Source organism: Lolium perenne, chromosome 1 (assembly GCF_019359855.2).
Source record: "Lolium perenne isolate Kyuss_39 chromosome 1, Kyuss_2.0, whole genome shotgun sequence".
Lineage (NCBI taxonomy): Eukaryota > Viridiplantae > Streptophyta > Magnoliopsida > Poales > Poaceae > Lolium > Lolium perenne.
The window spans coordinates 174,462,459-174,534,547 of NC_067244.2; the positions used below are offsets into that span (position 1 = coordinate 174,462,459).

The 72,089-nt window shown below is 43.4% G+C and overlaps 1 protein-coding gene, 1 non-coding gene and 1 pseudogene across 8 annotated transcripts; 1 reads left to right on the forward strand and 2 right to left on the reverse strand.

Moving 5' to 3' along the window:
• The first annotated feature begins 4,049 nt into the window (after positions 1 to 4,049).
• LOC127313231 (uncharacterized) lies at positions 4,050 to 19,469 on the forward strand. 7 transcript variants are annotated; one of them, XM_051343804.2, is made up of 12 exons: positions 4,050 to 4,746; positions 4,855 to 5,040; positions 5,908 to 6,027; positions 6,102 to 6,143; positions 6,241 to 6,336; positions 6,413 to 6,511; positions 6,600 to 6,713; positions 6,811 to 6,849; positions 6,938 to 6,988; positions 7,055 to 7,128; positions 7,379 to 7,635; positions 8,024 to 8,389. In XM_051343804.2, exons 1-12 carry the CDS (start codon positions 4,345 to 4,347, stop codon positions 8,149 to 8,151), a joined length of 1,608 nt encoding a protein of 535 aa, XP_051199764.1. In that variant the 5' UTR covers positions 4,050 to 4,344; the 3' UTR covers positions 8,152 to 8,389. The 7 variants fall into 7 exon arrangements, with proteins under 7 accessions (XP_051199764.1, XP_071676034.1, XP_051199780.1 ...); XM_071819933.1 differs by lacking the exons at positions 7,379 to 7,635; positions 8,024 to 8,389 and adding an exon at positions 18,886 to 19,469; XM_051343820.2 differs by lacking the exon at positions 7,379 to 7,635.
• LOC127313280 (uncharacterized) lies at positions 15,957 to 17,649 on the reverse strand (annotated as a pseudogene).
• Positions 19,470 to 71,414: 51,945 nt separating the features above from the next.
• TRNAS-AGA (transfer RNA serine (anticodon AGA)) lies at positions 71,415 to 71,496 on the reverse strand. The gene has a single exon. It is a non-coding gene; the product is annotated as a tRNA-Ser (tRNA).
• Positions 71,497 to 72,089: the final 593 nt, after the last annotated feature.

The window sequence follows — 72,089 nt, forward strand, 5'->3', positions numbered from 1 at the left end:
CTGCTTTACATGATTGAGATTCATATGATGATGCTTGTATTTCTAGATGTCGTTATGCTAGTCAAGTGAATTTTACTTATGTGATCTCCGGATACTCCTTGTCCCACGTGTGTAAAGGTGACAGTGTGTGCACCGTGTGGGTCTCTTAGGCTATATTTCACAGAATACTTATTCACTGTTATGAATGGCATAGTGAAGTGCTTATTTATATCTCTTTATGATTGCAATGTGTTTTGTATCACAATTTATCTATGTGCTACTCTAGTGATGTTATTAAAGTAGTTTTATTCCTCCTGCACGGTGTAATGGTGACAGTGTGTGCATCCGTGTTAGTACTTGGCGTATGCTATGATTATGATCTCTTGTAGATTATGAAGTTAACTATTGCTATGATGGTATTGATGTGATCTATTCCTCGTACATAGTGTGAAGGTGACAGTGTGCATACTATGTTAGTACTTGGTTTAGTCGAATTGATCTTTCATGCACTCTAAGGTTATTTAAATATGAACATTGAATTGTGGAGCTTGTTAACTCCGGCATTGAGGGTTCGTGTAATCCTACGCAATGTATTCATCATCCAACAAGAGTGTAGAGTATGCATTTATCTATTCTGTTATGTGATCAAAGTTGAGAGTGTCCACTAGTGAAAGTCTAATCCCTAGGCCTTGTTACTAAATACTGCTATCGCTGCTTGTTTACTGTTTTACTGCGTTACTACTGCTGCGTTACTACTGCTTGTTCTTGTCTGGGCAAAGCACTTTTCTGGTGCCGTTGCCACTGCTCATATATATTCATACCACCTGTATTTCACTATCTCTTCGCCAAACTAGTGCACCTATTAGGTGTGTTGGGGACACAAGAGACTTCTTTCTTTGTGGTTGCAGGGTTGCATGAGAGGGATATCTTTGACCTCTTCCTCCCTAAGTTCGATAAACCTTGGGTGATCCACTTAAGGGAAACTTGCTGCTGTTCTACAAACCTCTGCTCTTGGAGGCCCAACACTGTCTACAGGAAAAGGAGGGGGCGTAGACATCAAGCTATTTTCTGGCGCCGTTGCCGGGGAGGAAAGGTAAAAGGTACTCACACTCCGGATCTCGGCTACTAAGCTATTTCCGCCGTTGTAAGTACTCGAAGCTATTTCCTTTAGATCCTGCAAGTGCAACTTTTTGTTTCTTGTTTACACTAGTTAGGCATAATGGAAAACAACAAAAATATGAGAGATCTTTATGAACTTTATCTTGAATTAGGACATGATGTGTTTGAAGAGAGAATTAAAAAACCCATGGAACTTTATATGCATGCTAATGGAAATGTTATTAATATGAATGCTTTGAACACTATTGTTGCTAATGCTATGGAAAATTCTAAGCTTGGGGAAGCTGGTTTTGATGAGCATGATCTTTTTAGTCCCCCAAGAATTGAGGAGGAAATTTACTTTGATGATACTTTGCCTCCTATTTATGATGATTATAATGATAGTAGTCTTTTGTTACCACCTGTTATTTTATCCCTAGTGGCAACAACACATCCACAACCTTATAACTTTATGTCACTGTCCCAGATTTAATGGAGGCATGAACCCACTATCGAGCATAAATACTCCCTCTTGGAGTTACAAGTAACGACTTGTCCAGAGCCTCTACTAATAACGGAGAGCATGCAAGATCATAAACAACACATAGATGATAGATTGATAATCAACATAACATAGCATTCAATATTCATCGAATCCCAACAAACGCAACATGTAGCATTACAAATAGATGATCTTGATCATGTTAGGCAGCTCACAAGATCGACAATGATAGCACAATTAGGAGAAGACAACCATCTAGCTACTGCTATGGACCCATAGTCCAAGGGTGAACTACGCACACATCACTCCGGAGGCGACCATGGCGGTGAAGAGTCCTCCGGGAGATGATTCCCCTCTCCGGCAGGGTGCCTGAGGCGATCTCCTGAATCCCCCGAGATGGGATTGGTGGCGGTGGCGTCTCTGGAAGGTTTTCCGTATCGTGGCTCTCGGTACTGGGGTATTCGCGACGAAGACTTTAAGTAGGCGAAAGGGCGGAGTCGGAGGGCTGACAAGGGGGCTACACGCTAGGGCCGCGTGGGCCCCCCTTGGGCCGCGCCGCCCTAGTGTGGCGGCGCCTCGTCGCCCCACTTCGTTTCCCTTTCGGTCTTCTAGAAGCTTCGTGGAAAAATAGGCCCCTGGGCGTTGATTTCGTCCAATTACGAGAATATTTCCTTACTAGGATTTCTGAAACCAAAAACAGCAGAAAAACAACAACTGGCTCTTCGGCATCTTGTTAATAGGTTAGTGCCGGAAAATGCATAAATATGACATAAAGTATGTATAAAACATGTGTGTATCATCATAAAACAAGCATGGAACATAAGAAATTATCGATACGTTGGAGACGTATCAATGAACTTAATGACGCGATCTTATGCTACGCTTAAATGGGTGTGTCCATTACATCATTCATCAATGATATAACCTTGTTATTAATAACATTCAATGTTCATGATCATGAAACAATGATTATCTATTAATCAACAAGCTAGTTATACAAGAGTCTTACTAGGGACTCCTTGTTGTTTACATAACACACATGTATCAATGTTTCGGTTGATACAATTATAGCATGATATATAAACATTTATCATAAACACAAAGATATATAATAACCATTTTATTATTGCCTCTTGGGCATATCTCCAACATGACCACACTTAGGTGCCTACCTGACTTGGACCGCAAAACAGAACCACACTGTTGCCCTCCACACTTATCTCGTCGGGGCCTCCTATACACCGACCGGGTCGGTGCGGACGCGGTGCCGCACACCCCCGACCCGGCGGTTGTCTAGTGGGCCGGCCCATCAGGTAAGGTCATTTCTATTTTCCTTATTCTATTTATTTTTTCTTTTCTGTTTACATATTTTCCTTTTTTAAAAAGAAGAATTTTTTGAATCCGTTTTTAAATCTCGAAGTTTAATTTTTTGTCTTTTAATATATTTTTTTCCAAAAAATAATTTTTTAGAATATCTTTTTTTCAAAATTCGAATATTTTTTAGATTGAACATTTTTCAAAATTTGAACATTTTTTAGAATGAACATTTTTTTGAAAAATTCGTTTTTTCCCAAAATTTGAACATTTTTCAAAAATGAACATATTTTCAATTTGAATATTTTTCGATTATGAACATTTTTCGGATACGAATAATTTTTAGCTTTGAACATTTTTCGTCTTAAACACTTTTCAAATTTGAACGTTTTTCGAATTTAAACTATTTTCAAATTTGAACTTTTCGGTTTTGAACAGAAACAAAAATAAACCGAAAATAAAAGGAAACAAAAAAGAAAACCGAAAAAAGAAAAAAGAAAAAACAGAAAACGAAACAGAAAACGAAAAAAAAGAAACAAAAGGTTAAAATGGGCCAGGCCCAATACCCGACCAGGGTGTGCGGTGCCTGGTCGGTGTATAGGGTGATGCTGTCCACCGACCTGATCGGCGCGGAAACAGTTGCCGCACACCCCCTCCACCTTCTTCCGGTAGTTTGTGGGCTTGGCCCATTAAGTTTGCCGAATCGTTTTCCCTAAACGGGCCGCAGCTCAACATTAGGTAAGCCCTTTTTTCTTTTTCGTTTCTTTTTGTACATTTCTGAATTTGAATAAATTTTATATTTGAACAATTTTCAACTCTGAACGATTTTCATATTAGAACAATTTTCGAATTTGAACAAATTTCATATTTGAACAAATTTCGAATATGAATGATTTTCATATTTGAACAATTTTTGAATTTGAACAGTTTTCATATTGAACCATTTTAATAATTCTCAAATTTAAACATTTTTCGAATATAGACTTTTTTAATTTGAACAAAAGAAAAAATAAACAGAAAGAAAAAGAAAATAAAACAGAAAACAGAAAAACGAAAAAAAGAAAAAAGAGAGAAAACGAAGGCGAAATCGAAGAAAACGCTAAATGGGCCAGGCCCAATACCCGACCAGGGGTGTGCGGCAACCCGCATCGGCGCCGACCTGGTCGGTGTATAGGACTGGCCGGATTTCCCTATCTCGTCTCTCTCTCTCCCGTGCGAAGCTAGGGTTTCCCCGCGCCGCCGCCGCCGCTTCCTCACATCTACGCCCCCATACATCTTTCCAGCAGATCGACGCTGCCGGACCAGTCCACCCCGTCTCTCCGACGCCCAGTTTGGCCTCGGCCCCGGTCTCGCCGCTGTCCAGATCGCATCCGAGCAGGGCAACCTTGGCCTCCAGCTCACTGCCGACTGATTCCGCCGGATAAGCTTGGGAAACATAGCGTTCGACTGAGATGCTGCAGGAGCAGCCCGTCCAGTATGGTCCACTGGGCGATGATGGAGATGGAATAAACAGGGCATGGCCGGTGGAGAAGAGGCGCCGCAAGTGCTCCCCCCCATCATCATCCAATGCTCCTGCCGCCCAGGATAATCAAGACCCGATTTCTCCTGCGACAGACATGGAGGGCATCATCAAAGATAACCATCTGCCGCTGGACACTTCAGACCCGGAGCAACAAGAAAACGAACAAGAGATTTGGGGGCCGGATGTAGAAATCAGCCCGGAGGATGCCGCCAACTACACCAAATGTCTAGCCCCTGACATTCCTCCTATCTACAAACGCTCTAGTATGACAACTGAGGAAGAGGAAGATTTAAATTTGCGTCTTGCACGTTATCGGATCGCTTATTACAAGGTATCTATGCTACATTAAATGTCCTTTCTAATATCTGCATGTATGTGATTTCTGTAGTCCTTTATCTGGTTCGCTTTGTTTTAAGTGATTTTTTTTATCTATGTATAGAATGTTGCGGAGCCAGAGTTGGCACGTAAGCTTAAGGATCCAGAAGATTACTCTGTGGAGGAACTTCAGGAAAACCGGTACTTTTTACATTTCGATACCCATCCAAGTTTTGAGGGGTGCTTCCATCCTGTCGATACCTGGGTTGCCGAATTGAATGACTACCAACGGCTTCTCGTTTTTAATGGTGTAAGTGTTCTGTCTATGTGATTCATTCAGTTGACTAGTTTGGTTATCTCAATGCATATATTGTAGGTGGTGACTTGTAGTCTTCGTTCCATATTCCCTGCTGTGAATAGCTCGATTCGACCATGCTCTGTATTGTTCTGATGCACTATATTTGTACTCAAAATGTTGTTATTAGAATCATCACACCAAGTATGTTTATGACAGTAAATTATTGTGCTTTTAACAAACACAGCCAATGTGATGCTGAGTTCTAGTTCATGAAAAGATGAAACTGTCAAGATTTCTGTGATTTTAGGGAGCGGTCCAGGCTATGTTGTCTGATTTGCTTACCCCCAACATTGCTCTTTTCAAATCTATTGTCAGCTGTGGGGCAACAGAATCTATGCTGGTAGTTTTATGGCTGTTGAAACTAGTTAGGTCCTGTCGTTCTCGCACTATGGGTTGACAACTTAAAGGCCGCTTAATTACATGGTAGCATTTCTAGCATGTTAATTCGCACCAGAAAGAAAACTGAATACTTCATGCACGTGTGTGCTTTCAAACAGTAAGAGTATGTGTTTATGTCTTATTTGTTCAATTTACTATTCTTTGCGTAGCTTTCAACAGAAAGCATTTTGGGGTAAATTCAAGACATGTAATGCAACCCTTATTGTTCATGCAAAACCTTAACTAAGCTGGTAGCTCAGTGAATAGATAGTGCTTCCCTATTCTCTGATTGCAAACCTTAACAAAGCACAGAACAGTTCATGTAGTGTTTGGTTATCAACCAAGTACATATTTTACTTGAAACTTGAATGTGTGGCTTAACTTCTAAAGAGTGTCCATCATTTCTGTACTCCATCCATCTAATTCTTCTCTCTTTGCTAGTCTCGTGATTGTTCTGACAGTCTATACATCTATTGGGAGGACTACCACGCATATTATCATACATATGAAGTTGATGATGCTTATGTCAAGTTTTATGGAGAACTATCGAGCAAAATCAAGGTACCCACATGGAATTTAAAACATTTCTTTTGGCTAGATTTACTTTATGCTGATAGGCTTCTATCTTGTAACAGTGGATTAAAGAGCATGTGGATCTGGATGAAAATTCTGAGAAGGTATGTATGTCCCACAGAAAATCATGAAATATAGGTATATTAGTTATATACGCATGGATGGTGCAGTACCATGATGATTAACTTCTTTGCACTTCAGTGGGAAGAGGTGGGTACTAGAGCAGGGAGGCAAGCATTGAGGATTGCATCACGCTTTGCCAATCTGAGTGCTAGTTTAGTTCGCATGGCATTCTATGTAAGATATTCTTGTGCTTTTAATTTTGTTTCTGTTCATCACTGGGGTTGTTGTCAATTTTATCCATTTGGTTCAGGAGTACATATCCGAGCTGCGTGAGGATAAGGTCGTCGAGGACTGGTCTCTTTTCTATTTTGAGGTTTGGAAGCTTAATGCTTTAAAGAAGGTTAGCCATGTACTACATCAAACCTTTCGCGTACTCAACTATTAGTGCCCTTCATTTGTAGTTGAACACATTTCTTACTATCACACTAACATTACAGGGAAGTTTGAGAGATGCCGTGAAGGAAGCATATGAAATGGACAAATTTGGTTTTGAATGTGAGAGAATGGATGCTGAAAGTAACGCAACGTCCATTTCTTTCTTTGAACAGAAGGCAAGTTGCTCTCTTAACTTTGAGTTGTTCCACAAGTTTATAGACACATCTAATGAGTTCATAATGCAATATATTGCCATTTCTATTTTTTTTTCAGTTTAAATTCCTTGCAAGTGAGGGTGGCATTACAGAGAATGTAAGCATGACATTGTACATAAAACCTGATGTATATATAACTGATATGGTGTTACTAACATTACTGTCACTTTTGTGTGATATTTTAGACAAAAGAGGGTGAAGTTTTGGATTTGTTCAGAAAAATAGTTATCAAGAAGGTAATGCATCCTCTAGCTCTGCATGAATATATGATAATAGTAACTGTAACTGTACCTTGTTTTCAGCTTAAGCCAAAGAATATGGCGATGTACGCTCAAAAGAAGCTGGAGATTGCAAAGCTGATGAAGTTGATCCCGAGGTAAAACTCCAATTACTGCAACAAAAACCTTCAGCCAAAAGAGAAGTGGTAAAATTCCATGGTGTTAATTGGATAGCCAAATACAGCAGTCAGGATGTAAGTGGCAGCGGCGCTTCGCGATCCCGCATATGCCGCCCGCGAAATTCGGCCCAAATGGCCCAAGCGGCTTACCACGAAATTTATCTGGCGTTGGTGGACAAAACCACAAAACCCACGAGTTCCAGCGGCTGAGTCTTATCCTCACGCGCAGACCACTCGCCTCCTCCGCGCCGCCGCTCGCCTCCTCAGCGCACGACCCTCCTCCTCCGCGCACCATCCACCTCTCTTCCGCGCCGCCCCCCGCCTCCTCCTCCGCGTCCGCAGATGTATATGGAGGAGCTACCTGCCCTAGGTCCTCGTCCGCAGCAGCTGATGGATATGGAGGAGCTACCTTTCCCGTGTCCTCCACCTCGACTGTGGCCGCTCCAGCAGGCCCGCGCAGCGACGGGAGCAAGTCCGTGCTCGACGGTGAGGAAACTCTCCTCTTCGCTCTCTTGTTCCCCTCCCCTCCACCATGCACGACTAAAATCGGTTCTTGTGAGCAAGCCGCCAGTAGTAGATTCATGAGTGGTTCTAGATGTACTGCAAATGACTTGGTTCAGATTTGTTTTGAGTAGAATTGTTTGCTAATCCGGGGCAATTCGATGGGTATGGAAAAGAATTGATGAAAGCTGCCTGGCATATTTTGTCATTTGTGATAGGTTTCTACTGCCTGGCATATTTTGTCATTTATGTTCTGGAACTTATGAAAGCTGCAGGTACCTAATATCCTGATGGTTGCCAGTTTGGAACATAGGTTGCTGTTATTTGTCTCTATTCAGGTTTCTGGATTGCCAATTTGTAATTTTTGCTGTAGGCTACATGTTGTTGAGCCTAGGAGAAGAAAATAATATCCATGATCGGTGCAGCAAGAATTTTGTTCAAGCTGGTCATATGTTGAAGAACAAAGTAGAAGAGAGAGGTCGTTGGTATTTTAGTTGTTAGAACTGAGCAGAAAAAAGGACTGAATAATTTACTGTTCAGCAAATTTTTAGCATCAAATTGTATCAAGTTCAGTGACTTGTATGTTTGGTAAGCTGAGTTTAGCAGCAAATTTTTAGCATCAATTTTTTCGTAAGGTTTCTATACCACTTGTTTTAGTGAAAGTTTTTCAGCTATCAGACTTGTTTTAGTGATACAGAGTTGAATTGTACGTATATTTAAGTTGCACATGCATTATACTTGTGATGGGAGTTGGATTCTATATATTCCCTCCGTCTAAAAATAGGACCTATTTTTAGATGGAGGGGAGTATTGAAAATATGCATTATTTGATCGGGTTTGCTAATTCTCAATAAAGTGAGAGTTAGCTTAGAGCTCAATAGAATCTCCCAATCGTGCCAAGATCCGTGCATCATCTTTTACCCTGGACACACAGAGTGGGAGGAAGGAGAGGGCGAGGGAACGTCCGTTGAGCTGGAGCCGGCGACAGCGAGGATGAACCTAAAGGTTTAGGGTGCGGGTGTGGGGTGCCGATGCTGGAGAAGAAAGAGGCGGGGCTTAGAGGGATGGCTGGGGCGGTGGTGGAGAAGAAGTTGCTGAGAGTTAGTTAACTGGACCCTTATTTGATCTATATAATCTGAATATAAAAAAAAGTCGTGCTAGAATTTCAAGCACTTGCTAATGAACCGATTGGTTGATTAATTAGCTCAACCATTTCTTGATTCTTTCTCTTATGAAAAAAGAATTTTGAAGCTTTGCTGATCTGTGAAGATCTTGCTAGGGAGGTATATTTACATACACGTCATTTGTGCAAGAAAGCAAGCACGTTCATTTCGTTCCAAGAGAGAAAAAAAAGGTTCAATCGATCGAGCTAGCAGCCAGACCAGCTGATGTACGTACGAGCGTGGGCAAGAGAGAAAGAAAAAGGTTCGAAAAAAGAAGAAGCTAGCAGCCAGACTAGATGGTGTACGTCCGAGCGTAGGCAACTAGGCATGCTCCGACTGTACGCTGGAGCGAGATCGAGCGAAACGTGGAAGGTAGGTAGCTTTATATCAATGTACTCAATCGGAATTGCTCCACACACGACGATTGACGTACGAACTATGTACGATGCTCTCCATAGTGCTAACTTTCCTTTAGGCCAATCACACTAATTAATCCCCAGCCCAGTGCTATGTGCCCAAGTCCGAGCCCAGGCCAAACCATGACCTAGTGCCCAGTTCCTCCAATCTACAAAAAATATATATAACATAAAATCACCACTTTAAATTGCTAATTAGCATTTCCAGCGGCCTCCCCCAAAACCTGTCCGAAAATAGCGTTAGATCGAGCGCTTGGGCGACATCGCTGCGTGTTGCCGTTTTTGGAGCGCCGCTGTTTCAAGTCGCGTCACCTAAACAAAACTTTAAGAAATTTAATTTTACCGAAAACATTCAAATTCATTCAATTTTTTATATATATTACAATGTTTTGAATGAAATTCGACCAACTTAAACATTAAATAAACTAATAGCGTTTGCGGCGGCCGGAGCAGTCGTAGCACTCGAAGAAGTTCTAGTGCCAGTCGGTGAGTCCATCTTTCACCGCACCGCTGGGATCAGCTTCGCTGTCTCGCACGTCAGGTCGCACGAGTGGCCTGCCGCCCCCGCAGATCGACATGGCGATCACGTCTTTGATGTTTCCCTCCCAAGCCTTGTGGTCGTTCAGCGACGACATGAAGGCGGCGTTCTACCCTGGTATGTCTTCGGGATCGTCGCTGCTTGCGACGAGGCACTGTTGATGGAGGAGCGTTGTCACCTCATTCTCTTCCTCCTTCACCTCTGACTTCGGGACGAGGAGAGCGGCGCGTCCACGAGTAGCCCACATCGCTGACGATGTTGTCCCACTTTGCATGATGACGATTTTCGCTTCGTCCGCCGCCCCGGCAACGTCCCCTTTGTAGCGGGGATGGCCTAGGGGCGCCGACATCACTCCTTCCTTCTCGCGGCCCGACATCACTTCCTGCCAGGCGCCGCCCGGCGCCACCCACGTTCGCGCCCTCGACCTGATGTTTCCTATGCAGTTAACCGTGTCTGTCAGTATCTGCATGCACCAAGGGATACTCATTGATCTGATGTTGAGCGCATGCTGCGCTATATTCGTTCCACTGTCACCTATAGTCTTCACCTTCGGCCGGCACCCTTTGGCATGCTCTCTGCTTCCAGTGATGCGGATTGGACTGGTAACCACCCAGATGAATATTTCCCAAGACCAGCCATCCGTCTTTTGATGTGATAACATCGGTGCTACATATCTATCTTCGAATTCGGTATTTCAATTAAGGAGGTTGCTATCTCGCTAGCTTGGTGAAATCTCGAAGCAAAAATCAACTGCTCAACCAGATGTAGCAATGGATGGCGGTACCTCCTGCTCAAGCAAAGAAAAAGGATAAGGAAAAGTAAAAAGAGAAAATAATATTTAGCGGTGGGGCCAACCAAAGTCTCAGCCCAGCCCAAACCCAAACCGAGTTTGCCACCAGTTGCCTCGCGCGAGAAGATTCATTGCCACATAGGATCGTACGAGAATCGGACAAATTTTATCGTGTGTATAGCAGGACTCCAATCTTGTTGAAGTTGAGAAAGGAAGACTTTGGAAAGTATACCCAGATAGTGGAGTCGGAACACCTGCTGAAGTACAAGTTCTGGGACGAGAAGAACTTGAGATGGAAGTTGCTGCGCGATGCACTCGGTTACATACCGCCCAATCTTGTTGAACTCAAAACCTTGCGGAGCCAGGTCAGTAACCCTGGAGTTCTTGGACAGGTAACATGCAAAGCAAAAGTCAGAGATGACGATGTTTTCGGTATTTTGGAGGTGGTCAGAGATTGTTTTACCCACCCCGCACTGTCATATATTGAGCTCCTGCTGCCAGTGCTGTTGACACAGTTCCCCACCCTTCTTTCTGATCTCCAAAGAGCTCTGTCTGAGTTGGGTTACCTGCCGAACTTGAAGTAATCCTGATAACACACACTGATGTGACCTTGTAAAACTGAGAATACTGTGGAGAACCATTAAGACCGGCCTTATGTAATCTGTGAATATCACACACAGAAGAATATGACAGAATTGAGAACACTGGAGATAGGCAATGCGGAAGAAGATACTGCAAGTTTGACAAAAGAGTGGGAATCAAACTACTGCTCGTTACCTTTAGAGATTGTGTTGTGGCACTTGATCCCTGTATTACTCCTCCTGGAGGTCCTGACTTCTTGCTCCTCCTCGGTGTGGGTTTGGCCGCTACGACATCGCCAGATTGATTTGAGGTTTTGCGCGGCCGCGGGGTTTCTTGGCTGCTGTTGGTTCATGCTTCCTACTACCCTCTCTCTCCGTTAAGTTTTGCCCTGTTTTTTCCGACCAAAGCAGCAGCAATCCCGTCGGGTTTGTGCTGCTGCTCTCTGATTTGGCTACGTTTTGTCTTTCTTCTGTCCTGTATCATCAATTCCTGAACTGATTAGCTGTGGAGAGGATATCATCAACTCCCAAAGGTAGCCTAGCTTGTTTGAGCATGGGACCTAAAAGAGTCATGTAATCCCGAAGAATGTGATAATTCCGCACAAGGAAACTACACATGTCATTCAAGTTATACTATTTTGCAAGTTATACTATTTCTGATCTCACTAATACCATTCAATATTAAGAAAGTTAGCCTTGCTAATTAGTATGATATGACCAAATTTTGACCATTGCATAAGTATGAGCAGCGGACTCGCATATGATTTCCTAGTCATAAGTTGTACTGTACTACTGTGTAAAAGACCAATGTGTATCTTCATCTTGCTTATAAAAAGCTGAACATGGCTGGCAGGAATTCCTCTCCTAGGTTAACTGCAAAGAAGAAGAAATATCACATGTTTTGGTAATCTATGTTTTAGCACAGGCAAACAAAATATCGTCTGGCTTGTGAAAAATGACAGGCTGACCTAAAATGCACAAGCCTGATTTCAAAGTCAATACTGTAGAATAAATTGAAGCATTAACTTAGATCTGCAAGCATATATTATTCAAACCACGGGTTGTAGGCCTTATGAAATATTATTCAAAGCACGGGTCTTCAGATGCACATACCTATCTTTTCACAGAAATATTTCATATGTCCCTCGTAAGGACAAAGCTGAAAACGTTGATAACATATATGAATAGATTTTTCATTACATTAAAGGATAAATTACTAAAGAAACTGAGACTGTGTATTGATTTATTGAAGAGTTGCAAATTTAATTTGTTACATGATGCAACACATTTTCATTTTAGATAAAGATGCAATAATGAAATTAGGTACACCACGTGCAGAAAATGGTTTATTCCTCACGCATGGTAAGTTTTTTTTTCTTTTGAAATCTTATGTCTTAGAAATAAGGTACCCCTCTTGCTTGTGTCTCTACTTAAAAAGCGTATAATTTTAACACATGAGATAGTGAAAACAAAAGGAATTATGCAACAATATTGTTGACCCTGATAGTGCAACAAATTTTCTATGAGCAGCAAAGACCAATATGAAGTAGGTGCGAGCATCACTCATGTCAAATCTGTTCTTTGATATTCAAGTGTCTTCAGTCAAGTGGTGATTTCAGTACATGGCACATTCCTTTCCTTCTTGTGTCATCTTCTTTATGGTGGGTTATAAAATTAACGATCTCTACTGAAGTATTGAGCTTGGCCAATATATAAAAGATAAATAATTGATAGATTCCACGATACTAAGTATTACTCCTTGTAGGGCCTCCTCCGCTCGAAATCCCGAGCGCCACCAGCTCCTGTCGTCACTCCATGGTGTGTTGCTGGCTCCCCGCCTTCACTGGTTTCCACCGCGCCGGCAATGTTCCTCTCGCACTGGAGCGACACCGAGTTGCTTCCCCATCGGCACGAGCGGTCCCTCCTTGTACCTCCTCCTCCCCCAACATCCTCGCCTTAGGTGCCGGTGTCTTCGCCTTAGATGTAGTGTTGGGGCACTCAAAAGGAACAGTTCGCTCTGCTTTTCTTCTCGGCTCCCACAAATATTCAGCAATAGTATATAGCTACATGGATGACAGTGCACAAACTAGTAACAGGCAAATTGCTAGCGTTGTGCTCTTGCCAGCCAAATCAATGAACCAACATGCTGCCAAGGTACGCGCTGTGGTGGCATCTGCACCCGTTGTTTTAAAGTTTGGCTCCACGACCATGTGCAACAAGCGAGGTTCAGAAAGTTGTAACTCATTAAATCCTATCGGTTGACAACTCTAAGAATTAGGATAAAACTGAAGTTCTTAGTGTCAGTTATTTGGTACGAATGGGCACATACTGAGCTATCATCTAATTACAATAAATCCTATCGGTTGAGAACTCCAGGAATTTTCAAGTGTCTTCAGTCAAGTGGTGATTTCAATACAAGGCCACAGCTAGTGAGCTATCCTCGAATTCAGAAATCTGGAGAATAGCACTTTGAGCGCGAAGAAACCAATGGGCATGACCGGATGGAACTTCAACATCTTGATGGCTTAACTGGGTAAGCTGACGGATCAATTTGTTATTTTGGTTAAGAACTTCTCCATTAAACAGACTATGCCAGATCTTCCCTACATATGTTGTTGCAACATATATCTGTGAAAGTCCACACTACATACATGATAATGATGATTATGTTTAGCTTTTAATATTTATTAATCAGGCATGCCGCTTAGATAATAATTAGTCATTTCTTTGTACTGTAAAGGTAGTACGATGTAAACCAACAATTACATCTAGGCAGAAGAGTACATTGAACTTCCTTTGTGATGTACATGTACGTACATGCAGAAGAGGATGCTGAACTTGACGCTGCAACTACTCAATAGAACCGAGTGAATAAAAAATGATGCAGCTTATCTTTTTTGTAAATTCAAGGTGTCAGCTTGTAAATGTGCTAATGGAAACAACTAAATCATAATATGCTAGAACCAAGAAACTGTACAAATGCAGCAAAAAAATTGGAATTATTCCTTCCTCTAATACATATTCATACAGAATTCCTTATAAACTAATGCCTAAATCTTTTCATTTATTAATTTAATACTATAACAAGTGTTTTATTCCAAGATTAAGTTATTACTGAACAAAGAAAAAAATTTCATCCACACACCAATTAGACAAATCAGACCTGGAAAATAAACTTACAAAAGCATTCCACCAGTCGTGACGATCCTGGCTGTCTTCTGTGGCCTGCATGAGCAAGCAAGGATCCACTTGAGCTGGGCGGATTTGGTGGAGTAAGTAAGAGGCCACGACAGAGGCAGCGGACCAGGACAAGAGGTCACAGAGGTCGGCGCCAGGTGGGCGTGATGAATCTGAGCAAGACCAGGGGAGGTCAGAACATGGGCCCACATGGCAGGAGCAGCCCACCAGCAGGGCAGAGTCACGGGAGCGGCTGAGCTCTGAGAATGCAGCGATCCTAACAAGATTACATGTTGTAAGTAATAAGAGACACGCACGTGACGCACGCATCAAGTGCAATCACAAAATGCACAGTAGCTCCATAAAAATCACATCCTTGCCCTGCTGCACAAACATCTTCAGCCTCCCATACACTGCTATCAACTGCTCAATGATGCCGCAGACGTAAAAATCAATGTATCACTAAGAGTTCAGGTAAAACATTATTGCAATTCAGAGCAGCTGTAGCTCGCTTCTTATAAAAGCACAGCACAAAATACCTGCAACGGAAGAACAACGCAGTGACCAGAAACAACAGGCTCAAACTGTGCAAGTATGAGACAAGTAATGTTCCCTAGAGCCACAACCAGATGCTTTCGCCTGGATGGGTTCTCCAAAAAATACAAACAGCGTTTTTTCTGAGTTAAGATTTTCTTTTTATATCAACAGGGAGGGTATCTCCGGTTCCATTAAAATGAAACCACCGAAGCAGATCCAGGCTCAAAAATAACAGGCTCGAAAAGAGAAAAATACTGGGAAGAGTAAATCTAGCTATTCTAGAAGATCGACTTAAGAAGTTATCCCACTACTCTTTTTATTACAAACTTCCCAGTAAGCCTTTTCTGAAGACGAAACTACTCAAATAACACCAGGGAGATCGCAGGCAGGGGACTCATCGACAGCAACAGCTTGTTTCAGCTTCTTCAGCAGAGCAGATCCCAAGTTTGGCGACCAGCATTATTTCTTAGTTAAGATACGGTCCATGGGTACTTTCCTTCTTCTCATGCACGCATTCACTCTTCCTTCTGGGAGTATCACCGAACTCGTACTCAACCTCTATAATTCTAGACACGTTGTAATGCTTGCTGTGAATAGTATTTTTTGCAGCATGTAGGTCAGCATCGTCTTCTCCTTTCTTGCGTTCAGCTAAAATCATATGCCTGCAGTTACATAAAAAAAGGCAATAGTATGTTAAGCAGGCAGATAAACTACAGGAGCGTATACAATAATACAATTAAATAGGAATTTCAGCCTAGTGTTTAATAATCAATATTTTTTGCATACAGCAGTACAGGAGCTGTTTTTCAAAGGAGTAGGATATACTATTTGCTATGTACTATTTCAGAATGACTAAACTAGAGAACCAACCTGAGGTTGGGTGATTACGAGGGTGGTTGTACCCATAGCCCATCAGAGTTCAAACCCCAGGTTTGACATCTATGTCTCATAAAGGCGCGGAATATTCTTTTAGTGGGAGGCAACGTTCCCGTCGATAGCGAGGCGCCTGTGGTGACTTCGTCAATTTCAAGATCCAATCCGCCGGCTCAGTCTTCCGGAAGTGCTCATACTGTGTTTCTAAAAAAAAATGACTAAACTAAGGTTATGTCAGATGGAAAAAATACGTTCATGCTCATGGGTGGGAAGCGCCCCCTACATCCAAAAAAAATCATGGTAATTCAGAAAATGTTATATGCCACAGAAAGCATACAAATGGGTCAAACATTATGTGGCATACAACATATATTTTGTTGCTCAAAACGGTACAAAGTGGCCTTGTATTTACAGATAGAACGATGAACATAGTTAGTATGCATGACATACAGCCAAATAAATAAAAACAGCAAATTTGATTTCCTTGACGCAGCTACATCCAGAACGCCACCGGGGAGAACGACGAGAGTTGCTTAGACACAGGACAAGAGGTAGTGTTCCTGTCTTTGATTCGCAGATTGCCCTCACGATCGTACCTGAGACGAAACGTGGTCATGTTGAGCACGCAGCCATCAGAGTCACCAAAAGCATCCCTGAACTCTAAACCATCGGCTGCCACGCAATCAACAAGGAAAAACCTGGAGTTGCCCATGTAGGTGAGAGTAGCCCCTCGCCCTTTAGCTAACTGATGTGGTGGGCTCCACATCTTGTGCTCCTTGGCCATCTTCCAGTTGGGCTTGTGCTGCTGCTGTTACTGTTGAGGAAGGGAACTTGGCAGGAGCAGATGTAGCCATCTCGGTGTAGCCCAACCCATGCATCTAGCTCGGCGTCAAAGTAGCCTTCAAGATTGAAAGGCAACATCCAATCCCCATGGCGCCTCCATTCACGGTTCTTGGTGTCAAAGGAGAATGTGACACCACCGCGGACACGGTTGATGTAAGCGGACACAAATATGGTGTGTCCGTCCGGGTGAAGGGCATAGGATTGGATCCTTTCATCCTTGGTGAAGGGTGCCGGAACGCTTTTCCAGGACCAGTCAGTGCTCGGGCACAAAGAGTTGACCATGTCATCCTTGGTTGCGGAAGACTTCAAAGGAGTGAGGCTACAACATGAAGTCGTAGGAAAACGCAAACAACACGTCGCTGGCCGTGAAAAAGAAGTTGACAGTATTGTGAAGTGAATCAGGTAGGGGATTTCCCATTGCCAGAGCAGCATCTTCCGTGTCGAAGACCATGGTTGCAGCATATTGGTTGCTAGTAGCTATGATGTTGCTTCCCAGTGCTGCAAAGCTCATGGCACGATTATACACAGGTGCCACTAGCCGGGCGACAGGGGGGGTGCTTAGGTCTGGGCTATCAGCGTCAAGCTTGTGGATCGTGAAGCCCCTGTGCCAGTCATCTAGAACGAGATAGAGGCTCTTGTGCTTGTTGCCGCTGCGGTGGTCATGGCAGTTGGCCTGACCATCCTCGCCCTGCCATCGTCGCTTAGACATCCTACTACAAACAGGAGACAAAAGATGGGATTTTTGTTAGATGAGCGCAATCGATCTCATCTTGTGGGCGTCCGGCGGGCGGATGAAGATATAGAGCTCATACCTCGAAACCAAATCGCGCACGGGAAGGAGACAGGCTGGGCGCGCGAGAGCGTTTGTGTAGACGGGAGCACGAGTCTGTTTCGGGGTTGGACTTTGGAGTTGGTTCCGGGGTCGGAGTAGGTTCCTAGGAGGAGAGAGGCGGCGGCGGAGAACGGAACAGAGGGGGTGGAGGCGAGGAATAGCAGGTGGAACCGGCGGGAGGCACCGGGGGCGGCGGGGCGAGACGGAGAGGCGGCGGCGGCGGGAGGTCGGGCACAATCAAAGGCCTCGTTTGGCAGGAGAGTTTGGAACGGTTTTTGGGTGTATCTATTACCTCGCGTAGGCCCCCGCCGTTTGGCGGGCAGGTTTTGGCCGGGCGGCCAGTCCTGACTATTCCTTCTCCCATTCTAGCCGAGGCCACTCATCCGCACCCGACGCCGCCTCAGCACCTTGCGCCGCCCGTGTTCTCCCGTAAGTCCGCCTCAACCTCTGCTACATCTAGATAGATGACTGACCTAAGCGGTTCTTGATGACTCCGATGAGATCCGGTTATTGATTGCCTCCACTTCTTTGGATCCTGTCTTATCTTTGCTTGTGGGATGATGAGGTACTGCTGTAGGAAGCGATGTTGGTTTTCACAACTATTGGTGCTTGGAGAGAGCTCATGTCCATCAGTTTGATCTTCTGGTATAGAGTGCCATATAGATCTTGATGCCATGATGCCACTTAGTGCCATAGTGCATATGTAGAATGGTCGGAGAAGGCAAGCTTATCGTACAATCTGCCATTGGAAAATATCCACACACAAAAATATTATAGCATATCTCAGTAGCACTGGTGCTTGTGATGGATGGCAATAAGATTAGCTTGTGATGGATGGCTGTTGTGTCTAGGGTAGTGGATTGCATTCATGAATATTAGTTGATTGTTTACTGTTTGAGAGCTATGGTTTTTATCTAAGGGAATCAACTGAGATTTTCTGATCGTGGTAATAAGACAAGAGGCTACACTTTGCCACAGGGGCGGACCTACGTTTTGCTACCAGGGGTCAGACCCCGGGTAAAAATTGTTTTGTTTGTAGTATTCAAGCTATTTCTAGTGTGTGACACCCCTAAATTCAGAAGAAAAATAGTGTGAACGTGTAGAGTGACACCGGATAGTTTTTGTTCTAGGTCCGCCCCTGCTTTGCCACATAGATTGTTTACTCCTTAAAACTGTTGTATTACGTCTAATGCTGGAAATTGGAACAAATGGTGGACATTAATATATATTTGGTGACAAATTATTTCAATGATTCCTCAAATTAAGGCGGTGGTCTGCAACTGTGATCCCCTAGTGGGGACTTCATGTTCATTCCCAAGCGGCAGTGTGCAACTGCTTCTCAAGCAGATGGCTCTGTTCAGTGTACGCGTTATCAACTAAATGGTCAAAACAATGTTTCTTTACGGTTCATTTTATCTGTGAAAGTCAGACATATGCCCTAGCCTGAAGCATTGAGCTAATGCTGCAACATTGTTTCTGTTACAGGTTGAAAAGGCTTTCGGAGATAAGTTAATGCTAATGACTCTTACAGAGATCAGTTAATGCTAATGACCCCTGCATTTGCGAGCACCAGGAAGATTACAAATATTATCCCTCAACAGCTAGGTCAGTTAAGGAGACCAAGATGCTATCCTTTGGACAGTTTCATAGTGTCAAAAGAAAGGCAGGGGCCAAGCAAGAATGCAAGTCCAAAGCAAGTCTGGGAACAAATGGAAACCAGCAAAACCCCACAAACCCGTGCATCGAAGATACCTTCTCAACACATTATAGTGTTCAGTTGGCGCAGCGAAGTGATCACACCGACCACCGCATAGCCTCCGCCGAGCCCCCCGCGTCCATCTGTACACCGCCGCACCTTCTTATGTACCCAAGCTAACAGAAGGTAAAGCCACCACGCCCCTGATCCAGCCTCTGCCTTGTTATGTGTGCTTGTGACCGGAGTGTAAATAAGTTTTTATTTGAATTACTATGATCAGCCTTACCATTGTTGTGTAAACAGAATTTTCGGTTGTGGAACTATCCCTGCCTTCCAAACGCATAAATCAAATTTTGTTCTAGCCATCACTCAATTCTTTTTGTTCCCGTGACTGTTGCTATTTGCAAAATTGAAGAACCAAGAATAATCCTATGTGCTATCAAATTGCTAACCAAAAATTTAGAGGAAGAAATGAAAATACATGAGCAGGAAAATTAGAGAAAAAGCTCGATTCAGGCGCAGCGACGCTTGCCGGCCGCCGGACCTCTGGGCGGTGGCTGCCGCCCTTAGCTGCGGACGGCAGCGCGGAGCTTGTGCCTCTTTTATGCTCCTGCTCCACCGATTTCCACCGGTCTCCTCTAGTTTTTCTGTCTAAATTGCTAGATCTAGAAATAAGAAGGCACTCCTTTGAACTGAAAACAAATTCAGCCAACAGTCTCAGTCCTAACCAAACTAATGCTATCAAATTGACAAATTGCTACCCAGGAATTTGGAGAAGGAAATAAAATATTTCTACCTGTATAGACAAATTGGGGAAGAGTACGGGCTCAAATAACTCTACCTGTCTAGACAAATTGGGGAAGAGAAATACTTCTACCTGTTTAGACACTGCCTCCTCCTCCAACTTCTTCCGTCACCTCAAGGCACTGGCGGAGCTATGTAGGGGCCAAACTGGGCCACGACCCACCCAGGATTTTTGCTTCTACCTCAGGTCTATTTCACACCGTATAGACCAATACTTCTACCTGGTGTAGGGGCCAAACTGAGCCCGTATAGACAAATTGGGGAATTTCACACCGTATAGACCAATACTTCTACCTGGTGTGAAGGGAGCGGCGTGAGGTGCGGAAGACCAGAGCTCACCCACCTCACCACCGGGAGGTTGTCGTACTTCTCTGCACCGATGCCGTCAAGGGAGGGTCGAGTTTGTCGCGAAGCTTTGCTAGGCCCGACGCCGGAAACACGCGGCAGCGCCCCGCATGTGCTCATCCTTCCTCGACCATCTCCTGCCGGCACCGCGCGTCTCCAGAAGTTTGATGCCTTAGGCCTACGACGTTGCTACCGATGGAGGCTGGATTTGCTACCTTAGGATACTGGTGGAGGCTTGCTTTGCTACCTTAGACGGCGGGCCTTTGCTGCCTTGGGTGGATGGAGTTGATGCAACCTTGGACGGTGTTTTTGCCAACTGCAGAGGTTTCCGTTGATGTCTCCGAGGATTTGCAACATGTGAATAATATTTTTGTTACAATTTTAGCGGTTTTGCTACAATTGCATAATATGTTTGGTACCGGGGGCCTCTCGCGAGGTCTTCAGTGAGTTTCCCGTCGATGTCTCCACAATATCCATTTTTGCTATAGTAGTACAATTTCTTTGCTACACGCTCTCCCGCGAGTCTCCAGCCTCTTTCTTTTATTTCGTTGGCGAATCGGGGTTTTTTTTCGCTACCCAGTAGTAAAAGTGAGAACAAGTCTAGTACTACCTGATCCGACAACTACAGACGATTCGATCGGACGGCTAGGGACCCGGGGACTGGGAATTCTAATCCCCTGAGGGGGACGCCCAGCAGCGTCCATCAATTAAATGAGAGATAATTCCTTATTTGGCCCTGGTTTAAATTTGACTTCCTTTCCTTGATGTACACTGAGGCAATCTGCCCATCGCGTGCCACTGTGTTGTGGGCCTCACTAGCACATTTTGCACTTCTACCCCTTCAGAACTATGAAAATAACCCGCATTCCGATCTTATCCCGCACCGTACGTCCCCACCCCATCTCTGGCGAAACCCACGGCCTGTCGCGAGGTCTCCGATGAGTTCCCCGTCGATGTCTCCGACAATATCCATTTTTGCTACATTATCACAATTTCTTTGCTATGCACTCTCCGGCGAGTCTCCAGTGGTCTCTCCGGGAGCTCAACCTCTTTCTTTTATTTCATGGGTGAGCCGTTTTTTGCTGCAGTGAAGCAAAAGCGGGGTTCTTTTGCTACCCGGTAACAAACGTGAGAACGAGTCTAGTACGACCTAATCCTTGCGACCGGGGCCTACGCCATATTAAACGAAATAGATCAGGTAGTTTGGGACTACTCGGATAGTTTCCGAGGCTGGCATTGCACGTATATATAGAAGGAGAGTACAGGGGGATTGGATTACAAGTCGTATACGAGACAGATCCTATACACCGTATGAGTTAAGGTCTATCTCTAACACCCTCCTTTAATCACAACTTGGACATGTTGAGATTATGCTTGAAGTCTTCAAATGCTCTGTAAGGCAACTGTTTGGTGAATCCATCAGCAACCTGATTTTTAGAAGAAATGAACCGGACCTCTAGCTGCCTCCTCAACACTCGTTCTCTAACGAAGTGAAAATCTATCTCAATATGCTTGGCCCTTGCATGAAACACAGGATTAGCTGACAAATATGTGGCTCCCAAATTATCACACCACAAACACGGTGTCTGTGTCTGCCTAACACCCAATTCAGCAAGCAAGGACTGAACCCACGTTACTTCAGCTGTTGCATTGGCTACAGACTTATACTCAGCTTCTGTACTTGACCTGGAAACTGTAGCTTGCTTCTTAGCACTCCAGGAAATCAAATTTGGTCCAAAGAACACAGCAAACCCTCCTGTGGACCGACGGTCATCAACACAACCTGCCCAGTCTGCATCAGAAAAGGCACTGACAAGTGTGGACTTAGACTTCGTAAACTGTAGGCCAACTGTCACTGTATGCTTGACATACCTAAGAATACGCTTGGCAGCAGTCCAATGAGCAGTTGTAGGAGCATGCAAATACTGGCAAACTTTATTGACTGCAAAGGATATATCTGGACGTGTCATTGTAAGGTACTGTAGCGCACCAACCAAGGTTCTATACTTGATACTATCATCTGGACCCAGAGGATCCCCTTGCTGTGCAGTAATCTTCTCAGAGGAGGACAAAGGCGTTGACACACCTGTGCAATTCAACATGCCAACACGGGCTAGAATGTCATGAGCATACTTGGACTGATTAAGAACTATACCATCATGAACGTGCTGAACTTCAATGCCCAAGAAAAAGTTTAGGTCACCAAGATCCTTCAATGCAAAATCTTGACTCAAGTCTCGTAAGAGTGCATCAGTTGCAGCTTGAGAGGAACTAGCAACAATAATGTCATCCACATATATAAGCATAAAGATGGTGACATGAGACTTGCGATAAATAAACAGAGAAGTGTCAGACTTGGAAGCAAAGAAACCAAGAGCAAGCAATTTAGCACTCAACCGAGAATACCATGCTCGAGGCGCCTGTTTGAGTCCATAAAGAGCCTTATCCAATTTGCACAAGAAGTGTGGAGAGCTTTTATTTTCATACCCAAGTGGTTGTCGCATATATACTTCCTCTTCCTGAACGCCATGAAGAAACGCGTTCTTGATATCCAACTGTCGCAAACTCCAACCTCTGGAAACAGCCAAGGCCAAAACAAGACGTATAGTAGCCACTTCGACAACAGGACTGAAAGTATCCTCATAGTCAATCCCATAACGTTGTTTAAATCCTTTAGCAACAAGCCTAGCCTTGTACCTGTCAATAGAGCCATTGGACTTGCGCTTAATTTTATACACCCATCGGCAGTCAATTATATTTTTACCTTCTCGTGGCGGTACCAATGTCCACGTCTTATTTTTCATGAGAGCATCGAACTCTTCGTCCATGGCTCCCTTCCAATTTGGATCAGCAAGTGCAGATTGCAAGCTAGTTGGTTCATCAGCTGTACACGTCAAAAGCCAACGAACTGTCCCATCTTTGTATTCACGAGGCTTCACAATTCCTTTAGAAGCACGAGTATTCGGACGAGGAGGAGGAGAGGTCACAGGCTGAGGTGCACCAGGATTTGGAGCAGAAGATCCAGAGGATCCAGAAGTAGCAGAATCAGCATTGCCTGCCCCGCCCGATCTTGTCGTGGCGTCAGACGCGGAAGACGTCGCGCCAGGATTCGCTGCGGTAGCTGTGACCGAAGGTGTGGCCGAATTTGCGGGCGTGGACAAGGTGCGGGCCGCAGACGATCCGGGCGGACTGCCGCGCGCATGCATGCGAGGCGCTGATGCAGCTGACCCGGGAGCAGAGCCTGGCGCTGATCGGGCGGATCCCGACGCACCCTGGGGCGATCCCGATGCTGCTCCGCTCAGAGTATCATCCTGGGATCCAGCGCCGCTGTTGTTTTCACCTGAACTTTGAGAAGGACCATACGAACTGCTAGGAGCACCATTTTGACCCGAATTTTCACCAGCTGCTGTAACTTGACGCGCTGTATCCTGCAAGGTATAGGGAATAGAGCTAACAGGCGGGTTAATAGCATGAGTATTTTTCATAGTAGAATCATTAACAGTATCGGTCCCCTGCTCAAAATTGCGAAGAGAAGGATCAAGTAGAAGGATTTCTTGGCGAAGGAGTGCACCAGCATTAGGATGAAGAGATTTAAAAGGGAAAACAGTCTCATCGAAAACAACATCACGAGAGACATATACTCGACCAGTGGACACATCTAGGCACTTGACCCCTTTGTGACGCGGACTATATCCCAGAAACACACATTGTTTGGAACGGAAAGCAAGTTTACTCTTATTGTATGGACGAAGATTAGGTCAGCATGCACAGCCAAAAACACGGAGAGAGGAATAATTGGGATGAGTGCCAAGGAGACGATGGACAGGAGTATCATTATTAAGAACTCTACTAGGTAGCATATTGATAAGATATGTGGCTGTGAGAAAGGCTTCATCACAAAATTTCAGTGGCATACCAGCATGAGCAAGAAGGGAAAGACCAACCTCAACAATGTGACGGTGTTTTCGTTCAGCCGAGCCGTTTTGCTGATGGGCATGTGGACAAGAGACATGGTGTGAGATACCCTGAGTCTGAAAAAGAGAGTTGAGTTTAATATATTCACCCCCCAATCGGATTGAACAGTAAGGATTTTTCTATTAAATTTGCGCTCAACAAGTGTCTGGAAATTGACAAAAGCAGCTAGAGCATCAGATTTATGTTTAAGCAGATAAATCCAAGAGAACTTGCTATAATCATCAATAAAGCTTACATAATAATCATGAAGACCGACTGAGGTGGGGGCAGGACCCCATACATCAGAGAAAACTAACTGTAAAGGGGCTGTAGAAACACTAGTAGATATAGGATAGGGTAGCTGATGACTCTTAGCCTGCTGGCATGAGTCACAAACTGACACAATGTTGGTATTTCTAACACACGGAAGCTTATGCTTGCTTATTATTTGCCTAACAATAACTAAAGACGGATGACCTAATCGACTATGCCACTAAGATTGGTCGAGCTTGGCGGCGACAAAAGCATGCTTCATGTCTGAAGACGTCAGGGAAGATATAATAGGATAGAGGCCGCCAACACATCGCCCTCTATGGATGATTCTCCGGGTGACCTGATCCTTAATCGAAAAGAAGAAGGGGTGAAACTCAATGAAGACACCATTATCATATGTGAAACGATGAACAAATAGGAGATTTTTGGATGCATGAGGGACATGTAGGATGTTGCGAAGATGAAAATTTCGAGTAGGGTTACGAACTATTGAATGACCTATATGGGAAATATTCATACCTTGCCCATTGGCGGTGTTGACCCTGTTGGAGCCCTTGTAGGTGTCCCTGAAGGTCAAATCGTTGAGCTCACTCGTGATGTGATGGGTGGCGCCGGTGTCCTGGTACCAATTGGTGTCAACACCATAGGCGGCATGAATTTCCTTGTCACCATAGTCATCATCCTCGGAGTAGCGGGACCAACAGTCTTTGGCAGGATGGCCTTCTTTATTGCAGATTTGGCAAGTGACGTCAACCCATGGAGTAGTGCGTCGACGTCCGCGGCCACGGCCTCGCCCCCCTCCAGAGGGTCCGCGGCCTCCACCACGACCAGAAGTAGAGAACGAACGATCGTCGCGCCGGCGGTCATCACGGCGATCACCACGGTCGCCGCGGTCACCGCGGTCACCGCGGTCACCACGAGAGCGGCTGAAGCTGTTGTTGCCGGTGGAGTAGTTGCCGGAGCGGGGACGCCATTGCCGATTCGCCGCATTGGCAGAGCTCTCAAACTCGGGCTGCGAGGGTCCGTTGAGCATCAGCTGGCGCTGGTCGTAGGCGTGGAGGTGAGAGTAGAGGAGACTCAAGGAAATCGGCGTGGTAGCCACGCCGAGAGCAGCAACCAAGGAATTATAATCAGCACCGAGACCAGCCAGTATATAAGAAACAAGCTGCCGATCCGTGAGAGGATGACCGGCGGCAATAAGCTCATCAGCAAAGCCCTGCATCTTGGACAAAAATTCAGAAGTTGTCATCTGTAGTTTCTTCGTGTTGGCGAGGGAGACCAGAAGGTTGTTGATTTTGGCCTCGCTCTGGGCGGCGAACATCTCTTCTATGGCTTTCCAGACTCCTGCAGTGTTGTCAATCCGATGCACATGCGGCAAAATCTCGCGAGAGAGAGAGACTGTAGAAGATAGGAGAGAACAATCTGATCTCGGGACAACCAGGATGCATAGGCTGGATTTGGTCCCATCTTCGCAGGAGTATCAGCAGATTTGTCGGCAGGAGCAAGCTCAATCTGGGCCGGTGGCGCGGCATCTGTGCCGTCAAGAAGGCCGGTGAGCTGCGCGCCACGGATGGCGGGGAGGACCTGGGCACGCCAGAGTGAATGATTGTCGCGGGAGAGCAGTTCGCGCGGAGGTAAGCCGAGGTTGATCGGCGGGTTGGAGGAGGACGACGCCATGGCGGTTGTCAAGCGATCGAGAACAACGGCGGCGGCGTCGAAAGTTTGCGACGTAGACTATCAACGGAAGAGTAGGTCTAATACCATATTAAACGAAATAGATCAGGTAGTTTGGGACTACTCGGATAGTTTCCGAGGCTGGCATTGCACATATATATAGAAGGAGAGTACAGGGGGATTGGATTACAAGTCGTATACGAGACAGATCCTATACACCGTATGAGTTAAGGTCTATCTCTAACACGCCACACAGGGGCTCGCAGACCGGCAGGAGAGTTTGAGAAAGACTTGATCATTTAGGTTTTGTTTCAATCCCTTACTGGTCTGGTGTTGTTTGGTGGATTTTGATAACGACACACTTCATTTATTCAAGAGCATAAGGCTAGGCATAGATATCTATTTTGGTTCCTCTCGGAAGATGCATTATGTGATGCCTTCCTCTTGCTAACGGGCGCAAGGTTTAATGTCAAAAAAGTGCTATTTGGAGGATCGGCTCGGGCTCTAGTGTTAGAGTTTTCAGGGATAACTGGCTGCCTCGGCCAGGGTCTATGAAACTAAAGAGCGGAAGAGAGAATGCATGTTGCCGATGGGTCTCAGAATTGATCAATCCTGCTACACATACCTAGGATGAAGCGAAGGTTCGAAGAAGTTGTGTTTCTGATGATGCGGATGCTATCCTTGCGATCAAACTGCCAGGCAGATCCTGCGATGATTTTGTCGCTTGGCAACCGGAGGCAAATGGTATCATCACGGTCTGCTCCGCGTACCGCCTCGGCGTGATGGATCTGAGTGCGGGACAGTCGAGTTCTGCCCCTACGTGCGATCAGCGGGTGTGAAACATCATTTGGAAGGCAACGGTTCCACAGAAACTAAGGATTTTCGCATGGAAGGCAGCAACATCCTCGCTCGCCGTTAAACAAAATCTGCACCGGCGTATACATTCGGCGGATCCCACATGTTCCATCTGTGGACAAGAGAAAGAATCGGTGCATCATGCCTTGGCCAAATGCACTATGACGCGAGCGCTACGTGAGGGCATGGGAAACTATTGGAGCCTGCCGCCAGAGCATGACTTTTAGAACACTGGAGATGAGTGGCTACTTAATCTCCTTATGAATGAAGGAGCGGGCTCCATCTCGGGGATTATCTTCCTGTTCTGGTGGGTATGGCATCACCGAAACAATATAGCTCATGGTGAAGGTCTTTCGTAGCTAACGCAAGGGATCCGCCTGATGACAAAAGGAAAGCGCCCCTCATGAGAGATTGTGTAACTAAGCCTGCATGCCCAACTGTTTCAAGCTAGGCAGCACCGGAGGATGGCACCCTAAAGGCCAACGTTGATGCTGGTTGCGACAGCTTGATCATGCATGTTGACCTGTGCTGGGTTATCAAGATCATCGTGGACAACTTCTACAGTAGGAGTGGAAGTACATTCCCTGGTGCCCGAGTGCGGTAGAAGCTGAAGTCCTAGCTTTTTTGAGTGCTTGAAACACCTGATCAGCCCGAACTGCAACTAGGCACTCATTGAATCGAACTGCCTCCGGTTGGTTCAAATGTTCAATGGTGGAAGCTAGGATGGATCGCCAAGCAGGTGCTTGTATAGAGAAGGAATGACCTGCTACAAATCTATCGTCATATTAGTGTGGTAAAAGTGGATCACGTGAGCACATGCCTTAGCGCATTTAGGCAAGAATGTTAATATTGGATCGCTTTGTGGTTCGGTACCAGAGTCTGTTCTAGGAGAAGTCACATATGATTGTAAAAATATTGTTGCATAATAAAGTTCACGGATTCCTTAAAAAAAGGAAAATACCAACCCCGCAACTACGTCGTCGCTTATGCAGCTACACTACCCAAGCCGTAGTTTGAAAATAGTCATACTTTAGTTTCCTAGGAGAACAGTAATAAAGTGATAAAGTAACTATGTCTAGAACATAAAGTAAACTAGAACTGAATGTGATCAAGAAAAGGATGTAGATGTTGGATATTTGCACTTCGTTGTTATTTTTTTTTTTTGTATAATTCTGCGATGTCAAAGCTAAGCTCGAAATAGTTGTCAACCACAAATAGAAAGCTTTTTGATCCTTCAACCATATCATGTCAACTACATTGACTTAAAGATGACGCCATGTCCGTCATCTACAATGTAATATCTGACCTATCTCTCTCGCTCTACTTTTCAAAAACAATTCACTTAAAGAGGACGCCATGTCTCCAATGTAATATCTAACCTATCTCTCTAGCTCTGCCGTTTTGAAAACAATTCACTTAAAAGGACGCTATGTCATGGCGAGACCACCTCTCCACATGTAACTCTGTGACCTAAGACAGTTTCGTGTGCAATGAAATTCTGTGTGATAATTTTAAAAAAACATTGATATCTTTCACCATATCACAAACCTCCACACTAGTAAAAAGGCCTTGGCTTTGCATCATGCCATCATGTTTGGCATTCCTGAAGTTTTGTTTCTTCATGATATAGTAGGATGCATTCTTCTCAAAAACCTCCAATGAAGAAATACGGTTTTGCGTGACCGCACGCAGGCGCACATACATGTTAGATGTATATATCTGTATATTGTAGTTTCCCCATATGTTAGGGGGCTTTCTGCATATGTGCACCTGTACATGTACTATATATTGTGGCCTTTGGCCCCCTGGTAATACAACAAGCATATTCCCTAACATGGTATCAAAGCCGAAATTGGTTCTCTAAATTTTCCCGACGTTGCTTGTCCGTCGCCTTTCGTCTCTCCGCTGCTTTCCTGTGCCGGCCTGCGCCGGATCCCCTGCTCTTGGCCCGACGCCTGCTCGCCCCCGCTCGGAAGATCTTGGCCCGACGCCTCCTGCTCGCCCCCGCTCGGAAGATCTTGGCTCCGCTCGATCGGATCCAGGCACCAGGCCCCGGCCGCCCGACGCCCTGCATCGATCGCTCCAACGCCCTGCATCGACCGCCCGCGTGCGCTGCCGAGCCCGCCGTCCCTGCTCCGATTTCGCCCGCGTGCGCTGCCGAGCCCGCCGTCCCTGCTCCGATTTCGCCCGCGTGCGCTGCCGAGCCTGCCGTCCCTGCTCCGATTTCCCTGCTCTCGAGCTGCCGCCCGATTTCCCTTCTCCCTGGCTGCCGCGTCAGTCCTTGCTCCGATTTCCCTCTCTCGAGCTGCCGCCCAAGCATCTTCCAATTCCGCCCGCGTGTGGCTCTGCTTTTGCTGGATCCGCTCTGGATCTTCCAATTTCGCTCCCTGCCCCCGACGCCCTGTTGTGGCTAGCTCCCGATCTGAGCGTTTCTCGCCTAGTTGATTTTCAGTTGAGGTAAAAAAAAAAAAAAAAGCAAAAAAAAAAAAACAAAACAAAAAAAAATACTGTCGTCGGCTGTTGTTATCCGATGTCTTCTTCTCCTGATCCCGCCTTATCTTTGGGCCTCTCTTCGGTACTTGGTCTTTGTCCGCTGCCTCCGTGTATGACGGCTAGCCATTCTTCGTCGCCGTTTGCGGCCTCTTCACGCGGCTCTGTCCGCACTTCACCGGCTCCGTCTACATCGGCTCGCCGCTCTATACCGACTCTCGCGGCCTCTTCCCGCGGCTCTGGCCGCGCTTCGCCGATTTTGTCTCGATCGCCTGCCGCTCTACATCGACTTTTGCGGCCTCTTCATGCGGTTCTGCCCACACTTCGCCAACTTCGTCTACGTCGGCCTGCCGCTCTACATCGACTTTTGCGGCCTCTTCACGCGGCTCTGCCCGTGCTTCGCCGACTTCCTGTATGTCGGCCTGCCGCTCTACATCGACTTTCGCGGCCTCTTCACGCGGCTCTGCTCGCGCTTCGCCGACTTCGTCTATGTCGGCCTGCCTCTCTACATCGACATTCGCGGCCCCTTCACGTGGTTATGACCGCGCTTTGCCGACTCTTTCTTCATCGGCGTGTTGCTCTCCGTCGCCCCCTTTGGTGGCCTCTGTGCGTGTGGGTGATAGCTTCTCATCGGCACCTGATTGTACGTCGACCTCTCCAGTCGCGCCCCTCTCTGCGCATGAGATAGCGCAGCTTCACCGCCTGCTTGATGCTTGGGATTCCAGTTTACATCAGCAGCCTCACGGTTCGAGTCTCCGCCCTCGTCCTCATTGCACCTACTGTGGCAAGGTTGGCCACACTTCCTCCACCTGCCGGAGGCGGGATCCCAGGTTACGTCAACAGTTCCAGGATCGTCGCAGTCGGCTCTTCAGGATCTTCTGCAGCTTGCACTCTCCGATCAGACATTCTCGTGGGTCTTCGTGGTCCGCTTCGCTACTCCAGACTCTTCCTCGCCGGGCGCTGCTGGTTCTGTGACTGGCTCTTCTGGCACTGCGCTACCACCACTTTCTACACAGTAAGGTACGTCCCCGTGGTATCTGGATTCTGGAGCTTCCTTTCATATGACCTCCGAGTCTTCTATCCTGTCTGCTCTTCGGTCTCCTATTTCTCCTGTCCGTGTTGTCACGGCTGATGGTACCTCTATTCCCGTTTCTAGTACAGGCACTCTTTCTACTCCCTCTTTCTCTGTCCCTGATGTTTCTCATGTTCCTCGCCTTCAGATGAACCTTTTCTCTGCTAGCCAGCTCACCGATTCTGGTTGTCGCGTCATTCTTGACGCTGAGTCTTGTGCGGTTCAGGATCGTCGCACACAGGCCCTGGTTGGAGCTGGCCCTCGTAGCCGTCAGTCTCCGGGGCTTTGGGAGTTATACTGGCTTCGTGTTCCTTCCGCTGCCACTCCATTTGCCAGTTCTCCTCCGGTTGTTGCCTCTGTCACCGGCTCTTTTCAGCAGTGGCATCATCGTCTTGGTCACCTTTGTGACTCTCGCCTGTCGTCTTTGGTTCATCGTGGCCTTCTGGGGTCTGTCTCTGGAGATGGGTCGTTACACTGTCAGGGTTGTAGGTTAGGTAAACAGATTCAGCTTCCTTATCCTACTAGTGTGTCTGTCTCTCAGCGACCGTTTGATTTAGTCCATTCAGATGTTTGGGGTCCGGCTCCCTTCGCTTCGAAAGGGGGCCATCGATACTATATCTTATTCATTGATGATTTTTCACGGTACACCTGGGTGTTTTTCATGCACTCTCGCAGTGAGGTGCTTTCTATTTATCGGCATTTTGCGGCCATGGTCCGCACTCAGTATTCCTCACCCATTCGCGTGTTCCGTGCTGATTCTGCTGGTGAGTATATCTCCCAGCACCTTCGTGGTGTCCTTGCTGAGGAGGGCACCCTCGCTCAGTTTTCTTGTCCCGGCGCGCATGCTCAAAATGGCGTCGCCGAGCGTAAGCATCGTCATCTTCTTGAGACCACCCGTGCTATGATGATTGCTTCTTCTCTTCCGCCACATTTCTGGGCTGAGGCTGTTGCTACGTCGGCCCACCTCATTAACATTCAGCCTTCCGCTGCTCTACAGGGTGTCATTCCTCTCGAGCGTCTCTCTGGTGTTTCTCCAGACTACTCTACTCTCCGTTGATTTGGTTGCGTCTGCTATGTCCTTCTGCCTCCTCGCGAACGCACCAAACTGACCGCTCAGTCTGTTGAGTGTGTTTTTCTCGGATACAGTGATGAGCATAAGGGCTATCGCTGTTGGGACCCCGTTGGTCGTCGGATGCGCATCTCTCGTGATGTCACGTTTGATGAGACGCGTCCCTTCTATCCTCGCCCCACCTCGGGTACTTACCCGGTGGATGATATCTCTTTTCTTCTTTTTCCGGATGCACCCCCTGCTATCCCGTCTTCTCCCGCTCCTAGTCCTGATGCGCCCCCTTCGGCACCATCCTCTCCTCCGTCTAGTCCACCTAGTACTCCTCGTTCTCCGGCTTCGGATCCTTCTGATGCTATCCCTTCTTCCGCTTCTTCTGATGAGTTGTCCTCTGCTGATGACCTCCCCCCTTCACGGCCTGTCCGTCAGCGTCGTGCTCCAGCTCGTTACTCTCCTAGTCAGTATGGTCTCTCTGTCGTTTCCGAGCCGACTTCTTATCGGGATGCCGAGCGTCATCCTGAATGGCAGCTTGCCATGGCCGAGGAGATCGCTGCGCTTGAGCGCACTGGCACTTGGGATCTTGTTTCTCCACCTTCTGGTGTTCGTCCTATCACGTGTAAGTGGGTCTATAAAATTAAGACTCGCTCTGATGGATCTCTTGAGCGCTATAAAGCGCGTCTTGTGGCTCGTGGCTTTCAGCAGGAGCACGGCCGTGACTATGATGAGACTTTTGCCCCTGTGGCTCATATGACTACTGTGCGTACCCTTCTTGCTGTTGCTTCTGTTCGCCGCTGGTCTGTCTCCCAGCTTGATGTTCAGAATGCTTTTCTTAATGGCGAGTTGACTGAGGAGGTTTACATGCAGCCTCCTCCTGGGTATTCTGTTCCCGATGGCATGGTTTGTCGTCTTCGACGTTCTCTCTATGGTCTCAAACAGGCCCCTCGTGCCTGGTTTGAGCGCTTCGCTTCTGTGGTGACTGCTGCTGGTTTCTCTCCTAGTCTTCATGATCCAACACTTTTCGTTCACACTTCTCCTCGTGGACGTACTCTTCTTCTTCTCTATGTTGATGATATGATCATTACTGGTGATGATTGTAACACCCCAACTTTTGCAACCTTGTTTATTCGTCCATAAGGCAAAAATTAGGGGGAACAAAAAAACTTTTTCTATAAGCTAATTGGATGAATTTCCTTGATCTGCTTGTCATACTAAATTGTTTTGATCTGTTGGTAGATGTATTGTCTTGTTCTATTTGTTAAGTTTTGTCTTGAGCTACCTCAAAGAACAACACTCCTAGTGGTAAGACAAACAACTCACCTAATAAAACCTATGTGTGGCTTAGGAAGTATTGTTTTCCTTCTTACTACATCAAACCTCTCTCCTGATGGCAACATGTGTGTGCCTATTTAAAATACCTCTTTCTGGTATAATCTTGCTCAACCCATCCTTGTTTCAAAACTTGGGGATCATCTACCCCTTAATACATGCTTCTCTCTTACCCTAGTCAAAAACCCTAAGGCATCATAATTTTGACTAAGTCCCAAAATCTGTTTAAGGTTCCATTTTGGAACCCCTGGATTAAGCTACCCCTTGCCATCTAAGACAATGCACTTGGTCCTAGACCTAACTTATCATGAGAACTTCCCAACCATATCCTTGCCTTGAACCAAATCTCTCTTATACCCACTTTTTCTTGTTGGTTTTGAAGTCAAGACAATAAGAAGTTTTGGCAGGCTTAAAATGTTCCAACTTTGGCAGTTGTTTCTTAATCACCGACAACTGTTATTTGTGACCTCAATGCATGAATCTCATCTATGCAACACCCTCTGCAACTTCCACGTCTTGCATGTCCCCATCTAACCCCTCAATTCTTATTATCACTTGATCTTGCACCCTACCCACTAATTCAGCACTAGATCACTTCATCCTGTTTTACCTCTTGTTTTTCTTTACTCTTCACAAAACCAAGAGTGGAATGATGGGTACAATATGTAGCCACCCTCTACCCTTGAGATCACTTCTCCCACAATATTTTACTTGCCAAAAATCCTATTTAAGTTTATTCTCAAATTTTCACTACAAAACTAATCCTAGTTTTATCATAGCTTTTCAAGCCTTTAAAATAGGAAATGTGGATGGTGTCTTGTATCATCTCATTTCCTTCAACCCAAAAATACTTGCTTTTAAAACATTTAATCTATTCCTTCCTTTTTAACAAAATGCATGGTGCATATGTAGGATAACGTTGCATAGAAAACAAAAATTTTCCTACCGCGAACACGCAATCCAAGCCAAGATGCAATCTAGAAGACGGTAGCAACGAGGGGGTATCGAGTCTCACCCTTGAAGAGATTCCAAAGCCTACAAGATGAGGCTCTTGTTGCTGCGGTAGACGATCACTTGCCGCTTGCAAAAGCGCGTAGAAGATCTTGATCACGATCGGTTCCGGCGCCACGAACGGGCAGCACCTCCGTACTCGGTCACACGTTCGGTTGTTGATGAAGACGACGTCCACCTCCCCGTTCCAGCGGGCAGCGGAAGTAGTAGCTCCTCTTGAATCCGACAGCACGACGGCGTGGTGTCGGTGGCGGTGTAGAAGTCCGGCGGAGCTTCGCTAAGCAAACCGGACAATATGAAGTGGAGGAGCAAAGCTAGGGTTTGGGAGGGGGTGGCCGGCCACTCAAAGGGGGCGGCCAAGCTATGGTCTTGGGGTGGCCGGCCCCCTCAAAGGGGGCGGCCAAGCTATGGTCTTGGGGTGGCCGGCCCCCTCAAAGGGGGCGGCCAAGCTATGGTCTTGGGGTGGCCGGCCCCCTCCCTTGGCCCCTCATTATATAGGTGGATCCCAAGTGTTGGTGTCCAAGTCTTCGAATAAGACCCGAAACCAAAACCTTCCATAGGAGGGGGCAAACCTAGCCCAACTAGGACTCCCACCCAAATGTGGGATTCCCACCTCCCATGTGGGGGGGGTGGCCGGCCCCCTATGGTGGAGTCCACTTGGGACTCCACCCCCACTAGGGCTGGCCGGCCATGGAGGTGGAGTCCCTTGTGGACTCCACCTTCCTTGGTGGTTTCTTCCGGACTTTTCTAGAACCTTCTAGAACCTTCCATAGAACCTTCCGCGACATTTTATTTCACATAAAATGACATCCTATATATGAATCTTATTCTCCGGACCATTCCGGAACTCCTCGTGATGTCCGGGATCTCATCCGGGACTCCGAACAAATATTCGAACTTCATTCCATAATTCAAGAACTACCATTTCAACATCCAACTTTAAGTGTGTCACCCTACGGTTCGAGAACTATGCGGACATGGTTGAGTACTCACTCCGACCAATAACCAATAGCGGGATCTGGAGATCCATAATGGCTCCCACATATTCAACGATGACTTTAGTGATCGAATGAACCATACACATATATTACCAATTCCCTTTGTCTCGCGATATTTTACTTGTCCGAGGTTTGATCTTCGGTATCACTCTATACCTTGTTCAACCTCGTCTCGACAAGTACTCTTTACTCGTACCGTGGTATGTGGTCTCTTATGAACTCATTCATATGCTTGCAAGACATTAGACGACATTCCACCGAGAGGGCCCAGTATATCTATCCGTCATCGGGATGGACAAATCCCATCGTTGATCCATATGCCTCAACTCATACTTTCCGGATACTTAATCCCACCTTTATAGCCACCCATTTACGCAGTGGTGTTTGGTGTAATCAAAGTACCTTTCCGGTATAAGTGATTTACATGATCTCATGGTCATAAGGACTAGGTAACTATGTATCGAAAGCTTATAGCAAATAACTTAATGACGAGATCTTATGCTACGCTTAATTGGGTGTGTCCATTACATCATTCACACAATGACATAACCTTGTTATTAATAACATCCAATGTTCATGATTATGAAACTAATCATCCATTAATCAACAAGCTAGTTTAAGAGGCATACTAGGGACTTCTTGTTTGTCTACATATCACACATGTACTAATGTTTCGGTTAATACAATTCTAGCATGATATATAAACATTTATCATAAACATAAAGATATAAATAATAACCACTTTATTATTGCCTCTAGGGCATATCTCCTTCATCTCCCACTTGCACTAGAGTCAATAATCTAGATTACATTGTAATATACCTAACACCCATGGCATTCCTCGGTGTTGGTCATGCTTTGCCCTAGGGAGAGCTTTAGTCAACGGATCTGCTACATTCAGATCAGTGTGTACTTTGCAAATCTTTACTTCTCCATCTTCGATGTACTCGCGAATCGAGTGGTAACGCAGCTTGATATGCTTCAGCCTCTTGTGTGACCTTGGCTCTTGTGCATTGGCGATGGCACCCATGTTATCACAAGAAATGATTAATGGGTCCAATGCACTCGAACCACACCGAGCTCTACAATGAACCTCTTCATCCATACCGCTTCCGATGAAGCCTCCGAAGCCGCTATGTACTCTGATTCCCGTTGAAGACTTCGCCACCGTGCACCGCTTCGAGCTTGCCCACCATCGCAAAGACCATTCAATATAAACACGTACCTGATTGTGACTTAGAGTCATCAGGATCGTTGTTCCAACTTGCATCGGTGTAACCGTTTACAACGAGCTCTTGGTCACCTCCATAACAAAGAAACATATCCTTAGTTCTTTTCAAGTACTTCAGGATATTCTTGACCGCTGTCCAGTGTTCCATTCCCGGATCACTTTGATATCTCGCTAGTCAAACTAACGGCATGTGCTATATCCGGTCTAGTACATAGCATGGCATACATGATAGATCCCATCGCCGAGGCATAGGGGATGTTACACATCCTTTCTCTTTCTTCGCCGTAGCCGGTCCTTGAGTTTTACTCAATACCTTGCCCGGTAACATAGGTAAGAACCCTTTCTTACTTTCGTCCATTCTAAACTTCTTTAGAATCTTGTCCAGATATGTACTCTGTGATAGCCCTATTAGACGCCTTGATCTATCTCTATAAATCTTGATGCCTAATATATACGATGCTTCACCAAGGTCTTTCATTGAAAAACTATTATTCAAATAACCCTTAACATCGCTTAATAGTTCTATATCATTCCCGATCAATAATATGTCATCTACATATAATATCAGGAATGCTACAGCTCCCACTCACTTTCTTGTAAATACAGGCCTCTCCATGACACCGTATAAACCCGAAGTCTTTGATCACCTTATCAAAGCGTCGGTTCCAACTTCTCGATGCTTGCTTCAGTCCATAGATTGAACGCTGAAGTTTGCATACTTTGTCAGCATTTTTAGGATCGACAAAACCTTTGGGTTGTACCATATACAACTCTTCCTCAATGTCTCCATTAAGGAACGCCGTTTTGACATCCATCTCGCCAAATCTCATAATCGAAAAATGCAGCTATTGCTAACAAAATCCTCATGATTTCAGCTTCGCTACAGGTGAGAAAGTCTCATCGTAGTCAACTCCTTGAATTTGTCGGAAACCCTTTGCGACAAGTCGAGCTTTATAGACAGTAATATTACCATCAAGATCTGTTTTTCTCTTGAAGATCCATTTATTTTCGACAGCCTTTCTGGCTATCGGTAAGTCTACCAAAGTCCATACTTTGTTATCATACATGGATTCCATTTCGGATTTCATGGCTTCTTGCCATTTGTTGGAATCTGGGCTCATCATCGCTTCTTCATACGTCGCAGGTCCTCATCATTGTTATCCACAATCATGACATTTAGACAAGGATCATACCAATCAGGAGTGGCACGTTCCCTTGTCGATCTGCGAGGTTCAGTAGTTTCCTCGCTCAAGTTTCATGATCATTATCATTAGCTTCCTCTCGTTGCCGGTGTAGGCGGTACAGTACAACTTCCGCATCGCGCTACTCGATCAACGAGTATAGATTCATCAATCTCATCGAAGTTCTACTTTTTCTTCCAAATACTTCTTTAGTGAGAAATTCTTTCTCAAGAAAGGTTCCGTTCTTAGCAACAAAGATTTTGCCTTCGGATCTGTGATAGAAAGTGTATCCTATAGTTTCCTTAGGATAACCTATGAAGACGCATTTCTCCGCTTTGGGTTCTAGCTTGTCCGGTTGTAACTTCTTTACATAGGCTTCGCAACCCCAAACTTTCAGAACGACAGCTTAGGTTTCTTATTAAACCATAATTCATACGGTGTCGTTTCTACGGATTTTGATGGTGCTCTATTTAAAGTGAATGCGGCTGTCTCTAATGCATAACTCCAAAATGATAACGGTAAATCAGTAAGAGACATCATACTACGAACCATATCTAAGAGAGTTCGATTACGACGTTCGGACACACCGTTTCGTTGAGGTGTTCCCGGCGGTGTCAATTGTGAAAGTATTCCGCATTTCTTTAAATGCATGCCAAACTCATAACTCAGATATTCACCTCCACGATCAGATCGTAGAAATTTGATCTTCTTGTTACGTTGATTTTCTACTTCACTTTGAAATTCCTTAAACTTCTCGAAAGTTTCGGATTTATGTTTCATGAAATAGATATACCCATATCTACTCAGATCATCTGTGAAGGTTAGAACATAACGATAACCACCGCGCGATGCTACGCTCATTGGTCCACATACATCGGTATGTATGATTTCCAATAAGTCAGTAGCTCGCTCCATCATACCAGAGAATGGAGTCTTTGTCATTTTTCCCATTAGACATGCTTCGCATCTATCAAGTGACTCAAAGTCAAGTGATTCAAGTAATCCATCAGTATGGAGTTTCTTCATGCGTTTCACTCCAATATGACCAAGACGACAAGCCACATATAAGTAGAATTATCATTTAGTTTAATTCGCTTAGCATCAATGTTATGTATATGTGTATCACTACTATCGAGATCTAACAGAATAAGCCATTCTTTTGTGGTGCTCGACCATAAAAGATATTATTCATAAAAATAGAACAACCATTATTCTCAGACTTGAATGAATAACCGTCTTGCATTAAACAAGATCCAGATATAATGTTCATGCTCAACGCAGGTACATAATAACAATTATTTAGGTTTAAAACTAATCCCGAAGGTAGATGCAGAGGAAGTGTCCCGACTGCGATCACATTGACCTTGGATCCGTTTCCAACGCGCATCGTCACTTCATCTTTCAGCAGTTGTCGTTTATTCTTTAGTTCCTGTTTCGAGTTACAAATATGAGCAACCGAACCAAGATCAAATACCTGTGTACTAGAACGAGAACTAGTGAGATAAACATCTATAACATGTATATCGAGATATACCTTCTTTCTTCTTCTTGACAAGGCCGCTCTTTAGATCAGCCGATACTTGGAGCAATTACGCTTCGGTGTCCCTTCTCCTTGCGTAATAGCACTCAAGATCGTGCTTAGGGCCGTTCTTAGGTTTCATAGGAGGCGTGGCAGCTTTCTTGCCACCCTTCTTGAATTTTCCCTTAGACTTGCCCTGTTTCTTGAAACTGGTGGTCTTGTTGACCATCAACACTTGGTGCTCTTTCTTGATCTCAATCTCAAGCTTTTAGCATGCCAAAGAGTTCGTAACTCCTTGTTCATGTTACGCATATTGTAGTTCATCACAAAGTTCTTGTAACTTGGTGGCAGTGATTGAAGGACACGATTAATCCCCCTCCGTTAGGAATCACTATTCCCAAGTCATCGAGTTTCTTCGCATGCCCGGTCATGGCGAGCATGTGCTCACTAACGGAGCTGCCTTCTTCCATCATACAGCTGAAGAAATGTTTCGATGCTTCATAGCATTCCATCGCCGCATGAGTCTCGAATATAGCTTTCAGCTCATTCATCAACTCATGAGGATCATGGTGCTCAAAACGTTTTTGAAGATCGGATTCCGCATCGCACAGGATGGCACACCGAACTTGAGAGTACCGAGTTTTCCGAGTTGCGTAAACAGCTTTTACTTCATCGGATTCATCTTCTGCAGGAGGGTCACCTAGCGGTGCATCAAGCACAAATTGCAGATTTCCGCCAGAGAGGAAGATCCTCACATGACGGAACCAGTCGGTGAAGTTGCTACCGTTGCTCTTAAGTTTCTCTTTCTCTAGGAACTGATTAAAATTGATTGAGGACGCCATCTCTACAACATATATTTGCAATAGTTTAGACTAAGTTTATGACAAATTGAGTTCAAATTTTAATTCAACATAATTAAAACCCTAGGTGAACTCCCACTCAAAACAATATCCCTCGCATTGTCTTAGTGATCACACGAACCAAATCCACCGCACCTAAACCCGATCATCACGAGAAAAAGTGTGATTTCAATGGCGAACACTCATAGTGTTCATCATATCAACCATATGATTCATGCTCTACCTTTCGGTATCACGTGTTCCGAGACCATGTCTCGTACATGCTAGGCTCGTCAAGGCCACCTTAGTATCCGCATGTGCAAATCGTCTTGCACCCGTTGTATGTACTTATCGAATCTATCACACCCGATCATCACGAGATGCTTCAAACGATAAGACTTAATAACGGTGCTACTAAGGATGAACACTTTATTATCTTGAGATTTTAGTGAGGGATCATCTTATAATGCTACCGTCGCGATCTAAGCAAAATAAGATGCATAAAAAGGATTAACATCACATGCAGTTCATATGTGATATGATATGGCCCTTTTGTTCTTGTGCCTTTGATCTTCATCTCCAAAGCACGGATATGATCTCCATCATCTTCGGGCATGATCTCCATCATCGTCGGCGTAGCACCAAGGTCAATGGCACCGTCTTCATGTTTGTCCTCCATGTAGCAACTATTACAACTACTTTGAAATACTACTCAACATGAAATTTAAAGACAACCATAAGGCTCCTGCCGGTTGCCACAATACAATAATGATCATCTCATACATATTCATCATCATATCATGGCCATATCACATCACCAAACCCTGCAAAAACAAGTTAGACGTCTCTAATTTGGTTTGCATATTTTACGTGGTTTAGGGTTTTCGAGAGAGATCTAATCTACCTACGAACATGAACCACAACGTTGATACTAATGTTTTCAATAGAAGAGTAAATTGAATCTTTACTATAGTAGGAGAGACAGACACCCGCAAAGCCTCTTATGCAATACAAGTTGCATGTCGAACGAGGAACAAGTCTCATGAACGCGGTCATGTAAAGTTAGTCCGAGCCGCTTCATCCCACTATGCCATAAAGATGCAAAGTACTCAAACTAAAGATAACAAGAGCATCAACGCCCACAAACCATTGTGTTCTACTCGTGCAACCATCTATGCATAGACACGGCTCTGATACCACTGTAGGATAACGTTGCATAGAAAACAAAAATTTTCCTACCGCGAACACGCAATCCAAGCCAAGATGCAATCTAGAAGACGGTAGCAACGAGGGGGTATCGAGTCTCACCCTTGAAGAGATTCCAAAGCCTACAAGATGAGGCTCTTGTTGCTGCGGTAGACGATCACTTGCCGCTTGCAAAAGCGCGTAGAAGATCTTGATCACGATCGGTTCCGGCGCCACGAACGGGCAGCACCTCCGTACTCGGTCACACGTTCGGTTGTTGATGAAGACGACGTCCACCTCCCCGTTCCAGCGGGCAGCGGAAGTAGTAGCTCCTCTTGAATCCGACAGCACGACGGCGTGGTGTCGGTGGCGGTGTAGAAGTCCCGCGGAGCTTCGCTAAGCAAACCGGACAATATGAAGTGGAGGAGCAAAGCTAGGGTTTGGGAGGGGGTGGCCGGCCACTCAAAGGGGGCGGCCAAGCTATGGTCTTGGGGTGGCCGGCCCCCTCAAAGGGGGCGGCCAAGCTATGGTCTTGGGGTGGCCGGCCCCCTCAAAGGGGGCGGCCAAGCTATGGTCTTGGGGTGGCCGGCCCCCTCCCTTGGCCCCTCATTATATAGGTGGATCCCAAGTGTTGGTGTCCAAGTCTTCGAATAAGACCCGAAACCAAAACCTTCCATAGGAGGGGGCAAACCTAGCCCAACTAGGACTCCCACCCAAATGTGGGATTCCCACCTCCCATGTGGGGGCTGGCCGGCCCTATGGTGGAGTCCACTTGGGACTCCACCCCCACTAGGGCTGGCCGGCCATGGAGGTGGAGTCCCTTGTGGACTCCACCTTCCTTGGTGGTTTCTTCCGGACTTTTCTAGAACCTTCTAGAACCTTCCATAGAACCTTCCGCGACATTTTATTTCACATAAAATGACATCCTATATATGAATCTTATTCTCCCACCATTAGGAACTCCTCGTGATGTCCGGGATCTCATCCGGACTCCGAACAAATATTCGAACTTCATTCCATAATTCAAGAACTACCATTTCAACATCCAACTTTAAGTGTGTCACCCTACGGTTCGAGAACTATGCGGACATGGTTGAGTACTCACTCCGACCAATAACCAATAGCGGGATCTGGAGATCCATAATGGCTCCCACATATTCAACGATGACTTTAGTGATCGAATGAACCATACACATATATTACCAATTCCCTTTGTCTCGCGATATTTTACTTGTCCGAGGTTTGATCTTCGGTATCACTCTATACCTTGTTCAACCTCGTCTCCTGACAAGTACTCTTTACTCGTACCGTGGTATGTGGTCTCTTATGAACTCATTCATATGCTTGCAAGACATTAGACGACATTCCACCGAGAGGGCCCAGAGTATATCTATCCGTCATCGGGATGGACAAATCCCACTGTTGATCCATATGCCTCAACTCATACTTTCCGGATACTTAATCCCACCTTTATAGCCACCCATTTACGCAGTGGTGTTTGGTGTAATCAAAGTACCTTTCCGGTATAAGTGATTTACATGATCTCATGGTCATAAGGACTAGGTAACTATGTATCGAAAGCTTATAGCAAATAACTTAATGACGAGATCTTATGCTACGCTTAATTGGGTGTGTCCATTACATCATTCACACAATGACATAACCTTGTTATTAATAACATCCAATGTTCATGATTATGAAACTAATCATCCATTAATCAACAAGCTAGTTTAAGAGGCATACTAGGGACTTCTTGTTTGTCTACATATCACACATGTACTAATGTTTCGGTTAATACAATTCTAGCATGATATATAAACATTTATCATAAACATAAAGATATAAATAATAACCACTTTATTATTGCCTCTAGGGCATATCTCCTTCAGCATATAGATACACCATTTCTTGCCCTTTTTATTACCGACTAGCTTAGAGAAAAAAACCTACTATGTATTGTTATGCAAGTAGAGCACACTTTGAACTCAAAACATCATCCTCCTACTTTCAAAAACTTCATATAATAAATTTCATTCAAATTTGATCATAGGCATAGAAATTCCGATCTTCACCAAACTCAATCTTAGACCTTGCCATCATCCACACCATCACCTAGCTAATCAACTTTTTCCACCTTAGTCAATACCGTGGCCCATGTAGAAATTGCACCAAAGGTGAGCCGGCCATGTCTTGCATGTGTGACACCCATTGCATGTCACCCTCTCTCTTTTTTCTCTCCCTTTTTGCAAACCCTAGGAGGGCACCACCCCCTCTTTCCCCTTCTCTCGTTTTTTCTTCTTCTTCGTTTTCCTATTTTCCATGGCTAGGGCCAAGTGCTATGCACTTCCCTCTCTCTTGCACCCCCTCCAACCCCTTGGCCCAGTCCAGGGACGAGCCTGGACCCCTCTCCCTTCCTCCACAGGCCCAAAGACGGGCAGCCCAACATCCCACCGAAACCCTACCACCCCTGGACGCACGCGCACAGAACCTCTCCCGCTCGACCCCTGCCCTCTCCCGCTCGATTTTCCCTCTTCACGTGCGTCCCTCCCCTCCTGCTGACGTCTATAGGATGACGCCACCCCGCCCCCACCCTCCTACGTCATCCCTGACGTTCGCCTCGACAACCATTGGCCATGGACGCCGCCCATGGCACCCACCGTTGCCCCGCCTCTGCCTATAAAAGGGCCTCTCCAGCCACTCCCTCAGCTCACACCACTTCCTCCACTCCCCAGAACACCCGCAGAAAGCCCCAAGACGCTCCCCTTCCCTCGCTACTCGCTGGAGACGCCGTTGCCCGTGGTCACCTTGCGGGTGGCGAACAAGCAGGAGCTCGCCCCCGACTTCCTTCGCCCTCCCTCTCTGCCCCATCATGATCACCACCGTCTTCTCGTTCTAACGCGCGTGCCCGCACCTTCCAGGTCCGCCCATGGTCGCCGCCGTCGCAGTTCATCCGTGTATAGCTGCGGAGGAAAATCCCCGTCGGGCAGCAATGCTGCGGGAGAGGGAGACGCCGCCAGACGGGCGCCCTAGATCGCCTCGACGCGCCACCGCCCGCCCAGCCCTCGCCGTCGCCGGCCGCCGCCGGTAAGCCCCGCCCCCCTGGCCGCCATCTTCTCCTCCGTTCGCGTGCAGGTCGGGAGGAGAACGAGGACCTCCCCGATCGTGGACGAAGCGCTGCGTGGCCACTTGGCCACGTCAGCCCATCCATGCAGCCTGGCCCACTTGGGCCCCCTCCTATTCTTCCTCTTTTTTTTCACTCTCCAGCTGGAAAAGCTTCCTGGGCCGGCCCAAGTCCTCAAACCCGCACGGCCCAGAGTGTTTTCCTGCCCGTTTATTTCTTTTGAACTTTAAAAATTTCTGTAAATTTTGATAAAAACCAGAGAACTTAAAACGCGAATAACTTTAGATCTACAGACCCAAATTGAGTGAAACAAATTGCATTGGATCAGAAATTTCAATATCTTTCCAATGCCACTGGTCTTGTATTTTTAGGATTTTTGTATGATTTTTGGTGAATTAAACTTGTTCTATGTGTGCTGCAGACTCTAGCTAATTCCTAAAATTGTAAAATTAATATTTTTGGGTGAATCCAATTGTGCTAGTCTTGTTTTAGTACTGGCCATCTAGAAAAAATATTTTTAGTTTCTGTTCATGCATATTTGTTACTGTTTGTGTTATGTGTGTGTCACATGAAATGTTGTACCAAAACTTTTGTTTATTTAAAATCTTTGACCAACTCTTTTTATTTAAAAATAGTCAACCTATGTTTTATTCTTGCAAAACAAACCCTATGCAACTTAACCTTAGACCTATTGTTTTGCTTAAGTTTTCAAAAGAGTGTAGCATATTGTTTAACTCCTATTTTTGTATAGTGTCTATTAGCCAAATAAACTAGGAAAATGATTTCCTAATTTTCCAAAAATGTTTAAAAATAAAATATGAATGCTTTTGATGTCTAAACAATGCACTTGTCTTCTTTGTGGTGTTATATACCAAGGGATAATTAATTTATGTCATGGTGATACCCAAAGAGGCAATTGATAATTAGTGAGGCTCTTATGCCCTTCTTAGGTGATTATATTGGGGTTTTCTAAAATCAAAACTATTAAAGTTGTTTTGTAGTATCTATAAGACCTTAGTATGTTAAGCCCTTAGTAGAGTGGTTATCTATTGATTGTTGCTTGTTGTATGTTGTTTTGTTGGTACAATGTGTTGATTGTGTTATTTTTATATTTTCCGGCGATAGATGCGAACAATTCCGGAGAAGAAGAAGAAGTGGTTCGGATGAGGATTTTATTTATATTGTTGGAATTATTATTTGATGGAGTTGAAGAAGTCCAGGGACAAATAAGCCAAGGCAAGCCATCTTTTGATCTCTTGCTATTTATCCTTCTTGTTGCGCTCATTGCTCCATTATATACTTGGTTCCTTGTATCATGTGTGATTTTTGGTCCTCTACTCTATGCATATTTATTCCCAAAGTATGTTGAACCCCTTGTTGATGCTTTGCATACTTGCTCCCAAGTATGTGAACCCCCTTGTTGATGTTATGCATGCTTACAGTAAGCATGTATGCCCCCTTGACCATATCCATGTTGTCATCTTCTTAGTGGTATGATGATTAACATCATGACCCATGTTTGAATCATCTTAATTATGTTATCCCTATACATGCTTATCCTAAGTATGTATGATCCCCTTAACACCTCAATTATCATCCCCTTAGTGGTATGATGGCTAACATCATGTCATTATGACTCTTAGTTCCTTCATAAAACTATAGGTTGGGAACCCCCTTGGAAAAATACCTTGTTGAAAAGAATTTTTGAAAACCTTGGGTGAGTTGGACTTACCCAAGTGTGTGTTTATGAAAGAAAAGGATCTTGGCAAAGATGGTTGGAAAGAAAATCTTGTTTTCGAAAACTTTGGCGTCTAAGTATTCACCCGTGACAATTAACCCGCGCAACCACATTACCCTGGAGTGGGACGGGGCTTAGCTCGTAGTTTGTTCTTCTTAACATGGGACACCGCACAACTATATAAGGGTAAGGTTACCCCTGAATCGGGATTGTCGTTGGTGGAGACAATAGTATAACGGGAGGCCTTCGGGGCTGACCCGTCCGGAAGACACTATGGGTCTCCTGGCTTGGCGGTGGAGCCACGCTCAAAGTGAGGTGAGCTGCCACGGTGCCGGGGAGGTACATACTCCATAGGGTAGGATCCCGTGCTAAGACGAATAGGCGAAAGGCTATGTCCGAGTTTTTGTCATGGCATAGTTGATATGCAGGGATGATGCCCACATGATAAACTCGCGGATCTTGTGGGGAAAGTGTGCAAACTCTGCAGAGTCAAATCTATTCGAATAGCCGTGTCCGCTGTCATGGACGGTTGAAATGGCTGTTGCTTAGCCTGATGAGTTTTGTTTGAGAAAGTGTTTACCAAAGGAAAAAAAAAAAAAGGAACTTGTTTTCGGAGTACCGGAAGGGTACTAGAATGGTTTGGTTGACCATATGGAGATGGTCGGTGATGACGGGAAAATGGCGGCGACAAAAATAACTAATGCGCGTCCACGTCATGGAGACAGATAGTATATAAATTTAAAATTGCGCGAATGTAAATCACAACAAATCAAGAATTGCGAGTACTTTATTTCCAGAACTCTTACATATGCATAAAAGAACTGTTAATTACATCTCCGAAGAGAAAACCCCTGATTAAGAATTCCAACATATCTAATATAAATGATTACATCATATGACTATTACAAAATAAAAGACTAAGTCCTCCTCGTTGTCGTCGACGCCGTCGCGCTCCAGGAAGCCTTCGAATTATCATTTGCGTTGATATAATTTCTTTGTATATATGACATCTTTCAGCAGTCACATATCATTTCATTTTACTCGTACTAATTTTGACAGTACGAAATATACCCATGAGAACGCATGCGTAAGTTATCTATGTCGGATCAATCAACCTAGTTGATTTTGTAATAATAGTTGATTGATTAGCCAGAGACCCTTTTCATTGTTGCATGCAGCGTAGGCCATAGGAATATGTAGGGATTATACATGCATGAGATGAAGAAAACATAGTCTGCCTATGTGTGACAATCGCACCATGCGACTGAGTAGTTTACAACATGCAAGGTTTATTATTTCAGACACAATACATGTTGCATATAGATGGCTTTGTATTTTCGGGACCAAGCAAAGGTCAATGTGAAACTAATCATGAGCAGACTATTTTATTTGCCTTCAGCCTACACACAGGTTTCTCTACTAGTACGTGGCTACTAGTTAATTAACATAGGTATGTAACTATTTCAGGCATGGCCATACAATATTATAGCCAACGAATTTGGGTAGTTTTTTAATATTGGAACATGGGAGTTTAGAACTCTTTGGCTTATGTCAATATGAACAAACCAAAAGCGTAATTTAGTAGCGTTTTAATTTAGAGCACCTTGACTCGTGTCAATGTGACCAGACCAAGGGCATGGTTTTTATTGTATATATGTAGACTTATAGCACCTTGGTTTGTGTCAATGTGACCAAACCAAGAGCCAATATATATTTATTTTAAAGGGTATTGATTTAAAGCTACTTGGTTCATGTCAATGTGACCAAACCAAGCACTTGATTTGAGCAATATTTGATTTTTTAGCAACTTGTTTTGTGTCAATGTGACCAAAACAAGGGCCAATCATTTAATATGATATGAATTTAAGCAACTTGTTTCGTGTCAATGTGATCAAAACAAAGCCAGATTTTATTATCATATGGATATAGATTTAAAGCAACTTGGATTGTGTCAATATAACCAAACCAAGAGCTACATTTCTTATAATTATATGGATTTAAAGCAACTTGGTTTGTGTCAATGTGACCAAACCAAGGGCAATGATGTATTTTTAAAGCAACTTGTTTTGTATCAATGTGACCAAAACAAGAGCCAATTGTTTCATGATTATATGGATTTAAAGCAACTTGGATTGTGTCAATGTGACCAAAACAAGAGCATGATTTTTAGTAGTATGTGTTTTTAGAGCAACTTGTTTTGTGTCAATGTGACCAAAACAAGAGCCAATTGTTTCATGATTATATGGATTTAAAACAACTTGGATTGTGTCAATGTGACCAAAACAAGAGCCAATAGTTTTAGGATCATAGAAAGAATGCAACATGAGAGGTAGCAATTTTAGGAAGAGAAATCCATAGTTTGTGTCAATGTGACCAAACTAGAGATTAGGAGGAGAAACTCCATGGCGTGTGTCAATGTGACCAGCCAAGGAGCAAGGGAAAAATCACATTCTCACCTTCCTGTAGATGTCCTCCTGCTGCTCTTCGTCAAGTATGCAAGTGCTGCAGCTCTGCAGCGCGTATGACGAGCGGCCGGCCGGCCGGATGGCGTACAGCGATGGCGAAGCGTGGATTGGAGATTTTCTTAGCAATCTGTGTACGGAGAACGGGCGGGGCGATTTGCGATGTATATGAGTGTTGATTTCTGTATGACGATTAGCGATGTGTATGGCGAATGGGACGGGGCTAGGGAATGGGGAGTATGGATTAGCGATTGAGCGGGGCGATTTGCGATGTATATGAGTGTTGATTTCTGTATGGCGATTAGCGATGTGTATGGCGAATGGGACGGGGCTAGCGAATGGGGAGTATGGATTAGCGATTGAGCGGGGGAAAATGAAGGCTGTGCCGGGTATTTATAGAGCAAAACAGGCGGCAGTTCTTTCATGGGCGTGGGAGTGCGCCCACGTTCTCCAAATCGTTGGAGTGGAGCGACTGTTAAATCCTAGTATCAGCGTGATATTTTGTAGCGTGTATATCTTGGAGAGCCGACCGATTGCAACCGCCACTCGCGTGGAGCAAGAGCGTTCTGCTCTATGGGCTGTGGCCATTTGGGCCAGAGATGATTAGTACTTCATAGTTATTTTGATGAGTGATTAATTAGGCAGTGGTGATTAGTCCATTGTTTTATCTTACTGGTGCAGCGGTGGCGCTAAATTTATGCAATGCACCATATAGCTACACGTATCTCGTTTAGTTGTGGCCCAATAGCTATAAGTTAGCTAGCTTGCAAACTTTTTACCTTGCATATAGCTAGCAAATATGAATTTTCACATATATGGTAGAATTTCTTTTGATGGCATCTTTGTACAAAATATTGTCATTTACTTTAATATAGCATGACTGTATTTCATAAGGTTTTCCCGGTGATGTTGATATACCGGCGGTCGAATATTTATTGTTAACCGCAACTTTGTAAATTTTGATCAATATTAGATCATTGCAGTTGGAGGCGGTGCAATGTCTAAATTTTTATATTATTTATACAAGAAAATCCCGTTTAAAGGATTTATTTAATTATTTAGTCATAATTATTATCTGAGACAAAACTGGTGTCAACAGATGCCCCTCGAGGTCTGGATGCAAATGTTTTTATAATTCGGATCCGGAGCTCGAAACTATATGTATATTTTCTTATATAGAATGTTCGAAAGCGTCTATTTTTTTCTCGCAAAATAGGGCCATTTTTTTTTTAAGACGGGAAGATTCTTTATCTAGTCATCACTTTGAAAATTAGTTGAGACTACAGAGGACAAGAAGCCGAGGTTTGAAAATCAGTTGTATGGTTCTACTGCCGATATTGTAGCAACATGCTGGCCAACAAATTTGGTGTCATTGGTTTAGCACGACTCCACACATATCTATTTCTAATCTGATATATCCTCATAGCTTCTACCTTTCATTTACTGCGGTGCTCAGGCGATTTTAATCCACCTTCTATCAAGCAGATTCCGTTGTCTTTCGAGTATATATGTGTAGCCATCATCTTATCATTGGCGCGTGTTTTTTAATCTATCTGAACTTTTCTGATTTCATTTTTTCTTTGTTAGGCCTAAAGCTAGTAACTCCCTCGAAAGTGCAGATCTTGTTTTACTTTAGATGCAGGCGAGTGCATGAATGTTGCTTTTACCAACATCCATCCAAGTAGATAATTTATGTATTCTGATTTAACTTTCGATCTTTTTTTTTTAAAGCGGATTACTATCAGGTATAGCAGATCGCTCTCTATTTCCATGTCCTACATCTGCCCCCATATAGGTATATACTCGTTCATCTTTTGTACTTCCTCCTGTGGGAAAGTCATCATAGACTGAATTATTTACAGAACATAGCATGCAGCAATTAATTTAGTCACTGATTGTATCCTATTTGCGTTTATGAATATGATCTTATGGTTGGCATCTCGGTAAGCTTGATATGAGCTTGGTCTGTACAACCGTGGTGTCATACAATCATTTTATCTTGAATATTTGTATAGAGCATAGGGAAAACCTGTTTGTAGTTGGCTTTCCGTGAAGCTCGGCATGAGCTTGGTCTGTCTTACAACCATGAGCATTTTTTTAGAACAATTTGAGGATAGGTGACACTCTCATAGTTGGCGTCCCATGAAGCTTAATATGGGCTTCGTCTGTTGTACAACTATGGAGTCAGACACCAAGGCATAAGCATTGAACAATAAACAATTTCTCTTCAATCTGCTAGAATTTGATCTCTTTTATCGGGCTCCAAGATACCTTCATATGCTGTTCAAACGTTTGAGGTCTAAAGAAATTTGAGGTGTCTTGTTTCGCAATGTAACATCTTGTTAACAATGTGCTTGTAACTTTTGTTTCTCTAATTAGTTTATTGTATTATTCCACAAGCATTTGTACTTGTACGAACACACTTTTTTTAATATAGATGGCAGAGGATGAGATGCACAGACTGCCTCTTTCCCAATTAGCCAAGAGTGCTTTCAATAGTCAGTCTCTAGATTTGTTTTACCAAGACTAGAATTTTTTTAAATCGTCAATTTGTCTCAAGCTGCTAGCAGATTTTGCTGTGCTATTCATGTAGTAATTGAACTTCAGTCAATCACTTTGTTAGGATTCGCGTGTCTTTAAGCTCCCAACATTTATTTATAATGTCCTGGTACTTATGTTTGAACTAGCAATGGAGTTCCTGTTCCGAAACTGATTTATTTATTTACATCTGCATGGCTTAAAGCTCTGCTGTTATTCATAATTGATTTTTTTGGCCCCAGTTTATACTAGTGATGGCGAGGAGTATTTTCTTTTATTTCGTTTTGGCCCCAGTTTATACTCGTGATGGTGAGGAGTATTTTCTTTTATTTCTGCCCCAGTTTATACTCGTGATGGCGAGGGGTAAAATATTTTTTCCGTTTTGGCCCCAGTTTATACTCGTGATGGCAAGGAGTATTTTTTCCATATGACACAGTTTAGACTCATAAGCTATTGGAGTTTTTATTATGAACTTATATTTACTTTGTGCCCCAGTTTATACTCATGAGGGTTGGAGTATTTTTTCATATGACACAGTTTAGACTCATAAGCTATTGGAGTATTTATTATGAGTTTATATTTACTTTGTGCCCCAATTTATACTCATGAGGGTTGGAGTATTTATATTTATTTTTTTACATTTTCTCAAGCGTAGTAACGCTTAAGGAATTTACCATTTACCGGCGAAGGTGAATATTTACCGTCCGGCGATATTATTTTGTATGCGCAGCTAGAATAAACTTCTTTTACGACGAAAGGACCTTCTCATTTAGGTTCAAATTTTCCTTTCATTCGCCGCGTGATATTCATAGGACGAATGACAGCGAGCACTAAATCTCCTTGTTTAAATGACCTTCTTTTAACGCGCTTGTCGAAGGCCCGAGACATTCTTGCTTCATATGCTTCTAAATTTTGCAAAGCTTGAAGTCGTTTCCCTTCAAGTCTTTCTAATTCATCAAGACGTAGCTTTATCGATCCGTCTTCCGATAATTTTTTATGAGTAGCGACTCTTAGTGAAGTAATTTGTACTTCTAAAGGTAGAACCGCTTCTCCTCCAATCACCAGGGAATATGGTGTCATTCCCGTAGGTGTGCGTGGTGTGGTTCTGTATGCCCACAAAGCTTCGAGCAATTTTTCATGCCACTCGCGTTTATTTTTTGATGTAACTTTCTTTAGTAATTTACATAGCGTTTAACTTCCGCTTGCCCATTGGCGGCTGGGTTATATGCCATGGAATAGTAATGATTTATCTTAAACTTTGAGCATAATTTATCTACTTGTTTGTTTTTGAAAAGGGTTTCATTATCAGACATGATCCGAGAAGGAACACCGAAGCGATATATGAGTTGTGTTCTTATAAAATGTTCCACGTTCTCCGTTTTGTCTTCTTTTAGTGGTGTAAGTTCCGCCCACTTAGAGAAATAATCGGTCGTGGCTAAAATAAATTTATGATAGCGCTAATAGTTTAGGCTCGTATAGCATTGGAGAAAATTTAAATTTTCATATGATGATGTTATAGTTTAGGCTCATATAGCATTGGAGCAATTTAAATTTTCATATGATGATGCTTATAGTTTAGGCTTGTATAGCATTGGAGCATATTTTGATATTTTTATGCTAATAGTTTAGCCTCGTATAACATTGGGGCAATTTAATTTGTCAAATGACAATGCTTATAGCTTAGGCTCGTATAGCATTGGAGCAATTTAAATTTTCATATGACGCTTATAGTTTAGGCTCATATAACATTGGAGCATATTATGATTTTTATGCTAATAGTTTGGCTCGTATAGCATTGGAGCAATTTAAATTTTCATATGACGCTTATAGTTTAGGCTCATATAGCATTGGAGTAATTTAAATTGTCATATGGTGCTTATAGTTTACGCTCATAAAGCATTGGAGCATATTTTGTTTTTTTTATTTCATATAACATTATTTATTTTATTCTATGCTTTATATTATGATGCCGACAGTTTAGGTTCATGTAAACTGGAGCGTATTTTGAACTTGAAGGGTATAGTTTATTCCCGTGATATAAGAAGGTCTTTAAATATTTATTTTATAATTTTTTATATGGGTCTTGAAATATTCAAGTTTTTGGTTGAGGCGCGATTTATGTTTTTACAGGCTTGGAGTAGTATTTTTTTTTTTTAGATTTGGTTTTTATGAGGCTGACACTGCTGCACTTATGTGCTAGCTAGCGGATCTTGTTTTTGTAGCCTTGGAGATATTTGGATGCATGATAATATAGTTTACATGCAGACATACCACATCGGAGGATTTTTTTATGGTAGTCTATTTTACAGGAGGATACCTATGTGTGAATCTTGATTTTTTTTATATGACATAAACACCTTATACATAACAAGTTTTGGATTTTATCTTGGAAACATGTAGTAACTAAGGCTGTGTTCATATAATTATGTTACTGCTTTTGTTATGAGGCTAGTAGTTTATACAGATGAGGCTAGTGGTTTATACTCGTATCGCCTTGGTCTACATTTTTTGGAGATTTATTTATATGGGGTCGCTATATCACACTCCCTGCAGGTATTATTAGATCATGCTTATGAAGCATCAGAGTGATTTAGACAATTCGTTTACATGATGCCACTACTATTTAAGCATGCGACATTGAGTACTTTTATTTCTAAGACTACTTCGATACAAGACTGACAATCTATGCTAGTTTTTGATTGTTTATATTATGTATCATAACAGTCTATACTCGAAAGTGATGCTTGGTATTTTTTAATTTGTTAGGGTGCTCTGAGTTTATACTCCTGACTGCTTGGAGTAATATTATTTTTGTTTGATATGGTGCAATCAGTTTATACTCCCAGTGCTTGGATTTATGTTTTTTTTTATTATTTTGTATATGGTGCAATCAGTTTATACTCTTGAATGCTTGGAATTTTTTTGTATTGATTATTGGGTTGATTCGGTTTGATCAATTTATACTCGTGACATCTTGGAGTATTGTATTTATTCATTTATTATTATACATGGGGTCTTTAACTTACACCCTTGCAGCATTCTTAGAGTGTTCCTGTGAGCCATGTTTTACTTCACCATTATAAAAGGCTAGCAGATTATACACATGCAACCTTAAGTTGTTAAAAAAATTGCTAGTGCGCGCTTGAAGAGCAGTGGTAAGATATTATGCAATTTTGGATATTTTCTTTTACCATAGTTTATACTCATTAGGACTTAAAATAATTTATGTTCATGGATTTTTATTTTAATGCCGTGATAGGTGGTTTAAGTTCTTCCTCCTCCTGAAAGAAGAAATTGAGTTGAGCAATTAGCTCCTTGATGGAGATTGTTTCATTGACTATCTTGACTTGTTCGACATGAGAATCAAATCACGTGCTCGGAGGGTCATCTGGTTTGAAGGATGTTTTTAGAGCACTTTTAGCATATACATGGCGAGACATGGACCGAAAATTATTAACTACCCGTCTTTTTTGAAATGGCGACACATGCACCGCTTTGTTAATTTTGCGCCGTGAAAATTTGGATGAAATTGTCCAAGTCTTTTAAGAACATTTCTAGGTTAGACATGCCCCAGTATCTTGAGAGGGGTCATGCATGATTTTACATCGAGTGCTACAAATTTAAATTAGGATTGATTTGCCTGCAGCGTGTTTGTCTCACAACGCAGATGTACTAGTTTGTATGCTGGCAACAGGTTCTAGTGGATCCTGAACATTGGGATGACCAAGCGACGAAATGTTTCATTATGGTCCAATTCAGCATTTCCAGGTAGTCTTTGTTTGCCAAACACATGTCTGGAACAGGCCCAACCTGAGGCAGTAATGTAGCAGCCTTGCTCTGAGTGGAGCTCGTGCAACTGCTCACTAACAGCCCTATAAGGCACTTCGAACAAAAACAAGCCGAACCATAGCTTGATAAATTCTTGCTAGTTTCCAGCCGTCAAACTTTCTTGAAAGTTGCTGCATACAGCATTATTGATTTGTGCTCCTACAGTTTGGACTTTTATTTTGTACTTTTTATTTGGTGACGAGCAATTGTGCATCTGTTTATGTTTCATGGGAAATTTTTGACCCATTTATTTTCAGAAGTAAATATAATATTTACTCCCTGAGCTATAGGAACATTTGAGGATCTATGTTCACTATACACACTTCATGCTTATCGATCAAGGTAATATCGTGCCATAATTTTAGCTCGTTAGGTTTTGGAGCACTTTTATTATTAGTTCGTAGTACCAAAATTTATAATATTGTTGGAACACTTTCAATTTTGTCGTTTTTTAGTTTTTTTTATTAGTACAACACATTAAACATGTTGATGCTGTACCTTTGATTTTCTTTTGTGTCGCAGTTTAGACTATGAAGTTGTTCGAGTACATTTGATTTTTGGCATCACAATTGAGTCGTAAGTTATTAGAGTACCCCTTCTTTTGTTTTGCATATTGGAATCGTAAATGTTGGAGAGCATTTGACTGAGTTTTATGTATCATAGTTTAGACTCGTAAGTTATTGGAGTGTATTTATTTTTTCCATCACAGTTTATACTCATAAGACATTGGAGTAGCATAATTTATACTCATAAAATTTTGGAGTATTTTTAAAATTCATCGCAGTTTATACTCGTAAGATGTTGGAGTGTCATGATTTATACTCACAAAATTTTGGAGTATTTTTTTAATATCGGCGCAGTTTATACTCGTGAGATGTTGGAGTATTTTTTAATAGCATCACAGTTTATACTCATAAGATATTGGAGTACCATAATTTATACTCATAAAATTTTGGAGTATTTTTTAATATTGTTGCAGTTTATAGTGTTATAGCCTTGGAGTGTTAGTGGATTACACGATGACACCTTAAGTTCACAATATTGGTGGTACTCGCAAAGAGCAATTTTTAGAAGTTAGGGGATTTGGTGTATCTGATACCATAGTTTATACTCATAAGGATTTGGAGTATTTTCATTTCCTAGATTTTTTTCTTTACATGAGGTGGTTGAAGGTTTATACTCGCTCAACCTTGGAGTATTTATTTCATACAAGATATAGGATGCATGATGTCAACGGTTTATAGTCACGTGACATTAGATTTTTTTTATTTCCATTCAGGACACCTTTTTTGTAAGACGTAAGAAAGTTACATATGTAGATTTTTTCTTTGGATAAACCTTCTCACATGTGCCAAGTGATACCTGAACTTCTTTGTATATTCAAGGTTCCACATATCACCACGTTAGCAATAAATGTTATTTTTCAATATGGATGCAATGTCTTGTGATTATGTCACTTCTTTTTGTTCAGCGAGTATTTCATAGAATCTTACTTTCCTCTTCATTTAGTAGTTGTCGTAAGTTGGGTAATAGATAGGCCTTTCATGGGCTTTCGTGTGATATGTGATGGATGAAAAACCGTGATGAACAAATTGCTCATTTGGCTAATCTCACTAGAAGTACCAGCTTATTTGAGATATATTTGAAGGTATCTACTCTCAAAATAATTGCACATATAATTTATTGTAACATATAGTGTCACAACTGATTGTGTTACACACTCAGCAGGGTGAAATATAAATTTTCCATATACGGATAATTGGATGCAGGTCCTACAAGGTTGCGAGTACCATATTATGAGGGTACGATTCTTCCATATTATTTATTGCTGAGACTGCACATAATGAAGTACACATAAATCTGGTATATATAATGACCAGAGTGCATCTAATACATGAATTATCAATTATTTCTGCATATATAGGAATGCGCTTGACATGCTTTATTTCACTACAAAATCTTCATGAAACAATCAACACTTTCTCTGATATGCAAACTTACTTCCATCACATAATGATGGACCAGTGGAGAATATCACAATAAAAATAATAAAAATCTTAGATTGATTCATACATTTTGGTATATGAGCAATCCTATTTTTGAACTTGGGTCCAAATATTTCAATGGGACCTAAGAAAACCAGTTATATTAAAATGTCTCCTGAGAACTTCAAAGCTTGCATAAGCATCCATGCATGCATATTTGATTTGCTCATGGTTGAGGTTGGAGCTCTCCCACATACTCACAACAATACTCTTCTCTTTGTTAATTTTTATTTTCGCCACCTTCTTTGCCAACTTCTCCAGTGACACCAGTTAGCCTTTTTTCTGACCACGAACCTTGATGCCAAGTTTTTGCAAGTCTATGACATTTGCGACACTCAGGTTATAAAACTTGAGCTTTTTTATGTCATTACCAATTGCAGCTCCTGCAAATTGGATCGTGTCATTAGCGAGGAACCAACGGAGTAGTGGAGGGATATAACTCCTCGCATGAGCTTGATATAGCTGGTAAACTAGGCAATGTTTACCTACACAAAGCTGTAAGACAGCAACACGCTGGGGCTCTTGGTATGAGAGAGCAGCTTGCTCGTCAAGCGTAAGCTTCCGATGTTTTTTTTTTGTGAATGTATCTTGTATACTCACAGTCGAGGCCAACAACACGATGCTTGGCGCGGCTAAGATATTTTTTCCAAATGAACCGGACAAAAGCCACAACCGTGGAAGGGTTGCTAGTAACTGTTGTATGGATCCTCAGACCTCCCTTGCTGATTCGGAACCGACGATCCAAAATAGTGTTGTCCGTATTCTTGGGGAAGTGGACATGGACCTTGCCGACTATAATTCTGCGGAGGTTGATATGGCAGTGATTTTTTCTGCGATGTTGATGCCGCTTTGGATAATAAGAACCCTCAATAGATTCTCGTACAACATGTGTTGAAGATGAAAGCGGGTTTGAGAATGCCACTCCCATGTCCACATGACCAGTATCACGGTCATGGGAGGTGAAGCATACTTTTCTGCATTCAAGCGAGTGCTTGTACATATCTTTGGAGCATTTTCCTCCATGTTTATTGTCCATTGGAGGAATAAACTCATGACAAACCGATTGGAATTTATTTTCTGCATTGGTGGGCCTTCGGCCTACAAAAGGCGATGTGGGCGGTGATATGGCCGTGTTGTCACCACTTTTCCTAGGTTGCTTGCTATGGTGTTTATGCACCATCTTTTCCTTCCCTTTGCAAACAAGTGGAAGACATTCAAATTTATTGAACACCAATGCTTCTGTTTTGTGATTGGATTGATGGTAGCACGGTACCACTTCTACAACCATCCTATTCATATCTGGCACTGGAATTGGAGTCACTTCGCCAAGAGAAGCTGCCTTGTCGGCAGATCTTACATGCTTCTTGGATAAACATTTTGCCAGTGTAGTATATTGTTTTGGCTCCCACATATCGGGGTAGCGAGGCGGGACTGAATTTTGCATGTCACCGCCTTGCATGGTGAGATCAAAACATGGAACTTCTATTTCTTGTGCGTTCAGTGCAGCCAGCATGTTTGTTTCTGTTCCTTCTAGAACAAGAAGGACACACTTGACTTCAGGATTGGTTGCATACACCTCGGTTCTTTTGATTTCAGTTGAGCACTCCATACTCGTGTGTAAACGATCAATTCCACTATTATTAGCATTGAGTGGCACATCAACCCAAAATGACCCGAAGCAAATTTTGGTCAATTGTGTCTGGTTTGTGTCTGTCATTCCTTCCTATAAAGAAAACTATGTATTAGCTTCCTTGCATAAAGAGATTTCTTCTCTTTTTTGATTTTTTTTTTGGAAATCATATGTTGGAATTCAAAGATGAGGGGAGAAATATGTCCCACCGGGCGTGCCAGAATCTGATGACGGGAAAATGGCGGCGACAAAAATAACTAATGCGCGTCCACGTCATGGAGACAGATAGTATATAAATTTAAAATTGCGCGAATGTAAATCACAACAAATCAAGAATTGCGAGTACTTTATTTCCAGAACTCTTACATATGCATAAAAGAACTGTTAATTACATCTCCAAAGAGAAAACCCCTGATTAAGAATTCCAACATATCTAATATAAATGATTACATCATATGACTATTACAAAATAAAAGACTAAGTCCTCCTCGTTGTCGTCGACGCCGTCGCGCTCCAGGAAGCCTTCGAATTATCATTTGCGTTGATATAATTTCTTTGTATATATGACATCTTTCAGCAGTCACATATCATTTCATTTTACTCGTACTAATTTTGACAGTACGAAATATACCCATGAGAACGCATGCGTAAGTTATCTATGTCGGATCAATCAACCTAGTTGATTTTGTAATAATAGTTGATTGATTAGCCAGAGACCCTTTTCATTGTTGCATGCAGCGTAGGCCATAGGAATATGTAGGGATTATACATGCATGAGATGAAGAAAACATAGTCTGCCTATGTGTGACAATCGCACCATGCGACTGAGTAGTTTACAACATGCAAGGTTTATTATTTCAGACACAATACATGTTGCATATAGATGGCTTTGTATTTTCGGGACCAAGCAAAGGTCAATGTGAAACTAATCATGAGCAGACTATTTTATTTGCCTTCAGCCTACACACAGGTTTCTCTACTAGTACGTGGCTACTAGTTAATTAACATAGGTATGTAACTATTTCAGGCATGGCCATACAATATTATAGCCAACGAATTTGGGTAGTTTTTTAATATTGGAACATGGGAGTTTAGAACTCTTTGGCTTATGTCAATATGAACAAACCAAAAGCGTAATTTAGTAGCGTTTTAATTTAGAGCACCTTGGCTCGTGTCAATGTGACCAGACCAAGGGCATGGTTTTTATTGTATATATGTAGACTTATAGCACCTTGGTTTGTGTCAATGTGACCAAACCAAGAGCCAATATATATTTATTTTAAAGGGTATTGATTTAAAGCTACTTGGTTCATGTCAATGTGACCAAACCAAGCACTTGATTTGAGCAATATTTGATTTTTTAGCAACTTGTTTTGTGTCAATGTGACCAAAACAAGGGCCAATCATTTAATATGATATGAATTTAAGCAACTTGTTTCGTGTCAATGTGATCAAAACAAAGCCAAATTTTATTATCATATGGATATAGATTTAAAGCAACTTGGATTGTGTCAATATAACCAAACCAAGAGCTACATTTCTTATAATTATATGGATTTAAAGCAACTTGGTTTGTGTCAATGTGACCAAACCAAGGGCAATGATGTATTTTTAAAGCAACTTGTTTTGTGTCAATGTGACCAAAACAAGAGCCAATTGTTTCATGATTATATGGATTTAAAGCAACTTGGATTGTGTCAATGTGACCAAAACAAGAGCATGATTTTTAGTAGTATGTGTTTTTAGAGCAACTTGTTTTGTGTCAATGTGACCAAAACAAGAGCCAATTGTTTCATGATTATATGGATTTAAAACAACTTGGATTGTGTCAATGTGACCAAAACAAGAGCATGATTTTTAGTAGTATGTGTTTTTAGAGCAACTTGTTTTGTGTCAATGTGACCAAAACAAGAGCCAATAGTTTTAGGATCATAGAAAGAATGCAACATGAGAGGTAGCAATTTTAGGAAGAGAAATCCATAGTTTGTGTCAATGTGACCAAACTAGAGATTAGGAGGAGAAACTCCATGGCGTGTGTCAATGTGACCAGCCAAGGAGCAAGGGAAAAATCACATTCTCACCTTCCTGTAGATGTCCTCCTGCTGCTCTTCGTCAAGTATGCAAGTGCTGCAGCTCTGCAGCGCGTATGACGAGCGGCCGGCCGGCCGGATGGCGTACAGCGATGGCGAAGCGTGGATTGGAGATTTTCTTAGCAATCTGTGTACGGAGAACGGGCGGGGCGATTTGCGATGTATATGAGTGTTGATTTCTGTATGACGATTAGCGATGTGTATGGCGAATGGGACGGGGCTAGGGAATGGGGAGTATGGATTAGCGATTGAGCGGGGCGATTTGCGATGTATATGAGTGTTGATTTCTGTATGGCGATTAGCGATGTGTATGGCGAATGGGACGGGGCTAGCGAATGGGGAGTATGGATTAGCGATTGAGCGGGGGAAAATGAAGGCTGTGCCGGGTATTTATAGAGCAAAACAGGCGGCAGTTCTTTCATGGGCGTGGGAGTGCGCCCACGTTCTCCAAATCGTTGGAGTGGAGCGACTGTTAAATCCTAGTATCAGCGTGATATTTTGTAGCGTGTATATCTTGGAGAGCCGACCGATTGCAACCGCCACTCGCGTGGAGCAAGAGCGTTCTGCTCTATGGGCTGTGGCCATTTGGGCCAGAGATGATTAGTACTTCATAGTTATTTTGATGAGTGATTAATTAGGCAGTGGTGATTAGTCCATTGTTTTATCTTACTGGTGCAGCGGTGGCGCTAAATTTATGCAATGCACCATATAGCTACACGTATCTCGTTTAGTTGTGGCCCAATAGCTATAAGTTAGCTAGCTTGCAAACTTTTTACCTTGCATATAGCTAGCAAATATGAATTTTCACATATATGGTAGAATTTCTTTTGATGGCATCTTTGTACAAAATATTGTCATTTACTTTAATATAGCATGACTGTATTTCATAAGGTTTTCCCGGTGATGTTGATATACCGGCGGTCGAATATTTATTGTTAACCGCAACTTTGTAAATTTTGATCAATATTAGATCATTGCAGTTGGAGGCGGTGCAATGTCTAAATTTTTATATTATTTATACAAGAAAATCCCGTTTAAAGGATTTATTTAATTATTTAGTCATAATTATTATCTGAGACAAAACTGGTGTCAACAGTCGGAAAGGAAATAAACTGGGTTACTCCCTTCCTAGTGTTTTATGTTGTAGAACTCTTTTGAAGTATCTTCTTCAACAAAGATATAGAGATATCATAGAACCCCTTGAGTATCCCCTTCTTCTAAGATGTCGGGATGCTATATCCACAAGAGAAACTACTTCTCTTCTACATGTTATATCCACAAGAGAAACTACTTCTCTTCTACATGCTATTTCCACAAGAGAAATTATCTCTTCCCTCTTGTCATCTAGATTAGCACTTGTTATCTTGCACTCTTGCAAAGTACCTACTTGATGGTTTGCGAGTACAATTCCAAATGTACTCATGGCTTTGTCCCTGGCTATTTACTTGGCCAGACTTGGAGTAACACGACGGATAAAGAAGAAGTTGGTGACGTCTATGCGAGCTAGGAACGTCTTCCCAGTCAGTTGCCTGTAGGGTTTATGGTAGATGACTTGGGCTCCGCGTTGTTGAAGTGATGATACTACTCTGATGTTTAGTTAGGCCCTTCGAGGCTATTATGTAAGTTTGGCCATGAGACCTTATTGTAATTTTCTTATTCCGCTTTGTAATGGATGGTGTAATTTGATATCAGTTCGGTTATGTGTTCACGACGCACTGATCATGGGATCGTGAACTGTATACATAACAGGGTATTTCGGACAGTTAGTCCGGGGTCCCCACAGAGCTGGTATCAGAGCCATCCTGACTGTAGGAGACCTTAGTTAGCATGGACGTTAGTTAGGAAACAAGTACTTGGGAAAAACTATTTACCAAACAAATTATTTCCTTAGTCGGAAGCATAGCTTCTACTCCTAATACTTCTTCAGAAACTTCAAAATTCTTATCTCTCCACTTTATTAAAATGTTTGGCAATTTCTTACTATATTGTCTCATCCTCTTCAAACTTACATATTGGACGGTGTCCCCAACTCAGACCGATGACTCTAACTCAAAGATGGATCAATCTCTCAGAAAGACTCTTGTACATCCAACAACGGCTATTGAAGATTGGAGGCCAACTTAGTGTGCACATAAAGGGATAATTAGATCATGTCTTTGGTTGTCACCAAAGCCTGTCAAAAAGCTGACCTTGTTCCTCCATGGACTCGCACTTTTTGCAGTCATCTGGGGTCAAGTCGTCGGTTCTTGGCTAGTAACTTTTAGGACAACTACGAGAAGTTGTCGACTTTGGGAGTATCCCGACAGCTAATCCTCTGAAGACCTCACGTCCCTGGGATGTTGAGACCAGAAGTCCTACGCAGTTTTCGCCTCCACTTCAACATCGACGACTCAACACCAGGCTGCTTCACCACCAACTGCTTTGAGAATCCTTGTTGAAGACGATGTCAGCCGGTTAAAGACATCAACATATGTGACCACCCCCAAACATATAGGATGGATAGGACAAACTCAATCGCTTTGATTGAGCTACCCCCCCCCCCCCCCCACGTATTAGGTATCCCTAGATACTTAGAGTGCCTTGTTTGAGCTTTGATGATTGCTTGTAGTTTCCTCGTGTGCTGCTTGAGTGATTTTATCTGTTTGTTGCGTATGTTTGTCTTGGTCCTTCGGTCTGAAAAATCCTCTTAGTGTGATAAACCAACTTAGGAAGCCTCCCAAAGATGTTTTCACCCTCATCTACCTCGCCGATGGATTGCTAACATCTAGTTAGTTGGATAGGTTAACAAAAGGCTCTAACTCTAACCCCGTTAGTAGTTGTTTTTTTTAACCTTCGGAAAAACTAACCAAGACCCCTATCTGCACTAACTACTTTCAAAATCAGCTGAAAGCATCTGTACTACGCCAAGAAAGCAGAAACCCCTACCTTCAAAAGTGACTACACCTCTGCAAGAAGCCTTATTATTTTGGTCTATCCTTGGAGCGTAATCACGCTAACCTCGACGCTATTTTCTTGAAACCACCCTCTAACCCACCGTCTAACAAGCTGAGGGTACATTAGCATCAAAACCAAGCTGCATCGTCTACACGTCTCCCCTGAAGATTCTTCAACCGAATGCGGAAGATCGATGACTTCTTTAGAAGTTCCAGATAGAACCACAAGGCAGGCGCTCCGAGTTTTTCCAAAGGCCCGATGAAAAATCTTAAGGGTGGAAGACTTCGTCTTCCACTAAAAATTGGAGCTAACCCCCAAAAAAAAATTCCACCTTTCTAAAACACCGTTGGAAACTTGGGATGCACTAACTCCCCCTTAAGTTGTGGACTGCACCTCGCCCCCTGAAGATGTTTCAACTCAAGACGAGAGACCGAAGACCCCTTCAAAAGCGCCCGACAAGACTCCGTGGCCGAAGCTTAGAGTTTTTCAAAACCCCCGATGAATGATTTAAGGGTGGAAGACTTCGTCTTCCATTAAAATTTAAAGCTAACTCTAAAAAGTTTTCAACCCTGCTAAAGCACCGCTGGAGTGCACTAACTCTCCCAGGATCTTGAACCCCCGCTAGGATCGCTTAGAAGCTACAGATCTAACACCTACATGGAGTAGTCGATCAACCTCTTCACGAAGCTTGCCCTCGGCAGGAATCCATCATGTTTCCCAGAAGATGAAACAACGACCTTCTCGACAACTGCATGTCTACAAGAAGACGAGTCTAACTTTGGTCAACTAAGAAAACCTACCTAGTCCTACGCTTAGTAATCTCGGGACGAGATTATTTTAAGGGTGGAAGAGCTGTAACACCCCAACTTTTGCAACCTTGTTTATTCGTCCATAAGGCAAAAATTAGGGGGAACAAAAAAACTTTTTCTATAAGCTAATTGGATGAATTTCCTTGATCTGCTTGTCATACTAAATTGTTTTGATCTGTTGGTAGATGTATTGTCTTGTTCTATTTGTTAAGTTTTGTCTTGAGCTACCTCAAAGAACAACACTCCTAGTGGTAAGACAAACAAATCACCTAATAAAACCTATGTGTGGCTTAGGAAGTATTGTTTTCCTTCTTACTACATCAAACCTCTCTCCTGACGGCAACATGTGTGTGCCTATTTAAAATACCTCTTTCTGGTATAATCTTGCTCAACCCATCCTTGTTTCAAAACTTGGGGATCATCTACCCCTTAATACATGCTTCTCTCTTACCCTAGTCAAAAACCCTAAGGCATCATAATTTTGACTAAGTCCCAAAATCTGTTTAAGGTTCCATTTTGGAACCCCTGGATTAAGCTACCCCTTGCCATCTAAGACAATGCACTTGGTCCTAGACCTAACTTATCATGAGCACTTCCCAACCATATCCTTGCCTTGAACCAAATCTCTCTTATACCCACTTTTCCTTGTTGGTTTTGAAGTCAAGACAATAAGAAGTTTTGGCAGGCTTAAAATGTTCCAACTTTGGCAGTTGTTTCTTAAGCACCGACAACTGTTATTTGTGACCTCAATGCATGAATCTCATCTATGCAACACCCTCTGCAACTTCCACGTCTTGCATGTCCCCATCTAACCCCTCAATTCTTATTGTCACTTGATCTTGCACCCTACCCACTAATTCAGCACTAGATCACTTCATCCTGTTTTACCTCTTGTTTTTCTTTACTCTTCACAAAACCAAGAGTGGAATTATGGGTACATTATGTAGCCACCCTCTACCCTTGAGATCACTTCTCCCACAATATTTTACTTGCCAAAAATCCTATTTAAGTTTATTCTCAAATTTTCACTACAAAACTAATCCTAGTTTTATCATAGCTTTTCAAGCCTTTAAAATAGGAAATGTGGATGGTGTCTTGTATCATCTCATTTCCTTCAACCCAAAAATACTTGCTTTTAAAACATTTAATCTATTCCTTCCTTTTTAACAAAATGCATGGTGCATATAGATACACCATTTCTTGCCCTTTTTATTACCGACTAGCTTAGAGAAAAAAACCTACTATGTATTGTTATGCAAGTAGAGCACACTTTGAACTCAAAACATCATCCTCCTACTTTCAAAAACTTCATATAATAAATTTCATTCAAATTTGATCATAGGCATAGAAATTCCGATCTTCACCAAACTCAATCTTAGACCTTGCCATCATCCACACCATCACCTAGCTAATCAACTTTTTCCACCTTAGTCAATACCGTGGCCCATGTAGAAATTGCACCAAAGGTGAGCCGGCCATGTCTTGCATGTGTGACACCCATTGCATGTCACCCTCTCTCTTTTTTCTCTCCCTTTTTGCAAACCCTAGGAGGGCACCACCCCCTCTTTCCCCTTCTCTCGTTTTTTCTTCTTCTTCGTTTTCCTATTTTCCATGGCTAGGGCCAAGTGCTATGCACTTCCCTCTCTCTTGCACCCCCTCCAACCCCTTGGCCCAGTCCAGGGACGAGCCTGGACCCCTCTCCCTTCCTCCACAGGCCCAAAGACGGGCAGCCCAACATCCCACCGAAACCCTACCACCCCTGGACGCACGCGCACAGAACCTCTCCCGCTCGACCCCTGCCCTCTCCCGCTCGATTTTCCCTCTTCACGTGCGTCCCTCCCCTCCTGCTGACGTCTACAGGATGACGCCACCCCGCCCCCACCCTCCTACGTCACCCCTGACGTTCGCCTCGACAACCATTGGCCATGGACGCCGCCCATGGCACCCACCGTTGCCCCGCCTCTGCCTATAAAAGGGCCTCTCCAGCCACTCCCTCAGCTCACACCACTTCCTCCACTCCCCAGATCACCCGCAGAAAGCCCCAAGACGCTCCCCTTCCCTTACTACTCGCTGGAGACGCCGTTGCCCGTGGTCACCTTGCGGGTGGCGAACAAGCAGGAGCTCGCCCCCGACTTCCTTCGCCCTCCCTCTCTGCCCCATCATGATCACCACCGTCTTCTCGTTCTAACGCGCATGCCCGCACCTTCCAGGTCCGCCCATGGTCGCCGCCGTCGCAGTTCATCCGTGTATAGCTGCGGAGGAAAATCCCCGTCGGGCAGCAATGCTGCGGGAGAGGGAGACGCCGCCAGACGGGCGCCCTAGATCGCCTCGACGCGCCACCGCCCCCCCAGCCCTCGCCGTCGCCGGCCGCCGCCGGTAAGCCCCGCCCCCCCTGGCCGCCATCTTCTCCTCCGTTCGCGTGCAGGTCGGGAAGAGAACGAGGACCTCCCCGATCGTGGACGAAGCGCTGCGTGGCCACTTGGCCACGTCAGCCCATCCATGCAGCCTGGCCCACTTGGGCCCCCTCCTATTCTTCCTCTTTTTTTTCACTCTCCAGCTGGAAAAGCTTCCTGGGCCGGCCCAAGTCCTCAAACCCGCACGGCCCAGAGTGTTTTCCCGCCCGTTTATTTCTTTTGAACTTTAAAAAGTTATGTAAATTTTGATAAAAACCAGAGAACTTAAAACGCGAATAACTTTAGATCTACAGACCCAAATTGAGTGAAACAAATTGCATTGGATCAGAAATTTCAATATCTTTCCAATGCCACTGGCCTTGTATTTTTAGGATTTTTGTATGATTTTTGGTGAATTAAACTTGTTCTATGTGTGCTGCAGACTCTAGCTAATTCCTAAAATTGTAAAATTAATATTTTTGGGTGAATCCAATTGTGCTAGTCTTGTTTTAGTACTGGCCATCTAGGAAAAATATTTTTAGTTTCTGTTCATGCATATTTGTTACTGTTTGTGTTATGTGTGTGTCACATGAAATGTTGTACCAAAACTTTTGTTTATTTAAAATCTTTGACCAACTCTTTTTATTTAAAAATAGTCAACCTATGTTTTATTCTTGCAAAACAAACCCTATGCAACTTAACCTTAGACCTATTGTTTTGCTTAAGTTTTCAAAAGAGTGTAGCATATTGTTTAGCTCCTATTTTTGTATAGTGTCTATTAGCCAAATAAACTAGGAAAATGATTTCCTAATTTTCAAAAAATGTTTAAAAATAAAATATGAATGCTTTTGATGTCTAACCAATGCACTTGTCTTTTTTGTGGTGTTATATACCAAGGGATAATTAATTTATGTCATGGTGATACCCAACGAGGCAATTGATAATTGGTGAGGCTCTTATGCCCTTCTTAGGTGATTAAATTGGGGTTTTCTAAAATCAAAACTATTAAAGTTGTTTTGTAGTATCTATAAGACCTTAGTATGTTAAGCCCTTAGTAGAGTGGTTATCTATTGATTGTTGCTTGTTGTATGTTGTTTTGTTGGTACAATGTGTTGATTGTGTTATTTTTATATTTTCCGGCGATAGATGCGAACAATTCCGGAGAAGAAGAAGAAGTGGTTCGGATGAGGATTTTATTTATATTGTTGGAATTATTATTTGATGAAGTTGAAGAAGTCCAGGGACAAATAAGCCAAGGCAAGCCATCTTTTGATCTCTTGCTATTTATCCTTCTTGTTGCGCTCATTGCTCCATTATATACTTGGTTCCTTGTATCATGTGTGATTTTTGGTCCTCTACTCTATGCATACTTATTCCCAAAGTATGTTGAACCCCTTGTTGATGCTTTGCATACTTGCTCCCAAGTATGTGAACCCCCTTGTTGATGTTATGCATGCTTACCCTAAGCATGTATGCCCCCTTGACCATATCCATGTTGTCATCTTCTTAGTGGTATGATGATTAACATCATGACCCATGTTTGAATCATCTTAATTATGTTGTCCCTATACATGCTTATCCTAAGTATGTATGATCCCCTTAACACCTCAATTATCATCCCCTTAGTGGTATGATGGCTAACATCATGTCATTATGACTCTTAGTTCCTTCATAAAACTATAGGTTGGGAACCCCCTTGGAAAAATACCTTGTTGAAAAGAATTTTTGAAAACCTTGGGTGAGTTGGACTTACCCAAGTGTGTGTTTATGAAAGAAAAGGATCTTGGCAAAGATGGTTGGAAAGAAAATCTTGTTTTCGAAAACTTTGGCGTCTAAGTATTCACCCGTGACAATTAACCCACGCAACCACATTACCCTGGAGTGGGACGGGGCTTAGCTCGTAGTTTGTTCTTCTTAACATGGGACACCGCACAACTATATAAGGGTAAGGTTACCCCTGAATCCGGATTGTCGTTGGTGGAGACAATAGTATAACGGGAGGCCTTCGGGGCTGACCCGTCCGGAAGACACTATGGGTCTCCTGGCTTGGCGGTGGAGCCACGCTCAAAGTGAGGTGAGCTGCCACGGTGCCGGGGAGGTACATACTCCATAGGGTAGGATCCCGTGCTAAGACGAATAGGCGAAAGGCTATGTCCGAGTTTTTGTCATGGCATAGTTGATATGCAGGGATGATGCCCACATGATAAACTCGCGGATCTTGTGGGGAAAGTGTGCAAACTCTGCAGAGTCAAATCTATTCGAATAGCCGTGTCCGCGGTCATGGACGGTTGAAATGGCTGTTGCTTAGCCTGATGAGTTTTGTTTGAGAAAGTGTTTACCAAAGGAAAAAAAAAGGAACTTGTTTTCGGAGTACCGGAAGGGTACTAGAATGGTTTGGTTGACCATATGGAGATGGTCGGAAAGGAAATAAACTGGGTTACTCCCTTCCTAGTGTTTTATGTTGTAGAACTCTTTTGAAGTATCTTCTTCAACAAAGATATAGAGATGTCATAGAACCCCTTGAGTATCCCCTTCTTCTAAGATGTCGGGATGCTATATCCACAAGAGAAACTACTTCTCTTCTACATGCTATATCCACAAGAGAAACTACTTCTCTTCTACATGCTATTTCCACAAGAGAAATTATCTCTTCCCTCTTGTCATCTAGATTAGCACTTGTTATCTTGCACTCTTGCAAAGTACCTACTTGATGGTTTGCGAGTACAATTCCAAATGTACTCATGGCTTTGTCCCTGGCTATTTACTTGGCCAGACTTGGAGGAACACGACGGATAAAGAAGAAGTTGGTGACGTCTATGCGAGCTAGGAACGTCTTCCCAGTCAGTTGCCTGTAGGGTTTATGGTAGATGACTTGGGCTCCGCGCTGTTGAAGTGATGATACTACTCTGATGTTTAGTTAGGCCCTTCGAGGCTATTATGTAAGTTTGGTCATGAGACCTTATTGTAATTTTCTTATTCCGCTTTGTAATGGATGGTGTAATTTGATATCAGTTCGGTTATGTGTTCACGACGCACTGATCATGGGATCGTGAACTGTATACATAACAGGGTATTTCGGACAGTTAGTCCGGGGTCCCCACAATGATCCTGAGTATATTGCCTTCGTCAAGGCTCGTCTTCGTGATCAGTTTCTTATGACTGATCTTGGTCCTCTTCGCTAATTTCTTGGCATTGAGGTTTCCTCCACTTCCGATGGCTTTTCTATCTCTCAGGAAAAGTACATTCAGGATCTTCTTGCTCGTGCTGCTCTTGGGGATGAGCGCACAGTCGATACTCCTATGGAGCTTAATGTTAAGCTTCGTCCTACTGATGGTGATCCTCTTCCTGATCCCACCCGTTATCGCCATCTTGTTGGGAGTCTTGTTTATCTTGCTGTCACTCGTCCTGATATTTCTTATCCTGTTCATATTCTCGAGTCGGTTTGTCTCATCTCCTACCACCGTTCACTATAGTCATCTCCTCCGTGTTCTTCGTTATCTTCGTGACACGATCACTGTCGCCTTTTCTTTCCCGTTCCAGCTCTCTCAGCTCCAAAGGTGCTATTCGGATGCTACGTGGGCGAGTGATCCTACGGATCGTCGTTCGCTTTCTGCTTACTGTGTGTTTCTTGGTGGTTCGCTTGTTGCTTGGAAGACGAAGAAACAGGTCGCAGTTTCCCGTTCGAGTGTTGAGGCTGAGTTGCGGGCTATAGCTTTGTTGATTGCTGAGGTGACTTAGTTACGGTGGTTGCTTGCAGATTTTGGGGTCTCTGTTACGACACCCACTCCACTTTTGTCCGACAAGATGTGTGCTATCCGCATTGCACGTGATCCGGTCAAGCATGAGCTGACCAAGCATATCGGTGTTGATGCTTTTTACACACGTGCACAGTGCACGGGATGATGTTGTTGCGGTTCATTATGTGCCTTCAGATTTGCATTGGCGGATTTCTTTACGAAGGCACTGACTCGAGCGCAAAGATGATTTCTTACTCTCCAAACTCAGTGTTGTGGATCCACCATGAGTTTGCGGGGGGGTGTTAGATGTATATATCTGTATATTGTAGTTTCCCCATATGTTAGGGGGCTTTCTGCATATGTGCACCTGTACATGTACTATATATTGTGACCTTTGGCCCCCTGGTAATACAACAAGCATATTCCCTAACAATACACACCTGGTATCATCTGAGCACATGACACGAGCTTTGGCTTCCTTTGTAGTCGTGTCCTGCTGCATTACCATGTGCTAGGTAATCTTGGATGGTACAATCAATCATCCATGTAGATCGAATCACTCTTTGTTTGTATGCATCACATACCACATGTGGCAGTAATTTTGATATACTTCACCAAAGAGTGCTCCGTGAAGTTTCAACTGGAAGTTCAATCGAAGATTGTATCAACTGAAGATGGTATCAACAGATGATGACATCCTGTTCGGGTGGGATCGATTTTCTGGTGAGTATACAAAATACCGCTAACATTTTGACAAAGTTGTGTGTGGCCCAATGTGTTTCATTTTTAAGTGAACCACTGTGTAATACAAATGTGTCGCAGTCGACATATCTCCATTGTTCAGGGCAACAAACGACGGCCAAAAATATATACACTACTTTTTTTTGACGTGATATATACACTACTTATAGGAGTCAAACGTTGTGTCCATATTCAACTCTTATATTCCTACAGTGGAATCGGTTTCCACACTTAGGTTCTCCAGAGTATAAGTATTTGATACGGAGTACAAGGAATGTAGCAAGACAACATGAACCAGATCATGTGAGCAAAGGCGCTATAGACCAGAACAAGATGGTCAGCTCAGAAGAAAAACATTAACACGATGCTAGGCTGAAAAAAGAAACGAACAAGGTACTCTGCATGCTCATCGGAAGAAGAACAAAAACGCGTGGTCGGCAGGATTCGAACCTGCGCGGGCAAAGCCCACATGATTTCTAGTCATGCCCGATAACCACTCCGGCACGACCACAGAATGCTTTATTTCAAACGTTTGTACTCAAGGCCTAAGTCATCCCGTGATGGCAAAGGAAAACCAAGCCCACAAGCAGTACGGCGTACATGTTTTTCCACGTATTAGCTGCAAAGGTAGTAAAGCTGCACTGCAATTCGCAACATAGAAAAGGTAAAGGCTGCATGCTTTTTCGTGTGCTGTCTAATTTATAAACACAGTACTTGCTTGTATTGTAGAGCTGAGCTTTTCAACAAGTTATTATACAGAAATATTTTTTGAATGTTTGATCCCAAATCAAAACATGCTAGCGTGCTTATATGCGGAGTCTTCTTGCGGTTTTGATGGCATCAATCGATGGCATAAAACCTCTTCAAACAATATTGGCATGGCCAGCATGACAATAACAATAGTTTGACCAAAATCGATGCCATGCAGATGCAACTAACCCGTCATAGTTAGGGATGTTAACAGGTATTCACTACCCGCCGGGTAAAACCTAATAAGAGTACGGATATGTGATAAAATATGGGATAAAATATTGTCCATAGGTTCAAAGGAAATATCATATCCATCGGAATCATAGAACCTATACCCAAATATCCATTTACCAA

Excerpts from the sequence above, each read along its gene's own strand:
- LOC127313231 (XM_051343787.2), top strand. The coding sequence starts at position 4,345 with ATGCTGCAGGAGCAGCCCGTCCAGTATGGTCCACTGGGCGATGATGGA. Across the intron at positions 6,850-6,937 it reads AGGGTGGCATTACAGAGAAT|ACAAAAGAGGGTGAAGTTTT; the intron begins GTAAGCATGACA and ends GTGATATTTTAG. Across the intron at positions 6,989-7,054 it reads GAAAAATAGTTATCAAGAAG|CTTAAGCCAAAGAATATGGC; the intron begins GTAATGCATCCT and ends CCTTGTTTTCAG.